At 43.4% G+C, this 72,089-nt stretch overlaps 1 protein-coding gene across 2 annotated transcripts; it reads left to right on the top strand.

The window, feature by feature from the left end:
- On the top strand, positions 38,103-41,768 carry LOC110435086. 2 transcript variants are annotated; one of them, XM_021460449.1, is made up of 2 exons: positions 38,103-39,509; positions 40,842-41,373. In XM_021460449.1, exon 1 carries the CDS (start codon positions 38,256-38,258, stop codon positions 39,501-39,503), a length of 1,248 nt encoding a protein of 415 aa, XP_021316124.1. In that variant the 5' UTR covers positions 38,103-38,255; the 3' UTR covers positions 39,504-39,509; positions 40,842-41,373. The 2 variants fall into 2 exon arrangements, with proteins under 2 accessions (XP_021316124.1, XP_021316123.1); XM_021460448.1 differs by lacking the exon at positions 40,842-41,373 and adding an exon at positions 41,412-41,768 and having other exon boundaries at positions 38,106-39,509.

Below are 72,089 nucleotides of genomic sequence, written 5' to 3'. Positions count from 1 at the left end.
AGGTGGATCACGTGTAACCTTACCTCCTCTAGTAGATATTCCTTTAATCTGTTTTAGTGGCAGACAAAATGGAAGCTAGATGTGTAATTTCTGATTCTATCTTTTTACTGAACACTATTTGTTCCTTAACTGCTAGAGAAAAGTGTCTACTTTTGAATTAATTCCTTCTAACATTTCATCATTCAAAGCAAGCTTCTTATAAATACTCTCATTAATCCTAGCTTGTTCTAATATTAATTCTCTCAAGGGTGGTTGTCTCTGATTTGAATTATTTTGCTGCTTACCTTGGCTTGATGCCTGAGGTTGAATCCATCCTTGCTTCTTGGTGATTGCACTGATATCTTCTTCTTGATGATCTTTAGAATTGAATGCATCTTGAATAGCTTGACGATTTCTTTTATAATTATCCCTCTGCTCTAGCCAGCTCAATAATACATCCATCTTGGTTGATAGTGCACACAACTCCTCTGGAACTTCTTCACTTTCATGGCATGTGTGTGTGTTGAATGTCCAATTCTGATTTTCTTCCATCTTTGCCATAATAGCTTTAGCTCTTCTAGGGGTGAGTGATATAAATGATCCTTCAGCAGTGGCATCCAATTGCTCACATGACCTCTGAGTTAGTCCATAATAGAATGTCTGCATGAGCAACCACTTCTCCATTCCATGATGAGGGCAATCTGATATGTATCCTTGAAAATGCTCCTATGCTTCTGGAATAGATTCACCTTTCTGCTGCTGGAATTCTGAAATCTTCCCTCGTAATATATTTGTTATGCCTATTGGGAAAAACTTCTCTAGGAAAGCCTTCGAATATTCTCTCCATGTCTTGAATTGATCTTTACTCTAATAAAACCACCGCTTCGCTCTTCCTTCCAATGAGAAATGAAACAAACGAAGTAGCACGACATCTTGAGGAATGTCTAGAATGTCAATGGTATTGCCAATCTCCAGCAAAATTCTGTAAATGTGCAATGGCATCTTCATCCTTCTTTCCACTGAATATGATAAGTTGCACCATTTTGATGAGGCTTGGCTTGATCTCATAATCATATTCTCCAAGGTCAAAAATTGGACCTACGCGAATATTCTCAATGCTTGGAGGAGAGAATTCACATAGAGTCTTCTCAGCCTTCTCAAAATGATGTAAGACCCTTCTTCCTATGGTTGTTCCTAATAAGAGTTAAAATTCTGCAACCAATCTTGCACTTACCCTATAAAGAATTGCTGCATAAAACACGGGTAAGTCTGCTAAATCAAAAGACTATGTCATCCAATCTTGCACTTACCTATAAAGAATTGCTACATAAAACACGGGTAAGTCTGCTAAATCAAAAGACTATGTCATAAAGATATTAAAATGTTGATTTCTTATGAATGGTTCTATGAAAGATTTACTTGTATGAAATTCTAGAAAATATATAAATTCTAGCTAATCAATAAATCCTTTTTAAAATTATCCTATAAATAAAATTGTCTTCCCCGGCAACGGCGCCAGAAATGCTTATTCGTATTTTTAGCATCACTTCACATTAAGTTGTCATCCCTAACATGATGCCAATACCAAGGATAAAAATAATCTACACGCAATAACTCTAAATAGAATATATCCGCAAGCGCACAGATAATTCTCCCGTTGCAGCATTTCACCCAGGAAGTATTCCGAGTATCGTTGATTTATTTTATGCCAAAAGGATAAAGCAGCATTCTATTTATTAGGCTTAGGTGATCTTGTATGAACTAAGGAAATTAAAATTATGTAAATCTATCATAACCAATAGTACTAATGCTTTAGCGATAAATAATCGATAAAATATAATAAATGATAAATGATAACTGAGTAGTGAAGTAAATGCTATTCTAGAGATAGAATATAAAGACTCACTGATGTAGCAAGACAATCATGATATTCAAATAAAAGAAACCTATGTAACTACTACAATAAAGTCTATAGCCTACGCCATGCTACACATTTTCATCTATAGTGTGATAAACTCATCGTAAGGAGCATCAACTAATGAGGGTTTTAAGACGCAACTGTCACCTCCTTTGCGACCGCGTCTGCTAGTCCTATGTACGGGGGTGGACTACAGAGGAACCAACGTAGCTGTCACCTACGTGGACTACCACACGACTCGGCATGTCAGGGTGCCTCCGTAGGTACACAAAATATCTAGACACAACATCTACATACTATGCACCACCTCACTCGCTCGAGTACTAAATCAAGCGCTTTATGATCATATAACAATAATCATCATAAACCACATCTAAATCGAATATGCAACTAGAATAAACTAAGAACTAAATAAATAGCAATATATTGAAGTAGAGCAAAGTCATAATGAAATACAAGATAATATTACCAATTTCTAGAAGACAGATCTGGAATCCCGAGCGGAGCACCCGATCTCTACTTGAACCTCGCTAAACGCCTATACTAAGAACTTGAAGAACTAGAGCTCTACTTCTAATCTCTGGAAACCCTAACTTCTGACTACTCTTGACAAATGAAGCAGGAGGAATGAATTGAATCTGGGGTGCCTCTGGGAGGGGGGGTCTGCCCTTCTATTTATAGCCTGGTGGAGTACACATGCGCCGTTGGATCAAACCGACTTAACCAGCGGCCGAGATGGCTCCTTAGAGGCGGTGGGAGAAGCTTCTAGAAGGGGAGGCCAAACCCTAATCACAGGGGGTCGGCCAGCGCTTGCTACAAGGCTCATACTTTGCCTTCTAGCAAGCTCGAGGGACTATATTGGTATGATGCATCTAGCAATACATCTTAGTATCAGAATTTCTACGTGGACTTTTCTTTTTAGACCCTAAAACCATGTGTCTACATCACCTACTACCAGGCTTCAGGACTAAGTGGGCACACTTCACCTTACGGTGAATATGCTTATTTTTTTCAAACCCTATACTTTTTAGAAAAGTAAAGTGGGCACACTTCATCATAAAAGAAATCTTTTTCTCAAGAGCACCATGTATTATTCGGACAACCTACTTCTTCAGTGTCAATGGTGGTCGACTGTCTTCCGAGCTGGCTAAAATACCGTCACAACTGCTCGGGCAACTTCCTTGCTGGTCGAAGACATCAAGCCTCACTAGTTGAAGAAGCTAAAGATGGTGTGTTGTATTACAATACATGGGGCTCGAGGACTAGCTATGGGAGTATAAACCCCTATACCCTCATGGCTCGACAAGGGCCGCACCATCGAAGGTGGCCCAGCCCACAAGATGAAGACGTGCGGCGCATGACTCAAAGGTCCAAATGGCTAGAGGGGAGTGAATAGCCTATTTAAATTTTCTACAAACTTCAACTAGACAAGTTGATTAGTAAAACAAAAGGCGAAGCTATTCTAGCACTAGCACAACTAAGCTATGCAAGCCACCTACACAAGGCTAGCAAGAAAGCTAAACACTAGTTACAACAAGAAAGCACAACAAGAAGCTTGCTACACTCCTAAACAAGATAGCTAAGCTAAACAAGCTACACAACTAGCAAGGTATGCACATAAGTAAAGGAGTGGGGAATGATTGTTATACCAATGTTGTAGAGTAGAGATATAGCCAATCAATCAATCACAAAAACAAGAGGATCCTCGGCAAGAGATGACACGAGATTTTTTACCGAGGTTCACTTGCTTCCCGGCAAGCTAGTCCTTGTTGTGGCGATACACCCACTTGATGGATCACGAGCTAATTGGCAATCCAAAGCCAAACCCTCAGCGGGTGCCGCATATCCACTTACAACATGGGGATCCTCCAAGCTACGAGAAATCCACTAGAGTAGCCAATTGCGATCTCCCGCGGGGAAGGCTCAAGAACCCCTCACAAATCACTTGGTGAGGCTCGAAACAATCTCCAATCACGAGCTCAACACCACCGTTGCTCCAAGCCGTCGAGGGTGTCGGGAAACACCCAAGAGTAACAAGAAATCCACAGCAAACTCAAGAAACAATTGCCACTAAATGCAACTCTCAAAGCAATGCACTTGAATCTCACTCAATCTCACTAGGATTAGCAACAAAGCAAGGAGATCAGTGGAGGGAGTGTTCTCTAGCTCAATGTATGCCTCAAGTATTCAAATGTGCAAGCAATCTCCTCCCACAGCCGGCCACCTTCTATTTATAAGCACCCTCAAAGAACTAGCCGTTGGCCACTTTCACTGGGCTGAAATCGGGGGCACCGGATGCTACTAAGTGAGCACCGGACGCTCGACCCCCTACATCCGGTGCACTGGGGTTGGCCACGTGTCCATCTTGAATCTCGCGTGCCAGTCTCTAATGGCTACCTACAAACCACCGGACGCTCTGCAGGTCCACACCGGACGCGTCCGGTCCTCAACGGACTAAAACTCAGAGAAGTCTGTAAACTTGTAGGGTCACCGGACGTGAGCCACCGGACGCACCCTGAGCGTCCGGTGCTCATCGGACTTAAACTCAGAGAGGGTCGCTAAAATGCCCGCACAACGGACGCTGAGCACCAGACTCACTCCGGTGCGTCCGGTCCTCTCTGCTACACCCGACAGTACACCGGACGCTAAAGGCCAGCGTCCGATGCCACCTCGCAGTGCGTCCGGTGAGTGTTTCTCAGCAAAAAACACTCCCGCGACCTCTCAAAAATTTCTCACCAGTGCAATAGAAAATATACACTTATTTTTTCTCAAAAGTGCCAAATCTAGAGGAACCCAAACCCCTCTCAACCCTAGGAACTCCACCTCCTTTGTAAATGTGCTAACACCATCAAGTGTTCACCACCAAAGTGCATGTGTGTTAGCTTTTCACAAACATTTTCACCCAAAGGAGTTAAGTTAGCACTTTACTAGATCCTAATGTATATGCTCAAGATGTAGACCTAGTAGCACTTGATTCGAGAGATGATCGTGATTTCCCCTCTTGATAGTCGACTATCTATCCTAAACCCGGTCAATCACTTCTCTACTCATCTTAGACCGACAAAAGTAAAAAACCCATGTTTATACCTTTGCCTTGGTAACTTTGCTCCTCGTCTATCACCATGATCTTCACTTCATGCTTCATCCTCTTGTGATCATGAGGCCACCTTTCCATGCCACGATGCACCTTCATCACATGTGTTGCTATGCCTAACTCAAATCACTTAAACACAAAGCATTAGCAACTTGGTGTCATTAATTACCAAAACCAAACTTGGGCTTTCAATCTCCCCCTTTTTGGTAATTGATGACAACCATCACAAAGATTTGAAATGAAATCATAATAAACTTGAATTGCTTGTCCAAAGCATTTTAATCATGAGACAAGGTTGGACAAACATTTCAATTTCGGTTTTGGTAGTACTAGCTCCCCCTACATATGTGCTTCCATGAGTTTGGTTCAAGTTTGCACATATGCATGAATTGGAATTTTTAGGAGATTTATTACTACCAAAATGATCCTAAGGTATATAGAGTGGACCTTTGAAGCGTGATACCAATCGGAGTAGCCAATATACCTTCCTTAGCACCAATGTAGCTAGACATACATCAAAAACTCAAGATACCTCGTGAGATCACATTATATGTCTAGATACCATATGAAAATAAAACTCTATGCTAGAATTCAAAGTATAATTCAAGTTCTATTTCTCGCAAGCACCAATCAAACAAGAGTAGTATATTTAAGCTTGTAATGCAACACCTCATTATGTTAGTGCACATTCAAATGCAACAAATGGTTCATGAGCTTGCTCCCCCTATTTGTGTGCTCAAGTTTAAAAGGTGTTTGCTCTCCCTATCTTTGTTTCTCTTCCCCTTTTTGACTTTATCTTTGTTTCTCTCCCCCTTTGTCATCAATGACCACAAAGGTTCAAATTTTAGTGAGAATTAAGTCAATCAATGTGAGGGTCAAATTATGGTTCAATATAGATCACTTGCCTAAAACATGTAATTCAGTTTGATCCAAGGACAAGCTTTTTCACACCTCATGAAGTATAAGGGTTATCTTGACTATGTTGAATTACACATCATAAGCTCATATTCTAGATTCAACACTAGGCTTGCAAGCTTACAAACATGTCATATGCTACCACTAGATCAATCAAACATAGAAGCAATAGTGGTACCATACATACATCGAAATCTTTTGATTTTCATGAATGAGCCTATTTGTCATGCAAACATGTCTATATGTTCTAATCATGTCCTTAGCAAGTATGAATGCTATGTCAACCAACTTTACCTTGCTTTGTTGGAGGAGAGGCATGTCATATATAAATGTGGGGTTGCACTTATCTCATGTTGGAGAAGTCAAGTATGTTCAATTCATTCCTCAACTTGCAAAATCTCTTCTCATCAAGTGGCTTTGTGAAGATGTTGGCTAGTTGATCTTTGGTGCCAAGGCTTTCAATGCTAATGTCACCCTTTTGTTGACGGTCTCTTATGAAATGGTGCCTTATGTCAATGTGCTTGGTTCTTGAATGTTGTACTGGATTTTGTGTCATCTTGATTGCACTCTCATTGTCACATAGCAAAGGAACATTCTTGAATTTGATTCCAAAGTCATTCAAGGTAGCTTTCATCCAAAGCAATTGTGCACAGCAACTACCGGCACTAATGTACTCGGCCTCAGTGGTTGATAGTGTAACACTATTTTGTTTCTTTGATGACCATGAAACTAGAGACCTTCCAAGCAATTGACAAGTGCCACTTGTGCTCATTCTATCAATCTTGCATCCACCATAATTGGAGTCCGAATATCCAATCAACTCAAAGTTAGACCCCTTGGGATACCATAATCCAACATCATGAGTGCCCTTTAGATACCTCAATATTCTTTTGGTTGCCTTCAAGTGACTCTCTCTAGGTGAAGCTTGGTATCTAGCACACTTGCACACACAAAACATCACATCTGGCCTTGATGCGGTGACATAGAGCAAACTTCCAATCATGGACTGATATAGCTTTTGGTCTACCATGTTGCCACTTGCATCACTACCTAGTTGATCATTTGTTCCCATAGGTGTGCTCATTGGTTTAGCTTCTTGCAACCCAAACTTCTTGATCATGTCCTTGATGTACTTTCCTTCACTCACAAAAGTGTCATCCTTCATTTGCTTGATTTGAAGTCCAAGGAAGTAACTAAGCTCTCCAATCATGGACATCTCAAACTCATTTGCCATCATTTTTCCAAACTCTTCACAAAAGTCTTGATTGGTTGATCCAAAGATGATATCATCAACATAGATTTGCAACACAAACAAGTCATTGCCTAGCTTCTTGGTGAAGAGGGTAGTGTCAACCTTTCCCATCTTGAACCCTTTAGAGAGAAGGAAATCTCTCAATCTCTCATACCATGCTCTAGGTGCTTGCTTCAAACCATACAATGCCTTCTTGAGCTTGTAAACATGGTTGGGTTTCTTGTCATCTTCAAAACCGGGAGGTTGTTCAACATAAACCAACTCATTGATGTATCCATTTTGAAATGCACTCTTCACATCCATTTGATAGAGCTTAATGTTGTGGGCACAAGCATAGGCTAATAATATTCTAATTGCCTCCAATCTTGCAACCGGTGCATATGTTTCTCCGAAGTCAAGACCTTCAACTTGAGTGTAGCCTTGTGCTACTAACCTTGCTTTGTTTCTCACAACTACACCATCTTGATCTTGCTTGTTTCTAAAGACCCACTTGGTTCCAATGACATTGTAGTTCTTTGGCCTCTCAACAAGCTCCCGCACTTGATTTCTTGTGAAGTTATTCAATTCTTCATGCATGGCATTTACCCAATCAGAATCCTTCAATGCATCTTCTATCCTTTTTGGTTCCTCAAATGAGACAAATGAATAGTGCTCACAAAAGGATGCTAGCCTTGATCATGTTTGTACACCACTTTGAATACCACCAATGACTTGATCCAATGGATGATCCCTTGCTATGCTTGTAGGTTGGAGTATTGGGAGTTGATTGCTTCCACTTGCTTGATTTTGATTTTGATTATCATCATGAGAGCCACTAGTACTAGCTTGATTTGTATCAATTTGCACTTCTTGATTGATCATGTGAATGTCAATATCATCATCAACTTGCCTTGGCCTTATGTCACCTACATCCATGTTCTTCATAGCATTTGCCAATTGATCTCCCCTCACATCATCAAGATTTTGAACTTCATTTTGAGATCCCTCGGTTTCATCAAACTCCACATCATGGACTTCTTCCAATGTGTCATTTGTCAAGTTCCAAACTCTATATGCTTTGCTTGTGGTGGAATAACCAAGTAAGAACCTGTTGACGGTTCTTAAGTATCAATTTTAATTATCAAATAAACAAGAGAAAGGACCAATATGCAAACAACACCTAGAATTAGAGTTTGATCTGATAAAATTCCACAAGTTTTGTTGTTTATCTGTTTCTGCAGGGGGTTATCAGGAAATAAGGAAGAAAGGCCCACATGTCGGGATTACATAGAGATATTATCGCACCGCATAATTTTCTACCATCTAGAAGACTCCAGAAGCCACGGGAACGAACGGGAAGGCGATCGTGCCCGGGGGCAGGGCACCCGCCCTCCCCCTAGGGCGCCCGCCCTGGTGTCTCCAACAATCGGAGCCAACTTCGCAGATCACGCTCCACCGACCTAAAGGATCAAGGATAACCGTTCAATCAATGTCGGTTTGATCCGACGGCCCACGTTTACCTGAGGGGACTATATAAGCAGACCCCCTGGCCCCTGGAGGAGAATAAGTTCATCATAGAGTTGAGAGGTGCCCTCGAAGGATAACATTTCCTCTACATAGACTTAGGACTTAGCATCCAATGTGAGAGTAGACTAGTTCTACTAGATTGAGAGAGATAGAGTGGAGGTGTAGATCGGAGGAAGCCCGGCCTGTCGGTGTCTACTCCGAGGTTGTACCTGCGGGATCATGTTCTCCTAACCCGAAGCTTGCTCCTAGGATTCTTCAGTATTTTGACTTCTAAATACTAGTAAGTTCTTGTTTTATTGTTCTTTGGTTTATGAGTTTACTTCAATCTCTTCACGTAGAGTTTAGAGTAATCATCTCTAGCGTAAACATGGTGTTTGGGCTAGGATACTCATAGATATCCCCTGACTAGCTGGACCGTGGTAGTAGCGAGGAACGTGACATTTCTGAGTTACCTTTGCAGACCATATCCCGTTAGTAGGATCGATAGGGTTTATAGGTGCGGGTTGAACATCCTTTGTGGTGTCTAGATTCTGTGAGCCTCCCCAACAAAATAGTAGATCATCCTTATCAAGGTTAGAATGAGATTATGGCTGTAGTCTTCTCTATACATCGCTCACATCAAGACACATTCTTTGTAGCCTAAAGGTTAGTAGTAATAGACTGGGTTAGTCAGATGCACTCTTTCTCCTAGTGGTAAAAATATAAATACGATACTCTGGATAACCTCCCGGGTGAAGTGCTCATCGATATCCGTGCGCTTGTGGATCAATTCCTTATTGCGTTCCCAAATATCAACGGAACCCTTCATCACATTTCTTCTCAAATTTACTCAATCTAGTGCTTTTCTTGAGAATGTAGCATTTGCAACCAAACATCTAAAGTATGCATGTTGGGCTTTCTTCCATTCAATAGCTCATATGGTGTCTTCCCAAGCTTTCCATGGCAATAGAGACGGTTGCTACAATAGCAAGCCATGTTGATAGCTTCACTCCAAAATGAATGGCAAACATTGTATTCGCTAAGCATTGATCTAGCCATATCAATCAAGGTTCTATTCTTTCTTTCAACTACACCATTTGATTGAGGAGTGTATGTTGGAGAGAATTTATGTCCAATGCCAAGATCATCACACAATTCCTCAATTCTTGTGTCCTTGAATTCACTACCATTGTCACTTCTAATCTTGATAGTGGTTTCAAACTCATTTTGCACCCACTTGACAAAAGATTTGAATAGATCACAAACATCACTCTTGTCATAGAGAAAGAACACCCAAGTGTATCTAGTGTAGTCAACTACTATCACAAATCCATATTTGTTGCCACCAATGCTAGTGTATGTTGTTGGCCCAAATAAATCCATGTGCAATAGCTCAAATTCCTTTGATGTGCTCATTTCACTTTTCTTAGGATGTGCATTTCCAACTTGCTTTCTGGCTTGACAAGCACTACATGGTTTATCCTTCTCAAAGGTGACATCCTTCAAGCGTCTAACTAAGTCATGCCTCAATAGTTTGTTCAATTGTTTCATTCCAACATGACCAAGCCTTCTATGCCACAACCAACCCAAACTTGATTTGCTAATTAGGCAAGATGTCAATTGAGTGTCACTATCATTGAAATCAACCAAGTATAAGCTAACATGCCTAAATCCTTTGAATATCAAGTTTGATCCATCAACACTAACCACCTCAACATCATCACTACCAAAGATGCACTTGAAACCAAGGTCACAAAGTTGTGCAATTGACAAGAGATTGAAATCTAGGCTCTCAACTAGCAACACATTTGATATGCTAATGTCATTTGAGATAGCAATTTTACCAAACCCTTTGACCTTGCCTTTCTTGTTGTTGCCGAAGGTGATTGAATCAAAGCCACCATTTTGATTTGTATCAATTGACTTGAACATACAAGAATCCTCAGTCATATGTTGAGTGCACCCACTATCAAGCACCCAATGCCTTCCTCCGGCTTTGTAATTTACCTACAAGACAAGATCAATTCTTCTTAGGTACCCAAACTTGATTGGGTCCTCCAAGGTTAGCAACTAAGCTCCTTGGTACCCAAATGGCTTTCTTCTTTGAGCCCATCCATGGTGCACCAATGAACTTAGCATGAACACCTTTTGTATCCTTGGTAAGCACATAGATAGAATTGAGCTTAATTGAGGGTACATAAGCTTTGGGTTTCTTGTTCAAGCATTGTTGCTCTAGGTGACCAACTTGCTTGCAAGCTTTGCAATACTAGCCATTGTTCTTCACAAAACTAGTCTTGTGAGGAGCAAAGGCGGCCTTGCCTTTCTTGGGGTTATAGCCCAATCCCTCTTTATAGAGAGAAGCTCTTTGGCTACCCAAGCACATAAGCAAGCGGTCCTCACCACCATAAGCCTTGGCTAAGGTGAGATTTAGCTCTTTCACCTCCTTCTTGATAATTTCATTCTCAACTTTTAGTGTGGTGTCACATGTGAAACCATCACTACTAGATGAGGATGATGTAGATGTGCTACATGAAGGGTTAGTAGAAGCAATAATAATAGGCTTACTTAAGATATCACATGTTAGGCCTATGTTGCAAGTTTTAGCTTTCTCTATTTTAGTAGGCTCATTTTCACACTTGTTAACTAGAGAGGAATGAGCTTCTTCAAGCTTACTGTGAGTCTTTTGAAGCTTCTTATGGTCTTCCTTTAGACTGTCATAGCTCTAAGCTCATCAAGTTCTTGCTCAAGGGTTTTCTTATCCTTAAGTAAGGCCTTGCACTCCTTTCTAGTTTCTTTACAGTGATGAGTGCAATCTTCTAGCATAGTGATTAGTTCATCTTTAGTTGGTTCATCATCATCACTATCACTATCACTAGCATGGTCACTCTCATCATCGGATGATACCTTAGTGGTCTTAGCCATGAAGCATGATGGAGTGTCAAAGATGGAGCTTTTTCCTTGAATTGCAATGCTAGCATGCGCCTTCTTCTTGGTGCTCTCATCATCACTTGAGGAGTCATCACTATCCCAAGTTGCAACATGGGCATCACCCTTCTTCTTGTTTGAGCCTTCCTTCTTTTCTTCCTTCTTCTTTTGCTTCTTTCTTTCCTTCTTGATAGCATCTTCATCATCACTATCATAAGGACACTTGGTGATGAGATGATCCTTTCTATGGCATCTAAAGCACCTCACGGAATGGTCATTCTTCTTGGAGGAGCTCTTCTTTCTTCTTTCCCGATAGCCCTTCTTCTTCATAAATTTGCCAAATCTTTTGACAAGAAGAGCCATCTCCTCATCTTCATCACTATCACAAGAGCTTGCTTCTTCTTCACTTGATGATTCTATTTTGGCTTTGCCCTTGGATGAGGAGGCCTTGAATGCCACACTTTTCTTCTTCTCATCATCCTTCTTCTCACCATCCTTCTTCTTCTTCTTGATCAACTCATCCTTCTCATCATCTTCTCTATAAGCATCATCGGTCATCACTTCTTGGAACACCTGTTGGGGAGTTGATTCACTAAGTGTTGTCTTGACTAGCACGGTGATCAATGTCTCAAATCTCTTCGGCAAGCTTCTCAAGAACTTCATAGAGAATTGACTATCCTTCACTTCCTCCCCAAGTGCCTTGAGCTCATTCACAATGACTTGCAACTGGTGAAACATTCCGGCACACTTTCATCCTCTTGCATCTTGAAGCTTGAGAATTTTTCTTGAAGGATGTAAGCTTTGGCGGTCTTAGTACCTTTTGTGCCCTCAAATGTTTCTTCTAATTTTTCCCAAGCATCATGAGCAATCTCAATGTTTTTGATTTGCTCAAAGGTCTTGTCATCAAGAGCTTCATGAAGAGCACTAATGGCAATATCATTGCATTGTAGCTTCTTCTCTTCAACCGGTGTTGGTGCATTCTCATTTGCAACCTCAAACTTTGTTTCGGTCACCTTCCAAACTTCTCTATTGATTGACTTGAGATGGTTGGTCATCTTGACCTTCCAATAAGCATAATTGGTGCCATCAAAGTAAGGTGCCTTCTTAGTGTTGTTGATATGTAAACTAAGAGACATTTCTTCACCTTAGGTTGTTAAGCCTCAAATAAACGGTGCCTCGGCTCTGATACCACCTGAAAGGTCCAAATGGCTAGAGGGGGGTCAATAGCCTATTTAAATTTTCTACAAACTTCAACTAGACAAGTTGATTAGTAAAACAAAAGGCGAAGCTATTCTAGCACTAGCACAACTAAGCTATGCAAGCCACCTACACAAGGCTAGCAAGAAAGCTAAACACTAGTTACAACAAGAAAGCACAACAAGAAGCTTGCTACACTCCTAAACAAGATAGCTAAGCTAAACAAGCTACACAACTAGCAAGGTATGCACATAAGTAAAGGAGTGGGGAATGATTGTTATACCAACGTTGTAGAGTAGATATATAGCCAATCAATCAATCACAATTACAAGAGGATCCTCGGCAAGAGATGACACGAGATGTTTTACCGAGGTTCACTTGCTTCCCGGCAAGCTAGTCATCGTTGTGGCGATACACCCACTTGATGGATCACGAGCTAATTGGCAATCCAAAGGAAAACCCTCAGCGGGTGCCGCACATCCACTCACAAGATGGCTCGGTAAATTGCGATCCACTAGAGTAACCAATTGCGATCTCTCACGAGGAAGGCTCAAGAACCCCTCACAAATCACTTGGTGACGCTCAAAACAATCTCCAATCACGAGCTCAACACCACCGCTGCTCCAAGCCGTCTAGGGCATCGGGAAACACCCAAGAGTAACAAGAAATCTATAGCAAACTCAAGAAACAAGTGCCACTAAATGAAACTCTCAAAGCAATGCACTTGAATCTCACTCAATCTCACTAGGATTAGCAATCAAGCAAGGAGATGAGTGGAGGGAGTGTTCTCTAGCTCAATATATGCCTCAAGTATTCAAATGTGCAAGCAATCTCCTCTCACAGCCAGCCACCTTCTATTTATAAGCCCCCTCAAAGAACTAGCCGTTGGCCACTTTCACTGGGCTGAAATCGAGGGCACCGGACGCTCGACCCCCTGCGTCCGGTGCACTGGGGTTGGCCACGTGTCCTTCTTGAATCTTGCGTGTCAGTCACTAACGGCTACCTGCGAACCACCGGACGCTCTGTAGGTCCACACCGGACAAGTCCAGTCCTCAACGGACTAAAACTCAGAGAAGTCTGCAAACTTGTAGGGTCACCGGACGTGAGCCACTGGACGCACCCTGAGCGCCCGGTGCTCACCGGACTTAAACTCAGAGAGGGTTGCCAAAACGCCCGCACACCGGACGCTGAGCACTGGACTCACTCCGGTGCGTCCGGTGCTCTCTGCTACACCCAACAGTACACCGGACGCTAAAGGCCAGCGTCCGGTGCCTCCTCACAGTGCGTCTGGTGAGTGTTTCTCAGCGAAAAACACTCCCGCGACTTCTCCAAAATTTCCCACCGGCGCAATAGAAAATATACACTTAGTTTTTCTCAAAAGCGCCGAATCCAGAGGAACCCAAACCCCTCTCAACCCTAGGAACTCCACCTCCTTTGCAAATGTGCTAACACCATCAAGTGTTCACCACCAAAGTGCATGTGTGTTAGCTTTTCACAAACATTTTCACCCAAAGGAGTTAAGTTAGCACTTTACTAGATCCTAATGCATATGCTCAAGATGTAGACCTAGTAGCACTTGATTCGAGAGATGACCGTGATTTCCCCTCTTGATAGTCGGCTATCTATCCTAAACCCGGTCAATCACTTCTCTACTCATCTTAGACCGGCAAAAGTAAAAACCTATGTTTATACCTTTGCCTTGATAACTTTGCTCCTCGTCTATCACCATGATCTTCACTTCATGCTTCATCCCTTTGTGATCATGAGGCCACCTTTCCATGCCACCATGCACCTTCATCACATGTGTTGCTATGCCTAACTCAAATCACTTAAACACAAAGCATTAACAACTTGGTGTCATTAATTACCAAAACTAAACTTGGGCTTTGAATGACGCTAGTCAGTGTGCACCGCAAGGCTACAAAAAGATATTATACCAAATAAAATACTTTACTTGTAACTCTGTTTCCTTCACAGTATATAATGACGGGCAGAGGTCCTGTGCTGATAGGTCCCACCTGCTGACAAGTCTCACCGCTTATAATCCTATTGCCTTGAGTTCTCACCTGCTGCCACAAATGCGTCTATGTCTAAATTCATATGTGATGATTCACCTTTCAACTAATTCTCATACCCTAATTCTGGTGATCAATTGAAATATCTACTACTTTGATCCCAATACATGCTCATTTTACTCCTAATAGTGCGCCTTTTAATTTCCAATGGAAGACATGTAGCACCATTAAGTTAAAAAATATAGCAAAGACTTATATCTGCTTGTGCACGCGTAATACGCCTAGTGTGCATGCCCATGTGGGTCCCACCAACCACATTCGTTCTTCCACCTCTTCTTTCCCAAACGCACTCACAACCACAGCTTTCAGTTTGACGGTGACAAATCCGGTGGCGGACATGGTGGATCCACGCGAGGTTGGCCTCATCCTCCTAGATCTCCAAGCTAGGGTTCTAACAAGCTCTCTCTCATCTCCTCTAACTCTGACGAACTTAGAAGGAAAGGTTTGGGGGAGGAAGGCCGGCAAGCCCTAGGGATGGTTCTAGGGCAGTTAGAGGCCCTAGTGGCGGTGGAGCCAGTGAGGCTAGGTTGTTGGGTATTTTAAACGCAAACAGAAAAATCCGCAAGCGCACGGATACCGATGTAGCCTTCACCCGGGAGTATTCCAGAGTATCGATTTTCCACAGGGAACGTGAGTGTACTAATTAAGATCCAAGATCGCCCAAGGATAACTATATGATTATTTTTGGTGGGAAGAGAGGAAGTTTCCTGAGAGTTCTCTAGTTGATCTAAGAATCAAGAATTACTTCAAGATTATCTATTTCGGGACATCAGAACACTAACCACAGAAAGAGATGAGAAGGGGGCTAGGAAGCTCCGACTACGGTCCTACAAACACCGATCCGAACGAGGTGGAATACGTCGACCGTTAGGGCTGTCGCTACCCTAAGGCTACCACAACAATCCGCAGGATTGGGTGCAATTCCAGGTAATTGCAAGACTAAACACCACGTCTAATCTATTAATTACTACTCTAATGTTTCAAAGATTAGAGCACTTGATGCAAGTGGGAATCCAATAAATAACTTGAATGTAAATAAAAGTAATTAGAGAACTCAGGGATTATGAATTGAAGAACCTGGAGAACGATGAAGAACGAACCAGTTGCTGCAAAAGTACAATGTTGAGGAAGACCCGACAGATCCGGCACCTCCTCCTCCGCTCTCCTCTTCTCTCTCCCTATTTTCTAGATTACAACTAGAACTAACTAGAACTAGAACTAGAGGAACTAGAACTAGAACTAGATGAACTAGAACTAGATCTAGATGAACTAGAGGTAGAACTAGAAGAACTAGAGGGATCCTCTCTACTTGGATGAAGAATTGAAACCCTAACTTTGATTCCGTAGAAGAGTATGATCTCCAGGGGCCAGGGAGGTCTGGTTTTATAGTCCCTTCAAGTGAATCTGGGCCGTCGGATCAAACCGACATTGATCGTGCGGTTTTCCTTGAAGTGTTAGGTCGGTGGAGTGTTGTCCCCGAATTGGACTCTGTTTGGTCCAGGGGGGAGGGCGGGCGCCCAGTAAGGGAGGGCGGGCGCCCAGTGCCCGGCTCCGTTACGTCTCCCGTTCGTTCCCGTGGCTTCTGGAGTCTTCTAGATGGTAGAAAATTGCGCGGCACGTTAATATCTCTATGTAAACCCGACGTGTGGGCCTTTCTTCCTTATTTCCTGATAACCCCCTGCAGAAATAGACAAACACCAAAACTCATGGAATTCTATCAGATAAAACCCTAATTCTAGGTGTTGGTTCCATTTAGATCCTTTTCCATGATTAGTTGATGGTTAAATGTGAGCATTAAGGACCGTCAGCAAGCTCCCCCAAGCTTAACCTTTGCTCGTCCCTGAGCAAAGATGGACTCAAGAGTTTCTGCAGTGGTTTCATAACTTAAAGATACACATGCGTTTAAACAAGATCTCATCTCTGGTTGGAGTAAACTGTTAAGACTTAAAACTTACTCATTTACCTTTCACCATGGGACTTGTAACCGTCACTTCTGTCTTGAGTAGTTAAAAGATAGAACAGTCTACTCAAGCACCATGTCTCTTGTTCTTCGATTAACTATAGCTCTGGAGTTTTTGCAGATTTTCAAATAAAACTCAGAGATTCCTTGTATGACTCTCTCTAGTCTCTCTTTTGTGGTATTTCTGGATCCATACCAATGCAGTATTGGTATATGCCTTCTCTCAAAGTATGTGGTATTTGTGGTATAAGGCATAGTGGCATTGCCTTCTCTCTCACCCTACTCTTATAAGGTTTTGATATCTGGAGCTCATAGGTGGGAGACAGCTAATACATACTTACAAGACATTTATTGCATAGTCAAACCATGGATCCAGAAGAACAAGTCAATAAGTCAAATCAAGATGTGCATGTGTGGCGAATGAATGGTGCATGGTAATGATGGTGATAACAATGGTGAAAGTCTAATTCTACTTGTGCTCTTTTGAGGGGATACATACCTTTCTTGCTCTTTTGAAACTTTTTGAGGAGAATGAGATGCTCTATATATTTTTTTTTCTTTTTTTCTCTCAGGTGGGTATCTTGTACCCCTAATTCTACTGTCGGACACTTGTCCATTTTTACCTCTCGTCTCACTTTTTTTTTCTTTCGAGGTTCCGGGCACTTGCCCCTTTTTATTTCCTCGTATTTTTTTTCTCTTTTTTTTCTTCTTTTTTTTCTTTTTTTTAGAGCACTCATCTCCTGAAATAATATAGCAAGTGGTAGTAACCAAGATAACTTGAGCATTTATTTCACAGGGGAAAACAGAAATGTTTTTGGCTATTCTCTCCTAGATTAGGAGTAGAATATTTTTGGATGGTTCTGGGGATAGAAATAGGTGGATATATGTGGATGGTACTTCCGGAGTAGAAGTAGCATGTGTGAGTGAACGTGCAAGTGAATCTTTATTTAACCACATGACAAGCTCCTAAGGGTCTACACAGCTTGACCACACTCAATGCTCATAAGCAGTTAAAAGTAAATGTGTGGCTCAAAGTCTAGCAAGCATGTATATATGGCTGTGGTAGGAATTTAAACTCTCATCATACAGGAACTCATCATGTGATATTTTAAAGATTTTCAAAGATAAAATTTTCCAGAATTCTAGCATCTCTAGGAACAGATAAACAGCTGCTCAACCTTCCCATATCGTATTCGTTAACTATTTAGACTTTAGATCAAGCACTCTCCCCACAAATTCAGGTTTAGAGCATATCTTAATTAATACCAGTCATGCCTAAACTTAAGAGAGATTTCAATTTTGAGAACTAGTCATGGCAGAGCAACTATTCATCATTTCCATGTGAGAGCTTATCATGAGGGTTCATAGCAAACTTTATTTATTTATTTATTTATTTATTTATCAAACTAAGCAAAGATATATATAAGCACAAAATCTTTATTTGGGTTTTTATGATCATGCATCTTTTTATTATTTGAGTAAAATATAAACGTGAGTAGAACACTTAGCTAGATAAATGGGGGTGATCTCCTCCAAGCTGGATTTTGACGTAATTTCTTCTGATGTAGCTAGCAGTTGGCGGAGGTGTATTTGAATGTCGACAGCACTCTGTCAGCGATTAGGATGTTCTCCGTCTGCTAGTCTTCTTTGATCCTTGAATTCTGTGGAGTTCAAATAGACAACAAAGCTTTGTGGAACTGGTTAAGGGTTAGCGTAAATACCTAGCCTTTATCATGTTGAGCCTCCTCAATAGAAGTTACTCTCTTTAGCAGGATCATAAATTTATTTTTATATTTTCATTTTTATAGGACAGGAATATATTTATTTTATTTTTATGCCACCACAGTGAATGTACTTATGGGTTTTATGCCATGAGCATACTCACATGGGGCTTACTATTTTTAACATTTTTATTTTCTTTTTAAGATGATATGAACCTGATTAACTAAGCAAACTGTTTTAAATAATTGAAAGGAAAAAGATAGCTACCAAGTTTACCTCTTGGCAAGGCGTTCGGTGTTTTTAAGTCCTCCGAACGGGACTCTCTATTTTCTCAGTTATCCTGGGATTAGCTGGATGGCGTAGTCGGTGGTTCCGGCAGCGCCTGGTCTTCATGTATAACTATCTTCTCTCTCCACACCTGACTCGGTGCTACGGTCTCCTCAGGACAGTTCTGTTCAAGCTGTATGTCTTCAGACCTTACGACTTCTCCTTCATAGTCTGCCCATCCGTCCTTGATGATTTGCCTCCTCTGGTTGCGGTTGCGTCGTCTTCTTCTTGTCCTGACCTGCTTAGAGTCTTCAACTATATGGTTAGGGTCAGTAAAATGGTAGTGTACCTTCTGAGAGGGGAAATGCATGTGGACTCCTCCGGTTCCAATGTAGATGATTGCTTTAACAGTGCTGAGGAACGGTCTTCTAAGGATGATGGGTGGATCGTACTTGTCTTCTCCCATGTCAATAACCTTAAAATCATCTGGAGCTGAATGTATGTTGGTTGTAGGGACATGGTTCCATGCAGGAGCTGATAAGTGACTGCGGCCATTATGTTGACGTTAGATCCGGTGTCGTAGAGTGTCTTCTGAAAAGAATATCCGTTGATTGTGCACTCGATGCTTGGAACACCAGGGTCGTCCATCTTGATCAAGAAAGGTGACTTGAGTTGACGATCTTGACCTCCTTGAGCTGCAGTGACCATCTTAGCTGACTTGGTACACATTTGCTTGTTCCTGTTCCTCCTGTTGGTCCTCTTCCTTGGTTCATGTCGGGATTGCTCTGGGATTTGTGTAGTCCTGTTCTTGAAGGAAAACGTCTCCTTCTTCCCCTTGATGTAGAAACTGATCTTGGCAGCACTAGCATAGATGACAACTCCCGAGGTGTTCTGGAATGGCCTCCCTAGGATGATGGGTGCCCTCTCATCAGTATCAGTCTCTATCACCACGAAGTCTGCTGGAGCGTATAAGGTACCAACTCGGACGTAGAGGTTCTTCAAAATTCCCTTTGGGAAAACTTAGCGTACGATCTGCAAGCTGCAAACACATGGTTGTTTCTAATAAAGGATATGTAAAGAATTTTTCATAGAGTACCCTGAGCATCATGTTGACGCTGGAGCCAAAGTCGCAGAGTGCTTTTGGGAAGTCCACCATGCCGATAGAGATCGGGATGACGGGGCATCCTGGATCGTCTCTCTTGACCGGCAGAAGGTTAGTACTTGCTTCCACAACGGGGTTACTCCAGTAGTTACGTCCTCAAGCATCTCAGGGCAGTGATTGCCTGAGTGTCTAGTATCTCCAGTGTGTTTGTGCTCGTAGATCTAGGTTCTTCACTTGGTGGAGTCTGGGAGTTGTAAAACTCCTTCATATGCTGCTCGAAGTGTACCTGCTCAAAGAGACAAGGCAGAGATCAAGTGCACGGGCCCTGTTGGTGGAAAACACCAACAGAACCAAAAGTGTATTTGTTCTTCTCTAACCTCAAGCATAGTGAGCAAGACAAAGTTGATGGATAATAAAATCATGAGTGTAGTATTTAACATTTGTCAGATTAGATTGCTCAACCTTATGGAAAGATAATCTATCTATATATATGTTTTGTTTATATCTTCCAAAGATTGAGTGTGCAAGATTTTAGCTTATATGATTAGGAGTATGGGATCACAAAGGTGGAAGGACTAAACATGTTGAATCGATTAGGTTGGTTAATCTAGAGTTGTAAATCATACATGTTTGTCTCTTTTATTCATGTGAACGCCAGAACAAAGGAGAAGCTTATAGAAGTGATAGTCAAGTACCTTAAGATGTTACCTTACTTGAAGAGTGATGGTACAGTATCACCTTGTGGAAGCTTTCCTCTCTTAGCGGTTGTGGATCGTGTTTGTGGCACCCTCCATGGATCATCTCTTATGAGCTATGCCTTCCTTGTATAAATTGTTAAACTTCATGTGCCTCTCTCTTTGTCTCCAATGTGAGTTTATATCAGGACTTCCCAAGTTGATGTTGAAAGTTTTTTTTTCTGCAGGGGTTAGTCTGACAAAATATACCAATGTCTACACAAGCAGTTTTTAGTTCAATAACCAAACTAGACTCCATGTCTAATTAGATTAAGGAAGGTTGTTTAACCTAAGCACCATGCTTAATTTAAAAACCAATAGAAGTATGTACAGTACTTCCAAACTAACACTTACTAGGATAAACAAAGGTAGCGTGGTGGCTTTTATAGATATCTACTCAAGTGGAGATGAAGTAGTGTGATTACTATTTAACAAATTGAGCATGTCTCAAAGGTAGGGACAACCAACATAACAACATGGCAAATGATGTTTTTATATAAAGTACTCCCCCAAGCTTGAATTTTGCAAAATTCAAGTTTGGATGAATTTAATTCAATGTTGTATGATGATTGGTTGTACATACCTTGTGCTTGTCATTCATCTGATCTTCTTGCTCCAATCCTAGAAAGGTTAGTGACAAGAATGCCCGAAGGAATTTTTTTTACAATTATCCTTATATGCTCAATACACAAGGTAATGTTGCAAATAATTAAAAGCTCATGTTACGATCTGAACAGTGCTTGTTTTAGGACACTAAGCTTGTCCTTGGGAAACCATCAATTTATGTCGGCGAAGTGGTTTCCCCTCCAACGCTGACCTATATCAAGATCAACTCAATGAGATCTGCAATATTTAATATAGACATATGCATCGACAACCGCCCTTTTAAAGTTTTTATAAATAGAAAGGATGAGGGGGTTGGAGATCTCGAATGTGGTGATGTTGGAGAGACCAATGTATTGGGAAGATGTTGCATATGAGCATGGAGTAAATGAAGTGGCTATGAAATAAATTCCATGCTCATTAATGCTTAGAGTGAAATCCATGTGGTATGGAGAAAATGGTAAGGTGAGTGTGGTAAAAAAGGAAAAGAAAAAGGATACACAGACGACTTGGTTCGAAACTAGCACAGCTACCGTTCCCCGACAACGGCGCCAGAAAGCTTGTTGGGTATTTTAAACGCAAACAGAAAAATCCCCAAGCGCACGGATACCGATGTAGCCTTCACCCGGGAGTATTCCAGAGTATCAATTTTCCACAGGAAACGTGAGTGTACTAATTAAGATCCAAGATCGCCCAAGGATAACTATATGATTATTTTTGGTGGGAAGAGAGGAAGTTTCCTGAGAGTTCTCTAGTTGATCTAAGAATCAAGAATTACTTCAAGATTATCTATTTCGGGACATCAGAACACTAACCACAGAAAGAGATGAGAAGGGGGCTAGGAAGCTCCGACTACGGTCCTACAAACACCGATCCGAACGAGGTGGAATACGTCGACCGTTAGGGCTGTCACTACCCTAAGGCTACCACAACAATCCGCAGGATTGGGTGCAATTTCAGGTAATTGCAAGACTAAACACCACGTCTAATCTATTAATTACTACTCTAATGTTTCAAAGATTAGAGCACTTGATGCAAGTGGGAATCCAATAAATAACTTGAATGTAAATAAAAGTAATTAGAGAACTCAGGAATTATGAATTGAAGAACCTGGAGAACGATGAAGAACGAACCAGTTGCTGCAAAAGTACAATGTTGAGGAAGATCCGACAGATCCGGCTCCTCCTCCTCCGCTCTCCTCTTCTCTCTCCCTATTTTCTAGATTACAACTAGAACTAACTAGAACTAAAACTAGAGGAACTAGAACTAGAACTAGATGAACTAGAACTAGATCTAGATGAACTAGAGGTAGAAGTAGAAGAACTAGAGGGATCCTCTCTACTTGGATAAAGAATTGAAACCCTAACTTTGATTCCATAGAAGAGGTATGATTTCCAAGGGCCAGGGAGGTCTGGTTTTATAGTCCCTTCAAGTGAATCTGGGCCGTCGGATCAAACCGACATTGATCGTGTGGTTTTCCTTGAAGTATTAGGTCGGTGGAGTGTTGTCCCCGAATTGGACTCTGTTTGGTCCAGGGGGGAGGGCGGGCGCCCAGTAAGGGAGGGCGGGCGCCCAGTGCCCGGCTCCGTTACGTCTCCCGTTCGTTCCCGTGGCTTCTGGAGTCTTCTAGATGGTAGAAAATTGCGCGGCACGTTAATATCTCTATGTAAACCCGACGTGTGGGCCTTTCTTCCTTATTTCCTGATAACCCCCTGCAGAAATAGACAAACACCAAAACTCATGGAATTCTGTCAGATAAAACCCTAAGTCTAGGTGTTGGTTCCATTTAGATCATTTTCCATGATTAGTTGATGGTTAAATGTGAGCATTAAGGACCGTCAACACAAGGTTGGAGAGCTCCAATGAGGGGTTGATTAGGGAAGGAGGCTGTAACACCCTAGGTGTTAAGCATGCATTTAGCCCTATCATAACATGCATAAGCATTGTCATCAAGCATAGCATCATGAGCATGTCATTCATCTCAAAACATGATTTTATGTGCTTTATTTCATGTGTTTTAATTATGCTAAAAATATGATGCTTGCTTCTAAAAATGTGAAATATTCAAACTAGGGTGATTTATGTGTAAGAAGAATTAAGAATATTTTTGTGCAATTTGTGTAGCTATAGAATTTGAGAAATGGAATTTATACAAAAATCTCCAAAATGAATTTATTTGGAAACCTAGAACTAGTTTTAATTTATAATTCAAATTCTATTTGGAATTTGGTCTTGCTTATTAAAACAAAGTTGTAGGGTTTTTGTTTTGGAACAACTTTGCTTTTGGGGGCAAGAGGTGAAAATGATTTTAAATTAGTCCAAATGAATTTAGAAAAGAATTTAAGAAAAGAAATTCAAAAAAAATAGAAAAGGGGCAGGCACTGCTGGGCCAACCCCGCCTCCCTTTCGGCCCAGCGAGCGGCCCGGCCTGCTTCTCCCTCCCCCTCTCTCCCGCGCGCGCGGACACGCCTCGTCCCAGCCAGCGTCGGCCACGTGGCGGCCGTACGCCGGCGAGGAGCGCGCCGCGGCCGGCCTCCAACCCCCCCCTGGTCGGGACGCCGGCTCGGGCTCCCAGGCCATTCCCTCCATTCTGTCGCCCGCGCCCTTCTCCTTCCTCCCTCCGCTCGCGAGCGCAACCGAGCCGTAGAACTCCGCCGCAGCGCCATCGCCGGAGCAGCTCCGCTGCTCACCGCCGGCCACTTCGGTGGCCAAAACTCGACACCGAAGCCACCAGCGCCTTCGCCATCGTTAGGGTAAGCTGTGCGAGAGTTCTACTGAGGTGAGAGTCCGTCGAGCGCCGTGAATAGCTCGCCGGAGTTACCCCGAGCTCACCGGAGTACTCCGCCGCGACGGATCTTGCGTTTCCCTGCCTCTTTTCGCTGGTTTTTGGTTGCGCTAGGTCGGTAGGGTGGTGAGGAAGCTCGGAGAGCCGTTTGCGCACGCTCTACCGCGCCGGAGCGGCCTGGCCACGGCGAGCAGCGCCGCCGTGCCGCCATGCACGCTCGTCGGAGGTGCTCCGGCCATCCTCCGGTCAATCCGAGGGTACCGCTGGGTGCGCCTCGCTGCGGGGAGCACGATGGTGCTCACCCCGTGGCCGGGAACCTCACCGCCGGCGAGATCTGCTCGTCGGAGGTGAGCTCCCTCTCGGTCTCGTTGAACAGTGGGGCCAGAGGCCCACTGTCAGTCGCAGGGGGACCCCGGTGGGTGTAGATCTGGGTGTGTTTAGCCTTTTTCGTCGGTTTTCTTGAATAAATGTTTTCCAGAAATCGATTCAAAACTTGTAAAATTCATATCTTGAGTTCTACAGCTCCAAAATTGATGAAATAAATTTTGGTGTGCTCTATATTTCTAGATCTACAGTTTGATGTAATTGCATGTCATGTTTGAGTAACTTTTCTGTATGAAAATATTCAATCCATGTTTTTGCTAAACTTGGAAAATGCATAGTAATTAAAATAGGGTTCAGAAAAATGTGAAACTTGATTTGTTGGCTCTGCATGTATGTTTACTCACTGGGAAAATATTGCTACACATTATTTGGTGTATAAATGAATTTATGGTAATTTAAACGCTTGCATGGCAGTGATTTATGATTTTTAATAAAAATTTGGTTCATGCAATTAATCTAGAAATTTTTGTGGATGTTTCTTATGATATTACACAAATTCTAAAAATATCAAATCTGCTGTTTGACACTTACACCACAGTAGAGTAATTGTAATTGCCTTTATGTAATAATCTTGTGATTTTTGTGGCTCAAAATAAGTATCCAAAAATTATGAAAAATTTACAGTAGACTTTATGCGTGACTGGTAGTCTCCTGTAATTTTTATGGAATTTATTGATGAACAGAACTGCATGTAAATTTTAATGGGCCTAGAAATGAATAAAGAAAATTATGAATTGTTGTATGTATAGGTTGAATAGAACAAGTTTGGGTTTGGTGTATCTTTGAAGCAACTTGTGGGTTGCTGGTCACACTCGAAAAATAATTGTAGAAGAGAATGTACTAGATGTTTAATCCAATTGCTTACTCTTGGATGATGTTGACTACCTTGTAACGAGCATGACCCAGTGAATCACCTATGCATCATGTCATGATCATTTGGTACCTTTTCCTGCAAGCATCCACTCGGGCATCTCGCACTCCACTCATGAGCACACATGCATCACAGGCTCGCAGGAGAACGAGGTGGGACCCGAGGAGCCAGAGGAGATTCAGGAGCAGGAACCTCCGGAAGCACAGGAACCCGGAGAGGAACTCCAGGAGTGTCCGGATCACCGACCCACGTTTGAGAAAGGCAAGCCCGGAGCATTCTAAGTCTCCCTATTCTCGCTAACTTACAGGATATACTTTGCTGTTCTACTATACTGCATTTAAGTGATAGGAATTGCTTGATACCGTTGATGCATATGTACTCCTTGTTATCCCTACTCGTTTACCTACCTTGTCCTATGTAGATAGGCACGGAGTCTATGCTTAGCTTGCTTAGTCCGGTATAAGTCGGGTGATCCCCTGTCACCTGCGAGATATAGGTGGATACCTGCTTGGGTAAGCAGTGGTTGCTTTGGGAAAAGAATAACCAAGTGTGGAATGGAATTGGAGACCGGGCAGGGTCTTATGGTGGGTTGACCATAGTGCCCCTGCCTGTGTCGATTAAGGACCGGTCGTTGACGGCCCTCTTGTCATGTTGAACGCATGCCCCACACTTAGCTGGAAGGATAAGTCGTTCCGACCGCGAAGCCTGAACACTATCCGGGCCGAGAATCGAGCCGCCATGCGCTGTGTTGGTGATGGTTGAGGAGAACGACGAGGGCGCGGCGCGCAACCTTGGTATACCTTGGATACCTCGGTCGCCGGAACGGTCCTCGGGTACTGGCGGTGCCTGCCGAACCCGCGAATTGGTCCTGGATAGTGTAATACGGTGATCTGTAGCTCACTTGATCAGTGAGTGTGGTTTGTGTGGGGAATACCTCGCCAGCTGGTTAGAAATCGATTCGAATCGCCATCGCTCCTGGATAGTGAGCACTTGACATGAGCTTCGTCCTCGTAGTAAGGACTATGGAACACTTGAGTTAAAATGAAAGGGTTTATGAATGCTATGATGAAGTACTATCATATCCCTATACTTGCTTGTAATAGTGCAGGTGCAAACCTAGATAATAGGTAATGACACTTTCAACTTGAGCAAATTAAAAGAAGAAAGATTTATGTAGGTTATGATAGTAAAATCCTGCGGTTTTGCAAAAATGGTTGTCAGCTACCCCACTATATAGCCTTCATGATCCTTGAAGAGTCTTTATTTTAAAGTTTATGACGGGTAAGTCTAGCTGAGTACCTTCTCGTACTCAGGGTTCTACTCCCATGTTGTTTTGCAGATGGTCAAATGTACTATGGTTATTGCATCCTGTGTCTGTACCCAGCCATGGGTGATGACTAGACCAAGGGCGATGGTCACTCCGTCTTCTCTTTTGCTTTTGTGGGAATGACCGAACTATGGCACTGTACCAGACTAAATGTGTGTGTTGTACTTTCGAACTATGAAGCTTCCGCTACTTGAAGGACTTGGTTTGTAATAATTTTAAGAACTCTGATGTATTTTATGAATGTTGTAATCTGGATGTATTTGTGGATGGCGACCGCTAAACTTATTACGATCTTGGCTGTTGTGCGATGTGTGGTTTGAAATCCTTCGAGATTTCACGGACTACCGGGATTATATGGGCTTAAGCCTGATGGGTTGACTATGCAAATGGTCTCCGTTAGGCTTAATCTCTTATAATTTGGTCGGTTCTGTTACAGCTGGCATCGGAGCAAGGTTTAGCGAGTTACTGTTCATAAGTACGTTCTAAACAAAATCTAAACCGGTTTAATAAAAGATTTTATTAATTAATGATGATCAAGGTGTTAAACTATGTTTTGGAAAACTATTTAGTGTGCCATGGTCATATCCTTTATGCCTAGTTAAGGACTCTAAGGTGGCTAGTTAAGTACTGACTTGGGGGTTAATGCATCATATTTTATTTCGTCGCTCATACGGCGTGCAATAGTATGAGTACCATTCATTTGAGTGGTAATGTATGGATCCATTTTTCCTCTACGCCATGGTAAGTGGGAGCTGTGAGAGCATGATCGGATACACTGCCGGTCTACGGGAGTGTTGTTAGGCACTGTGTCATGCACACATGTTTTGGTGTGTCTTAGAAACAGTACCGCATGTTGGGAATTCCGTCCTGAGAGGCGATGCCGTCATTAGGGCGATGATGTGGGTAGTGACACGTCATATGCATGGACGGGTGTCCGTGTATGTGAAGTGTATAGTTTAAAATTCTTGTGCTGCACGATCATACTGTGGGAGGGCTGAAATGAGTTTTCTGCAGGTACACTAACCACGTTCTCGCTTAGAACGCTAGTTACGTTATGAGAGAACGTTGTGTGCCACCGCATATACCGCTTAGTGTTAACTTCTTTTTCTAAGTTTGTGAGATCGTAAGTTCGTGCGTGCACCATGTTCATTTCATATCATTGCTTACTTTCCCCCTTAATTTAATCTGTCCCAATTCTAAATAAAATAATTAAAGGTAATCCTCGCTCTTACCCAAGGTATTCCATTTGGAGCAGATGGCACGCACTAGGCTCACCGCTCGCAAGTCCACTGGTGGGCGGGCCCCTCGCCATCCGTTGGCAGCTAGGAGCTCGCGACATAAGAGCAAGTTCCTGGACGAGTTTGGAATGCCCACTTTGCTTTGGAGGGTGCTCAGTTCGATGGGGTATCCCGAAGGAAGGGAGCCTCGCTACTATTGGGATAAGGAGCCGCTTGGTGACGAGACCCTGGTGGGGATCGAGGCAGTTGTCCCTACCAGTGGAGGAGACCCTGCTTGGGGCGGCTGGGTGTACGAGTCCCGAGGTGTCACACCTTTCCACGGTGCCAGCAGGGCAGCTTTCGCAGTTTTGAGGGACCTCATGGAGAGGTTTCCACAGGAGCTGGCCCACGCCTTTGCTGGGGTGTTTCCCCGGGGTGACCCCTACACTTCGGTGTGGGATCAGTCCGAGGTGAACGCTCTAGAGAGGAGTGCAGATGAGGACCAGCATAGTGACAGTACAACTATGAGTGCCATGTACGCTCTGATGAAGACCTATGGAGGCCTGGAGCGTTGTTTGGGTCGCTTGTCCGGGTCTCTTCTCACCGTCCAGGATGAGAAGCGTCAGTTGCAGCGTGAGTTTGACTCTGAGGTTGAGAGGCTGCAGGCAGAGTTGGCCCGTGTGACCACAGAGAGAGATCAGGCAGTCCAGAAGAACAGTGAGCTGAATCAGGACCTGCTGGCAGTGCGTGAGCAGAGGGATAGGGCGACTACTGCTCACAGGAACTGCGAGCGCATGCTAGTCCATGTGCTTGGGCAGAGGAATGAAGCCTGGCACGAGGAGGACACTTTGAGAGCCCGACAGCTAGAGCTAGAGCAGCAGCTAGCCAATGCTGAGGAGTACAATGAGAACTTTCATTAGGAGATCCACCAGCTGCATAACCAGCTCCATCCTCACCACCTGCCCGGAGCAGCTGAGCTAGACTCTGAGGATGAGATGGACGTGGATCCTGAGATAGGAGCAGCTGCTAGTGGAGATGAGGAGGAGGAGGGCTCTGGCATGGACAGTGATCATAACGAGTAGATGCTAGGGCTCTAGAGCTAGTCCTTCTTCTTTTGAGATGTATGTTGCATGGCATGTCTTGTACCTTTGGATCTGGGCTATGTAAAACTTTATGAGTTAGTGCTGAAAGTCCAGTGCATGTATGGTGGCAAGTTGGATGTACGCGAACCTTGTTGCGTGAACGTTAAGTAATCTGTTAGTGATGTTGTGCGTAGATGATGAATTGTTGTGCCTCTGTTTATTGTGCGAATTTATTCCCTCAGTAAATTCAATACGGCATGATTCTACACATTTCTACCGTTGATGGCAACTCCTAACTATTGCTTATCATTCACGTATACAGATGGTGCAAACACGAGGCGGGGGTAACAACAATCCGGGTCTTGGAGCAGGTACGTCCGGAGGTGGGGCTCAACGGAATGAGGACAGAGCACCAACACCGCCACCACCACCGCCTCCTCCGTACACTGCGGACATGTTTTTCGCGCAGTTTCTGGGGAGCCAACGCAACATGGAACAGATGCAACGCAACATGGAAGAGGCTCTGCGTAACATAGCTGACAACACCCGTCGTGGGGATAACCAGGGCGACCGTGAAGTCAACCAGTACAGCTCATTCAAGGACTTCATGGATACCAAGCCACCAATTTTCAAAGAGGCTTTGGAACCGCTCGAGGCGGATGAGTGGATCAACACTATGGAGCAGAAGTTTCGTCTTCTCCGAATGACAGAAGAACTTAAGGCTGAGTATGCGGCACATCAGTTGCAAGGACCCGCTGGGATTTGGTGGTCCCATCACCGTACCACCTACCCAGAGGGGACCCCAATTACCTGGAACCGCTTCACCACCGCTTTTCAGGGAAAGTATATTCCTCCGGGGTTAGTGGAAATGAAGATCGGGGAGTTCATGAGGCTGTCCCAGGGGACGAAATCTGTGAAGGAGTATCTACACGCTTTCAACAATCTCGCTCGCTATGCCCCTGAGTTTGTGAACACGGAGGCCAAGAAGATTGCTAGTTTCCAGAGAGGCTTGAATCCAAAGATGCTGAAGACCATGGGTACAGGAGCCAGGGCTACCTTCAATGCCTACATCAATGACTGCCTAACCCAGGAAAACAATAATAACAACTACAGTGCATCCAAGTCACGAAAGAGGGCTTTTGAAGCCGGATCATCCCAGCCTAGGGCACCCGTGATAGGGAGACAGCAGTATCGTCCCCCTGCCCCAGGTGCTAGGTTCCGACCGCCGCAGAGAAGGAACACCGGGCATCCAACACAGCAGAAGCTGTACAAGGTGGCAATAGCCCCTGCCAAGCCAAAGGCAATTCAAGCTGCAGCACCTGCCGTCAACAATGCGCCCAAGGGTCCATGCTATAACTGCCACAAGATGGGGCACTTTGCTAAGGAATGTCCCTACCCCAAGAGGCAGCAGCCAACCTATCCAGCTCGTGTGCACCATACCTCGATCGAGGAGATCCCGGAAGGAGAACCGGTAACAGCTGGTATGTTCTCTGTCAACCAACATCTTGCAGTTGTTTTGTTTGATTCTGGATCATCGCATTCATTCATGAGCCAAGCATTTTCACAAAAGCATAGTCAACCGGTTACAGATCTGGGTTATGGCTACCGCATCAGCTCAGCAGGGGCAGATGTGTTGACCAATAGAGTGGTTCGAGGGGCAACCCTAGATATAAGTGACCGAGTTTTTCGGGTAAATCTAGTGGTCATGCCTGGGTTAGTTCTGGATGTTATCATGGGCATGAACTGGATGAGGGAATGGGATGCCGTCATAGATACTGGGAAAAGGATGTTATCCCTCAGAGAACCACAGGGCAACTGCTCTTTTCAAGTACCTCTGCCCCGTCGTCTTGACTTTGCTAGCATCTCTTGTGCTACGCATGTGGTTCCCTTACCATAGATCCCAGTAGTCTGTGAGTTCCCTGATGTTTTTCCCGAGGAATTACCAGGACTTCCCCCAGATAGGGAGGTAGAGTTTGCAATCGAGTTGATACCAGGTACAGCACCAATATCTAGAAGGTCGTACCGGATGCCACCTAACGAACTCGCCGAGTTGAAAAATCAACTAAAGGAGTTGCTGGATAAAGGATTCATCCGGCCAAGTTCGTCAGAATGGGGTTGTCCGGCTTTGTTTGTGAAAAAGAAGGATCAATCGTTGCGCATGTGCGTGGACTATCGTCCACTCAATGCAGTGACAATCAAGAATAAGTATCCCTTGCCAAGGATCGATATCCTGTTTGATCAGTTGTCCAAGGCAAAAGTGTTTTCCAAGATAGATTTGAGGTCTGGGTATCATCAAATCAAGATTCGTCCGCAAGATATCCCGAAGACTGCTTTCTCCACCAGATATGGGTTGTATGAGTACCTTGTCATGTCCTTTGGGTTGACAAATGCTCCTGCATACTTTATGTATCTGATGATTTCAGTCTTTATGCCAGAATTGGATAAGTTTGTTGTGGTGTTTATCGATGATATCCTGGTTTATTCAGAAAATGAGCAAGACCATGCCGAGCATCTGAAAACCGTGTTAACACGATTACGAGAGCATCAGTTATATGCCAAGTTCAGCAAGTGTGAGTTCTGGTTGAAGAAAGTTCCTTTCCTAGGGCACATTCTGTCTGAAGAAGGGATTGCTGTGGATCCGTCAAAAGTGCAGGAAGTTATGGACTGGAAGGCACCAACTTCTGTCTCGGAAGTTAGAAGTTTTCTTGGTCTGGCCGGGTATTATCGTCGATTCATACCTGACTTCTCCAAGATTGCTAAGCCAATGACAAGTTTGCTACAAAAGGATCATAAGTTTGTCTGGACGGAGGGGTGTGAGTTAGCCTTCCGCACCTTCCGAAAGTTGCTAACCACTGCTCCCGTTCTAGCACAACCCAATATAGAGAAGCCTTTTGATGTGTTTTGTGACGCATCGAAGAGTGGCCTGGGGTGTGTGTTGATGCAAGATGGCAGGGTGATAGCTTATGCTTCCCGACAGTTGAGAAAGCACAAAGTCAACTACCCCACTCACGACCTCGAGTTAGCAGCAGTGGTACATGCTTTGAAGATTTGGAGACACTATTTACTGGGAAATAAATGTCACGTTTATACTGATCATAAGAGTTTGAAGTACATCTTCACTCAATCCGAGCTAAATATGAGGCAACGATGGTGGTTGGAGTTAATCAAGGACTATGATCTGGAAGTTCACTACCATCCAGGCAAAGCTAATGTGGTAGCAGATGCGTTGAGTCGTAAACTGCACTATCAAGTGGTTCAACCGTTGTTTGAAGATGGGTTCAATCTCATGCATCCTGAGGTCTTATGTCACATACAACTCAGTTGTTCACTCGAGAGTCAAGTCATTGAAGGTCAGAAGGCAGACAAAGGTATATTCCACATCAAAGAGAGGATCAAAGACGACCCAAAAACTCAGTTTCGAGTTGATGAGAAAGGGGTACTGTGGTTTCAACATCGGTTAGTAGTCCCGAAGGATCGGGAATTGAAGAATCGCATCATGGATGAAGCCCATCTCTCCAAGCTTTCTATTCATCCTAGTAGTAGTAAAATGTATCAAGACCTAAGACCCCACTTTTGGTGGACCAAGATGAAGAAAGAGATAGCCGCATATGTGGCCCGTTGTGACACGTGTTGCAGAGTTAAGGCCATCCATATGAAACCTGCAGGTCTATTGCAACCGTTATCAGTTCCAGAGTGGAAATGGGAAGAGGTCAGTATGGACTTTATCATAGGTTTACCAACCACGAGGAAGGGGAATGACTCGATTTGGGTAATCATAGATCGATTAACCAAGTCGGCTCATTTCATCCCAGTTAAGAACACATACAGACCTCCCGAGTATGCCGATATATATATGGCTGAGATTGTCAAGTTGCATGGTATTCCCAAGACCATCATATCAGATAGAGGACCACAGTTCACCGCTCACTTCTGGGAGCGCATGCATAAGAGTTTGGGGACCAGTCTGATAAGAAGCATGGCGTACCATCCTCAGACCTCAGGTCAAACGGAGAGGTTAAATCAAGTGTTAGAAGATATGATGAGGGCCTGTGTGCTATCGTCCAAGGGATCATGGGAGTCATGGTTACCTCTGGCTGAATTCTCCTACAATAACAGTTATCAAGAGAGCATCAAAATGGCCCCATTCGAAGCTTTGTATGGTCGGAGGTGTAGGACTCCGTTAAACTGGGTTGAGCCTGGGGAAAGAAGATACTATGGTATCGACTTCATGAATGAGGCCGAGAAGAAGGTGCAAATCATACAGCAGCATATGCAAGCGGCACAATCACGACAAAAGAGTTATGCTGATAAGAGGAGAAGGCCACTTGAATTCAAAGTAGGTGACTATGTGTACCTCAAGGTTACGCCAATGAAGAAAGTTCAACGTTTCCGAGTTCGAAGCAAGCTTGCACCCAGATATGTGGGACCGTACCAAATACTAGAGAGGAAAGGCCCCGTGGCCTACAAGATTCAGTTACCTGAAGAGTTGAGCTCGATCTTTCCGGTCTTCCATGTGTCGCAACTGCGGAAATGTTTGAAAGTACCTGAGCAAAGAATTGAACCTCGAGGGATCAAAATAAAAGCAGACTTAGAGTATAAGGAGCAGCCAGTGGGAATTGTGGATACCAAGGAACGGGTAACCCAAAACAGAATTGTCAGAACATACAAGGTGGTGTGGAGTCACCATGACGATAGGGATGCCACCTGGGAAACTAAGGATTATCTAAAAACAGTTTATCCAAAATTTCATAAGAAATGGTTAGTAACCCGAAATCTCGGGACGAGATTTCCCTAAGGGGGGAAGGGCTGTAACACCCTAGGTGTTAAGCATGCATTTAGCCCTATCATAACATGCATAAGCATTGTCATCAAGCATAGCATCATGAGCATGTCATTCATCTCAAAACATGATTTTATGTGCTTTATTTCATGTGTTTTAATTATGCTAAAAATATGATGCTTGCTTCTAAAAATGTGAAATATTCAAACTAGGGTGATTTATGTGTAAGAAGAATTAAGAATATTTTGGTGCAATTTTTGGAGCTATAGAATTTGAGAAATGGAATTTATACAAAAATCTCCAAAATGAATTTATTTGGAAACCTAGAACTAGTTTTAATTTGTAATTCAAATTCTATTTGGAATTTGGTCTTGCTTATTAAAACAAAGTTGTAGGGTTTTTGTTTTGGAACAACTTTGCTTTTGGGGGCAAGAGGTGAAAATGATTTTAAATTAGTCCAAATGAATTTAGAAAACAATTTGAGAAAAGAAATTAAAAAAAAAATAGAAAAGGGGCAGGCGCTGCTGGGCCAACCCCGCCTCCCTTTCGGCCCAGCGAGCGGCCCGGCCTGCTTCTCCCTCCCCCTCTCTCCCGCGCGCGCGGACACGCCTCGTCCCAGCCAGCGTCGGCCACGTGGCGGCCGTACGCCGGCGAGGAGCGCGCCGCGGCCGGCCTCCAACCCCCCCTGGTTGGGACGCCGGCTCGGGCTCCCAGGCCATTCCCTCCATCCTGTCGCCCGCGCCCTTCTCCTTCCTCCCTCCGCTCGCGAGTGCAACCGAGCCGTAGATCTCCGCCGCAGCGCCATCGCCGGAGCTGCTCCGCTGCTCACCGCCGGCCACTCCGGTGGCCAAAACTCGACACCGAAGCCACCAGCGCCTTCGCCATCGTTAGGGTAAGCCTGTGCGAGAGTTCTACCGAGGTGAGAGTCCGTCGAGCGCCGTGAATAGCTCGCCGGAGTTACCCCGAGCTCGCCGGAGTACTCCGCCGCGATGGATCTTGCGTTTCCCTGCCTCTTTTCGCTGGTTTTTGGTTGCGCTAGGTCGGTAGGGTGGTGAGGAAGCTCGGAGAGCCGTTTGCGCACGCTCTACCGCGCCGGAGCGGCCTGGCCACGGCGAGCAGCACCGCCGTGCCGCCATGCACGCTCGTCGGAGGTGCTCCGGCTATCCTCCGGTCAATCCAAGGGTACCGCTGGGTGCGCCTCGCTGCGGGGAGCACGATGGTGCTCACCACGTGGCAGGGAACCTCACCGCCGGCGAGATCTGCTCGTCGGAGGTGAGCTCCCTTTCGGTCTCGCTGAACAGTGGGGCCAGAGGCCCACTGTCAGTCGCAGGGGGACCCCGGTGGGTGTAGATCTGGGTGTGTTTAGTCTTTTTCGTCGGTTTTCTTGAATAAATGTTTTCCAGAAATCGATTCAAAAATTGTAAAATTCATATCTTGAGTTCTACAGCTCCAAATTTGATGAAATAAATTTTGGTGTGCTCTAAATTTCCAGATCTACAGTTTGAAGTAATTGCATGTCATGTTTGAGTAACTTTTCTGTATGAAAATATTCAATCCATGTTTTTGCTAAACTTGGAAAATGCATAGTAATTAAAATAGGGTTCAAAAAAATGTGAAATTTGATTTGTTGGCTCTGCATGTATGTTTACTCACTGGGAAAATATTGCTACACATTATTTGTTGTATAAATGAATTTATGGTAATTTAAATGCTTGCATGGCAGTGGTTTATGATTTTTAGTAAAAATTTGGTTCATGCAATTAATCTGGAAATTTTTGTGGATGTTTCTTATGATATTAGACAAATTCTAAAAATATGAAATCTGCTGTTTGACACTTACACCACAGTAGAGTAATTGTAATTGCCTTTATGTAATAATCTTGTGATTTTTGTACCTCAAAATAAGTATCCCAAAATTATGAAAAATTTACAGTAGACTTTATGCTTGACTGGTAGTCTTCTGTAATTTTTATGGAATTTATTGATGAACAGAACTGTATGTAAATTTTAATGGGCCTAGAAATAAATAAAGAAAATTATGAATTGTTGTATGTATAGGTTGAATAGAATAAGTTTGGGTTTGGTGTATCTTTGAAGCAACTTGTGGGTTGCTGGTCACACTCGAAAAATAATTGTAGAAGAGAATGTACTAGATGTTTAATCCAATTGCTTACTCTTGGATGATGTTGACTACCTTGTAACGAGCATGACCCAGTGAATCACCTATGCATCATGTCATGATCATTTGGTACCTTTTCCTGCAAGCATCCACTCGGGCATCTCGCACTCCACTCATGAGCACACATGCATCATACAGGCTCGCAGGAGAACGAGGTGGGACCCGAGGAGCCAGAGGAGATTCAGGAGCAGGAACCTCCGGAAGCACAGGAACCCGGAGAGGAACTCCAGGAGTGTCCGGATCACCGACCCAGCACGTTTGAGAAAGGCAAGCCCCGGAGCATTCTAAGTCTCCCTATTCTCGCTAACTTACAGAATATACTATGTTGTTCTACTATACTGCATTTAAGTGATAGGAATTGCTTGATACCGTTGATGCATATGTACTCCTTGTTATCCCTACTCGTTTACCTACCTTGTCCTATGTAGATAGGCACGGAGTCTATGCTTAGCTTGCTTAGTCCGGTAGAAGTCGGGTGATCCCCTGTCACCTGTGAGATATAGGTGGATACCTGCTTGGGTAAGCAGTGGTTGCTTTGGGAAAAGAATAACCAAGTGTGGAATGGAATTGGAGACCGGGCAGGGTCTTATGGTGGGTTGACCATAGTGCCCCTGCCTGTGTCGATTAAGGACCGGTCGTTGACGGCTCTCTTGTCATGTTGAACGCATGCCCCACACTTAGCTGGAAGGATAAGTCATTCCGACCGCGAAGCCTGAACACTATCCGGGCCGGGAATCGAGCCGCCATGCGCTGTATTGGTGATGGTTGAGGAGAACGACGAGGGCGCGACGCGCAACCTTGGTATATCTTGGATACCTCGGTCGCCGGAACGGTCCTCGGGTACTGGCGGTGCCTGCCGAACCCGCGAATTGGTCCTGGATAGTGTAATACGGTGATCTGTAGCTCACTTGATCAGTGAGTGTGGTTTGTGCGGGGAATACCTCGCCAGCTGGTTAGAAATCGATTCGAATCGCCATCGCTCCTGGATAGTGAGCACTTGACATGAGCTTCGTCCTCGTAGTAAGGACTATGGAACACTTGAGTTAAAATGAAAGGGTTTATGAATGCTATGATGAAGTACTATCATATCCCTATACTTGCTTGTAATAGTGCAGGTGCAAACCTAGATAATAGGTAATGACACTTTCAACTTGAGCAAATTAAAAGAAGAAAGATTTATGTAGGTTATGATAGTAAAATCCTGCGGTTTTGCAAAAATGGTTGTCAGCTACCCCACTATATAGCCTTCATGATCCTTGAAGAGTCTTTATTTTAAAGTTTATGACGGGTAAGTCTAGCTGAGTACCTTCTCGTACTCAGGGTTCTACTCCCATGTTGTTTTGCAGATGGTCAAATGTACTATGGTTATTGCATCATCTGTCTGTACCCAGCCATGGGTGATGACTAGACCAAGGGCGATGGTCACTCCGTCTTTTCTTTTGCTTTTGTGGGAATGACCGAACTATGGCACTGTACTAGACTAAATGTGTGTGTTGTACTTTCGAACTATGAAGCTTCCGCTACTTGAATGACTTGGTTTGTAATAATTTTAAGAACTCCGATGTATTTTATGAATGTTGTAATCTGTATGTATTTGTGGATGGCGACCGCTAAACTTATTACGATCTTGGCTGTTGTGCGATGTGTGGTTTGAAATCCTTCGAGATTTCACGGACTACCGGGATTATATGGGCTTAAGCCTGATGGGTTGACTATGCAAATGGTCTCCGTTAGGCTTAATCTCTTATAATTTGGTCGGTTCTGTTACAGAGTCCGCCATAGATGTACTAGGGCTGGACCACCGACAAGAGTAGGGGCAAAGACGATGGGGAGTGTGGCCGCTGGTGAGGAGGAATAAGGGGAGGAGTGGAGAGGGGCGCGCACTCAAAGTTGAAGGTGGTCATGCATGCAGCCACACACGTATGACCATGCACTAGACGTATCCAAAAAATATTACTAAACTAGAATGTTTCACAATTTCTACTTTTATGTTTTTTATATATTGTATTAGGTTTTTTTTGTTAATTTTAACATTTCTATCTTTAATCATAACTTTAAAAGGTCGGTATAGGTTACCAACATCAGACTTGGTCTTAAAAAATAACATAAGCTTTATTTTTTTAGATTTACTATAAGAAATAATTTTCATAATATGTAGTTTACATACTGTAAAATTATATAGATTTTTTTTAAAAAAATTGATAGTTAAACTGAGAAATATTTATCTGTAAAATAACGGAAGGAATATCTGAGTTCATCCGCAATGGTTATTTGTTGGTCAGCCAAGAAACAGGATCCTGAAGCGACTATTGCCCCTTTCAATTCCCCTCCCCTACCTGAGGCCGTGAAAAGCCTGGGGTAGCCGGTACACCCGAAATTCCCAAACCCGTCGCCGCACGGAAATGGAAATCGAGAGGCCGCCGCAGCCGCCGCCTGTCGCCGCTGCTGTGGCTGCGGCGGCAGCCATTTCCACGGTGCTCGGTGACGACGACCTCCTGCGCGAGATCCTCGTACGTCTCGGCCTACCCACCAGCCTCCTCCGTGCCGCTCTCGTCTGCCGACGCTGGCTCCGCCACGCCTCCGACCCGGCCTTCCTCCGCCGATTCCGTGACCTCCACCCGCCCCGTCTCCTCGGCGCCTACCTCTCCACATCGGCCGGCCCCGCCCCGCGCCTGCGGTTCCTCCCGATCCGTCCGGTCCCGGAGCTCGCCGCCGCCGCCCGCCGCGCCGGCTCCTTCTTCGACGCCTTCAAGGGATCCTCCGCCGCCGTCTACGACAGCCGCGGTGGCTGCCTCCTCGTCACCACCTTCGACGACCGCCACGACTCCACGCACCAGGTCTGCCGCCCGCTGTCCCCGGGAGGGGACACCACCGTGGTTCCGCCACCCCCGCCGCCGCCGCCGATCCAGCTCAACAACGACGAGGAATGCCTCATCTACCACTACGGTGAGTTCCTTCGCGACGACGGCGACGGCCGCTCCTACTTCTGCGTGGTGATGGGGTTTAGCGAGCTGCAGACCACCGTGTACTTATACGAGTTGCACGACATCAACTGGGTTGTCAAAGCCTCGGCAGCCGCGCAGCTCGCTTTATTGCCACCCAAATCAAGGGTTATGCTCTTCGATAGCGCCAACTTCTACATGTTGTCCACAACCAACAGGATCCTTGTGTGTGATTTTCCATCCTCAAGTATCTCAGTCATGGAGCTCCCCAATGGGGTGGAGAACAAGCCCGGTGGTTGTATCATGCTTTCCAGGGGAGGTAGATCTGGAATCTTTCTGATCTATGTTAAAGAGTTTCAGCTTCACATCTTCCACCACAGGATGGGTGCCAATGACCCAGGCAACTGGTCCCTAGTGGATTCTGTTTCTTTGCGTCAGGTGTGCTCTAATCTGGATATGGCAAGCTGGCAATTTATGGATGGACCTAGTGTTGGTGTTAAATTATGCGCTGTTGGGGACAACGCGGAGTTTGTGCTCTTGGAGATATTTGGTACTATTGTATTCTTGGATATTATAAGCAGGCAAGCCGAGAAGGTTTATGAGCTGACACCAGAGGATAAAGAGTTGGTCAGTGTCCGTCCCCTGATGTTGATATGGCCTCCTGTTTTCCCTCAGTTGAAGGATGCATATTATGAACAAAAGGAGTGATGCGAGGTTTGCTTCTTTGTTCCTTATGTACTATTGGTACCTCTTATCCAGTTCATGATGTTTTGCATTGTGTTTTGTGTTAGTTCCTTCTTTTCTTATGATATTTGCTGATCTGCATAGTTTGCTTGACTGCTATATTATCTAGTTTACAATGTGTATAAAAAATATCTGTCGACTGTTGTAGAGGTTTGAATCAGTGCCACACAATAGGTCAGATGCAGGAAAAAAATGGCATGGCTGCATTGTTAGTGATTAAAAAAACCATGGTATTGTATAACCATGTAATGGTGTTGTGTAGGTGGAGCTGAAATTTGTAATGTGGTTCCATGGTTAGTCTAGTTGCTGACACAAATGTGTTGGTTCTTGGAGCATTTGATGGTGTTTTGTGTTCTTAGAGGAAGTTGTGTCTGGAATGTTAAAGGCTGTACTTTCCTGTTTTTGTTGTAATATGATATTTCACCTGAGTTAGCCTTATAGTTTTAGGTGTTGTGTCATGTGGATGACCTTATCTCTCTGGAGGAAATATGTCAGTACTCCGGAGGCTTGGCTGGAGCAGCAGCCATGTATCCATGTCCAGTACTTGCGTGGCAGTTGGGTTCGTGGCTAGGCTGTATGCGTGTGAGGCTTCGGACTCTGCTATATGTGTCTCTGGGTCTCTCCTGGCAGTGGCGGAGGGAAGGGGGGGCTGAGGGAGGCCTGGCACCCCCCAACCTTCCCATAACTCCCTTAATACACCTCATAGATTAGATGTTTAATTATCTAACTCCCTTAATACACCTCATAGATTAGATGTTTAATTATCTAATTAGCTAGTTAATGATATTATCTGTACTAAGATTTTTATTCTTATTTCATATTAATCTCTAATAGTTTCTTATAAAAATAGAATCTAGATCTTTCTAATATTTTTTTCATATCTTTTATTTTTATTATTGTCTATCAAACATCAGTTTGTCCTCTACCACACACTCTAATTAGCTAGTTAATTGAAAATCAGCGTTTTCCTTGTTTAATCCTTCTGAATTGATCTCCAACAATGGGATCTATATTATTTAGCATTAGTCTTCCTATTATCTTTCTTATCTCTATGCTTCTATCATTATTCATCTAAACTCTAAACGGTCATTTAGCCCGTTGTACTCAACTTTTAAACACTAACAGTGGTATGGTGTTTCTGTTTAACCTTCTATTTAAATGACCATTTTACTTGTTTAAGTGATCGTTTTGTCTAAGACTAAATGATATGTAACTGATTGTTTGTCATTTGATGTTAGGATCTAGTACTAATTAATTTTGCCCCCGTTTAACTACTTGTTTTTATTATGATTCTTTTCCTAGGCAAAGAAATAGAATGATCAGGTGAAGGTCAGAGGCATGAGACTAGTTAAATTTCTCTTTTTTTTTGTTTTTCTGCTTTTTTTGCATTACAATGCAAACGTTTATTTTGGTGCTATGTACAACTTTATCATGTAATATTTTGACACACATGATTATTCTTGGTTTGCACGGCCCCCCATATGTTCAAATCCTGGCTCCGTCCCTGTCTCCTGGAGAGCACACAAGTTTTGTAACCAATCACCTTCAGCAAGTTAATCTTCTCTTGCCTAGCTATGTCTCGTCCAAATCCCTTGTTCTTCTTCTTGATCCCCTCTAGGTTGTTAACAAAATGCATCAGCTGACTTGATTGAATAGATCAATTTGACTTGATTGAGATTGACAGATACCCAGATGGAATGGCAGTTTGTCCAACATTTTAGACCAGATATGATTAGCACTGTTTTTCATTATTGTTTTTGGGTTTCGGTTGATGTAAAAGTCAAGAATATTAGAATATTAGATCACTTACTAAGATCAGCAATTGTTTCATTCAGCGCACTCCTTATGTACTATCCCTTAACCCTGTGGCAGGCTGAAAATACAGCTTTAGAGGAACCAGATCAGTTTCAAATTCCAAAGCTCAACCCGCGGCCAAAAGATGAGGATGAGAAGCATAACAAGATCACTGAATGACGTGCTTTATGACGAGCACACCCTATTCCGAGGTGTAGTAAAAATGAGAGAATAAAGGGAGGCTAGTTCATGTAAATAGCAACTCTGAACAAAATATAGGTGTTATATTACTTGTTTAGATCATTGGTATGCCACGCTTTGCTTTATAATCCATAATAATAAATCTTAGATCATCAAGTGTGCAAGCCCTGTTTGGGTCCCAGGAATTGAGAAATATTGGAAGTAATCTAATAAAGAAATAGGAATCACTTTTTAGATATTGAGTTGATTTGTGGGGTCTAGGCGTTTGGCAGGCCTTGTTTAGTTTCCGGAAAATTTTGCAAAATTTTTGAGATTTTCTGTCACATCAAATCTTGCGGCACATGTATGAAGCATTAAATATAGGTAAAAAAGATAACTAATTACACAGTTTGCATGTAATTTGCGAGACGAATCTTTTGAGCCTACTTAGCTTATGATTGGACAATATTTGTCAAATACAAACGAAAGTACTATTATTCACATTTTGCAATTTTTTTTGCAAGTAAACAAGGCCTTAGTTTCTAAAAAATTTTGCAAAACTTTTCAGATTCTCCGTCATATCGAATCTTGCGGCACATGTATGGAGCATTAAATACAACTAAAAAAATAACTAATTACACAATTTATTTGTATTTTGCGAGACGAATCTTTTAAGTCTAGTTAGTCCATGGTTAGATAATATTTGTCAAATATAAATGAAAGTGCTATAGTGTTTATTTTACAAAAAGTTTTGGAACTAAACAAGGCCTGAGAGACAAGTTAAGGTAGATGGTTCAATCTTTGATTTCTATGATTTCTAGGACGGAACAGCTCTATTTTCTACTTGGTTGAAAATGGATGAGATTGACCAATTTTTTTATTTGGTTCGGGGACACCAAAAGCAGGATCTTCTTTACAGAAGTGGGGTCCACGTGCCATTCTTTTGTTTGGCTTCTTTCTTTACCCATTTGGACCATTACCAACTTCTCTTCAGTGCATGACCTAGTATGAGTTTCCGCGTCTATCCTACCGGCCATCATTGACATATCGTCTAGCTATACCTTCATGGCTGGGCCTATGACGCCCTCCCAACCTCGAGCCCTTGACAACCATCTCCATACTTCTTTCCTACACCAGGCGGCACCACAACACGCCTGTCACGCCGTTCCACTTAGAATGACTATGTCCACTCAAAAAGGGATATGGACTTACATAATCTTTATTGAATATTCTAAGTTGATGTCCTTAACCTCATACCAAACACCATGAAAAATGAGTCCCTGAGTTTAGAAATTCATTGAACCAAAACGCTACCTAGCCACGCAAAATCTATAGAGAAACTTAGGAAAATAAGTCTTAGTAAAATTTTGGACATAAGTTTTCCATAAAAATCTAAAAGAAGGAAGTAATAGAAGATAAATTAAAGGAGAAAAATGGATGGTAGCAACCTCATGGGATGATTGTGTGAAAGCTAGTGAGAGGGAAAAAGTAAAGACTGAAAAAAGTAAGATGTAGTTTGTACCTTGAGTCAGATACCGGTGTTTTAAATTGAAGGTAATGTATTTATAAATCTACCTCATGGAACAGTTAATAGCCTACAAAATAGGGTTATAATGACACATAATGGCTATTGTACATTGAATTGAAGCAAATAGCTGCGTCCTCGTCAAATAACTATGGCCTTGTTTAGTCCACCTCCAAAACCAAAAACTTTTCAAGATTCTCTCACACATCGAATCTTACGACACATGCATGGAGCATTAAATATAGATAAAAACAAAAACTAATTACACAGTTTGCCTGTAAATCACGAGACGAATCTTTTAAGCCTAGTTACTCCATGATTGGACAATGTTTATCAAATAAAAACGAAAGTGCTACAATGTCAAAATCCAAAAAAAATTTAGATCTATCCAGAGATAGCAATTATGGCCGTAGGTTTAGAACCTTGGTTGACACTACTATTGTAGCTAAATGTATCATACTATGATCATGTACTCTTACTACACTAGTACACAAAATCTCTTTAGCGACGCCACCCTTTTACATGAGAGGCGGTTTACATAGCACGCCGCTTGTATAGTGCAAGAGGCACTATAGCTTCGTGACCGCCTTTGAAGATCCATCTGCAGGGTGGTTTTATTAAAAAAATCGTCTTTAATACACATCCATTTTCATAGGCAGTTTAGTTAAAAACACCACCTCTAAAGATCCATCTATAGGGACGGTTCTATTAAGAACACTGTCTCTGATACACGTCCATTTTCAACGGATGTTTAGTTAAGAGGACCGCTACTGAAACTAAATTTTCAAAGGCAATTCTCTTTACATAACCGTCTCTAAAACTTTGGAATTTTCAAAGATGGTTTAGTTAAGGGAACCGCCCCTACTAAGTAATTTATAGTGGTGATTCTCTTTAATCAACCCGCCCCTAAAAATGCCCCTCCTAAATAATCAGCCTGATCCAATGCAGTTCAAAGTTATGCACGATTGTTCCTGCTTGGGGGTGTAACAACAGTTCTTGTCGGTCCTGTTAAACATCTTCGAACGACCAAATTCTTCTAAAGGTTACCATATTCTTCCATGCATTTTTTTTGTAAAGATTAGCAACTTCAACTTCTATTAATAGTGGATTTTGTTTTAATTTACACATCATTTCTCAATAACCTTAGACATTTGTTTTCTAGATCCTTATTGATGATTTATTGTTTATATGTTTCTCACATATATGTTGTATGGTGGATTCATATGGGGTTCTATATTAATTGTGATGCTTTTGTTAGTTTTTTTGTTTTAGGCCTTCTTCAGTATGGAGCATTAAATATAAATGAAAATAAAAACTAATTGCACAATTTGGTTGTAAATTGTGAGACCAATTTTTTAAGTCTAATTAGTCTATAATTAGCTATAATTGCTATAGTAACCAACATGTGCTAATGGCGGATTAATTGGGTTTAATAAATTCATCTTGCAGTTTCTAGACGAGCTATGTAATTTATTTTTTGATCAGTCTATATTTAATACTTTAAATGTATGCCGGTATATCTGATATGACACCCAAAAAATTTCTTTTCGCGAACTAAACAAGACCTTAGTTACGATGAATGGTAGAGGACTTCCTGCGCCACACGAAACTGGATTCCACCCTGGTGATCTTCCATTCACGCTATCGCCATTGGTTCGTTCTGTGTTACCCAGACCCCTCAATATTATGGAATATTTTAATTTTCATGTGCTATTATAATTTTTGCATGTATACATTCATTCATAATATGAATTTTGTATATGTTGAAGACTATAAAACATGTCAAGTGACTGAAAGTAGCTCTATGGATGCTCGGGGTGTGGGATATCTTCGAGACGGCAATAAGTGAGGCCATGAATGATGAAGGAGATGAGTTATGGACGTGCACTCTTGCCTTTGACATCTCCATGAGGCACAATAGTGAGGTGCGCCAGGGCATCGTCCAGCCTGGACGGTAGTTGCCCACCAAGATACACGCCCAGCTTGATACCATGTTACTTTGTAGATAATTGACCTATTTAGCTACCGTATTCCTGATTTCTCATCCTTGAAGATACTAGCTTTGATTGAGCATAGTGTGGATGTGCCACGAGTAAGTGAGAGGCATGCGACATTAGACCAGATGGATGTACGTGGTGTATGGAGTAATGTTTATTTATTCTTATTATTATATACGAGCGTTTTTGATATTTTTTGTTTGTGTGCTTGTAGAATTTTTCTCTATGATTTGACCTATGCTACATGTGCCTTGCAACCCATTCTCTCACAAGGTCTTAAGCATCTAGGGTACCACTCGGGCTTCGTGGAACCGACGAGCGAAATGACGATAGCTGGCATCCAGTATTGCGTGAGATTTAGGCGGAACCAGAGAGTCGATACTCCGTCAGTATATCTATGGGGTTGCATGTCGTCAGTGTTGTGAGGCAATAGAGGATGTTCTAGTGTGGGCCTTGTATTACATAGACAATGACTTTGGTTACACCATCCGAGACGCACACTTTGGAGTGGAGACAGGTAAGGGTTGCATCCAGTTTGTAGGATCCATGCGTTCGTCTTGTTATATTTAAATAGGTTTATTCGATGGTTGTTTACTTTTATTAGGTTTATTTATATGGATATTTTGATTATATTTGTATGAAAGTTAGTTATGTTACATTTGGTTTATTTGTACGCACATCAGCCCCTGGTTTGAAGACTTCTAATTTTTATTTTTTTTAAACAGCGCAGCAAGCAGAGACTAAAATGAAAAAAGATAGCCATTAAATCAAAATCACCATCCTAGCACAACTATTAATCCTATTCCCTCTCTTGCCGCCGCCCAAATTTGAAGCTAGTTCGGGGCAAATATTTTTTTTTATTTTTTAGCTACTACAGTGCAAGGGAAGGGACTACTCGGCAATGGAAAAAATGTACACGCTAGACAAATTTTATCATTGAGATATTTCTATTCTCTTATTAACAAATATCATCTTGATGGATGACCCAGAGTACAAAAACACAGAATAATTCAATCAAATTTACAGAGAGATTTCTAAGGAACCAAATTAACAAAGTGCCATCTTGTCGAGGATGTCAATAGGGGTACCCAGCAAACACTCACAATGAGAAGATCCACAAATAATTCGAGGTTCAAACTCGACGATCCAGTATAAACACAGGATCACCAAAGCCGCAGTTCGACCGTGTCGACCATAGCCTCGAATACGGAAATACGATCGAGCGAATGGTCAAGGGCTCGATAGCCAGCGGCCGTCGATTACGGAAAGAGCGTCGAGCGAATCGGCGAGCCTCGAGCGCAAAAGCATTCCCCACCGCCTGTCGCGGGTACGGGAGCCAGAGCATTTAATGCGACTGCCATGCTCCCACCTAACCCGACAGTCACGAGAAACGTGATAGGGGAACAAGCACCCATCAAATCTCTACTTTTTCCAGCTTTATCCTCAAGATTGGAGAAAAGTACAACCCGACACAGTGCAGCAGGAGTAATATCCCATCACGACACCCCTCGAGCCGTTTAAGGTCAGCGCTCCTACATAACAAAACCACCTGTGCCGCCTAACCCTCGAGCAGGCACGCTCCTTCCCAGGGAAGGATCGAGCGATAGAAGTCAGTGTTGACGGTCCTTAAGTATCAAATTTAATTATTAAATAAACAAAGAAAAGGATCCAAATGAAATCAACACCCAGACTTAGGGTTTTATCTGACAGAATTCCACGAGTTTTGGTGTTTGTCTATTTCTGCAGGGGGTTATCAGGAAATACGGAAGAAAGGCCCACACGTCGAGATTACATAGAGATATTAACGTGCCGCGCAATTATCTTACATCTAGAAGACTCCAAAAGCCACGAGAAGGAAGCGGAGGCAGAACGGAGCCTGGCCCAGGGCGCCCGCCCCCTGCTGGAGTCCAATCAGGACTCTCTTTTGGGATTACGCTCCACCGACCTAAGGGATCAAGGATAACCGTTCAATCAATGTCGGTTTGATCCGACGGCCCATATTCACTTGGAAGGACTATAAAACCAGACCCCCTGGCCCCTGGAGGAGAGGACCTCTCAACCCTAATTTATTATTCATCAAGGGAGAAGAAGCCTCTGATCAAGCTTAGAGCCACCACATCAATTAGACATCTAGATTAGCATAGCTACATAGGATTAGAACTAGAAGGAGTCAATCTTCGATTGGTTTCCGGATCTGTCAAGAGGATTCTTGGTAATTCTCTATTGTTCTTCAATTATTCATCTTTGTTCTTCAATATTATGAATATGACTTTGTTCTACTTCAATATATTGGTTATGACTTTGCTCTACTTGTTTATATTCGTAATTATATTGTTCTTAGTTTATCATAGTTATATACTTGGCTTAGTTAGATTGGAATTATATACATGTTTAGGATCGTATAGCGTTTATCCATCGGATCCATGGGTAAATGATAGATATTGTGTAGGCGTGGTGCTTATACCGTATTTATCTGCGATTGTACCCTATATGCCAGATCGCGGGGTAGTTCGTGGTAGTGACAGCTCCACTGATTCTAATATAGTCCCCCTCTCGTGTATTGGGCTGGCAGAGCAACATTATTACAGGGGAGTGATTGCGATGTTTCTCATATTCCTTGATAATATCACTATGCATGGGCGTAATCTTGTCTCACAATGATTGCTAAGTATAATTGCACTAACTATGATATGCTAGACTGTATAGTTAAGAATAACTTAGGAAATATTCTTGTAGCTCGTCCTAATACCATGCTAATGACTTGCTAGAATATCTAATTGAGGTGCTTATCATATTTATTATGTGGCTAAGTTATGCTGATCAGATTAATTATCTTTGTCACTATTCATTACTTTATATATCCTTTATGTGACACTTATCCCTGTATGAAAGAGTTAGATAAATGTTCTCAATTATACATGCAATGATAGATACTCAATTTTATATTCCATTCTATAATCAACATTGATGATTACTAATCCCTTCCTAGTGGTAAAAATATAAATAACGATACCTGGAATACTTCCCAATTAAAATGCTACATCGGTATTAATCTGTGCGCTTGCAGATCCCATTTGTTATTTATTTAGATGAGCAATTGCATATTTCAATACCGCGTCTCTTATGTCATGATGTGGATGACAACTTGGCTTAAGTGGCATGGGAGATAGGTTTGGCATTTTTGGCGCCGTTATCAGAATTAGAAAACTAAGTCTACTTTTGGTAATGACGTTAAGAATACCCAACAGTCAGCGCTTCAACCACTCCGGACATGGTGACTGCCACGATGTACGAGCGTGCCCGCGCCCAAGCCAATACCAGACGGTGTACAGGAGTTGAATTCAGGGAACGCACGCGCCATCATCACCAAAGTACCGTGTAACAAGAGGACTCGAGGCCACGCCGGTACGGAGGCCTCGAGTAGGTCAGCGCCATACCCCTATCAAGGCCTACTCAAACATCTACATCATGTAACCTAGGCCACCCCTTGGAACTATAAAAGGGGACGCTGAGGACGATATCAAACAAGACACCCATAGAACACGATTCACATACCCCCACAACCGGCTAGGACTTAGAACCCTCAGCTACATTCACTTGTATTCGCCCCTGTACAAGCACTTAGGTGCAAGATAATACACACTCTCCCCCCCGCTGGACGTAGGGCCTTCTTTTGCCCGAACGAGGATAAATCCTTATGTCACTCTTGCATAACCATCCGAAAAAGGGAGCACGCATACAAATTCACTCGTTAGTGTTACCCCCCCCCGGGGTCAAAACACCGACAGTTGGCGCGCCAGGTAGGGGCCCTGCGTGTTACTATCGATTTCCCATCTTTTTCAGATGGCCACTCACGTCTCACCGATCCCGCGCTCCACGGTGATCTGGTTTGGGAGCCTTGAGTTCATGTCCACCGGTTTCGGCTATGATATGATCCTGCTCTCAGTCAGAGGACCGGGAGGGGCACGCGTCATGCCCACGCGATCGAAGGCCCCACAACGACCTCACCACCATGCTTCCCCACCCAAGAGGAGGCGTGATCAGCATTGCCACCGCCCCACCGCTACTGCACGATCGTCATCCCGTGCAGGACAAGCAACGGGGGAGGGGCTGACAGCTCTGCATCCCAGGACAGCGGCCGCGACGGACAGACAGTAGAGTGGCCGCGCGACAGCGCCAAGGGACAATATACCCCGCGCACCATCGCCACCATCTGCTCTGTTACCACATGGCCTGTTCACCACAAAGCGGATGCTCCCATTCGGCTTGGACAACGCCACAACATCGCTCACCAGGATAATATGTCCAGGCGCCAGCACGTGCGTGGAGTGGCCACTGGCTCTCCCGCGCGACCCGGAGACGCGGCAGGAAACTCAGCAGGAGGCTGAGTGTCTAGGTTTTCCCTAGATACGCCGGTCTCGACGCTTGGGACCTAGGCGGTACACCCTCACCACGCTCAGGCAACAGTTGGTGGAGGAGTGGCACAGAAGCTTCTACACCGCTGAGCCAGACCCTGACTCCGAGTCCGATAGCTACGACCCTACAAGGGAGTGCTTCAATGTCGACGGGGCTGTTGAAAGCCCTAGTTTGGTTTTGGATAATTGATGAAACCCTAGTACTAACCTCTATACTAAGTGTGTGTAGACTTAATGAGGTTGGTACATGCCAAGTGATGGAGCAAGTAATGATCATGGTGATGATGGTGATGACCACAAGATGATCAAGTGCTCAACTTGAAAAAGAAGAAAGAGAAAAACAAAACCCTATGGAGTTCAAGGCAAAGGTATTGCTTAGGGTTTTGGTTTTGGTGATCAAGACACCATAGAGGGTGTGATCACATTTAGGATAGATAGCCGTACTATAAAGAGGGGAATTCTTTGGCTAAGCGGTTATCAAGTGCCACTAGGTATCATTGTTCATGTGCATGCATTTAGAACCTAGTGAGCTAACTTAACTCCTTCAAAGAAAATAATTGTGAAAATGCTAACACACGTGCACGCTCGTTTGGTACACACGTTGTGGTGTTGGCACACTTTGATAAGGAGGTGGAGTTTCAAGAGTAGAGAGGGGATGGGTTCCTCTCTCCCTCCCGCCGAGCTTGCGAGGCGGGATTCGGCGCTTTTCGAGAAAATGAAGTGCATATTTTCTATTGCGCCGGTGGGAAATTTGGAGAAGTCGCGGGAGTGTTTCTCGCTGAGAAAACACTCACCGGACGCTGGCTCAGAGGCACCGGACGCTGTGTCTGAGCGTCCGGTGTGCAGGCTGCCTGACTCGGTTAGGGTTAGGCACCGGACGATAGGCACCGGACGCTGGCTTGAGCGTCCGGTGGTTAGCGTCCGGTGTGCGGGCGTTTTGCGACCCTCTCTGCGCATGGGTCCGGTGAGCACCGGACGCTGAGGGTGCGTCCGGTGGCTCGCGTCCGGTGAACATGCAAGTTTGCGGAGCTCTCTGCGCATGAGTCCGGTGTGCACCGGACCGTCCGGTGCTCACTTGCTCAGCGTCCGGTGCACTGCAGGTGACCGTTAGATTCTGACACGAGCATGACACGTGGCTGACGTTGGAGCACCGGACGCTGGTGTTGAGCGTCCGGTGCCCCTTTAAGAGCGTCCGGTGACCCCGCAGTTTGCCCAGTGAAAGAGCCAACGGCTCTATTTGCTTGAGGGGTTATAAATACGTGTTTGGCCGGCTTGGGGCTCACACCCTTGGTATTCTAACATACTTGACATCCTTGTGAGCCTAAGCAAACACCTCCCACTCATCTCCTTCATAGATTAAACATCTTTGTGAGATTGGGAGTGATTCCAAGTGCATTTGCTTGAGTGATTGCATCTAGTGGCACTTGGGGATCGTTCTAGCTGCGGTTTTCTTGTTACTCTTGGTGGTTGCCGCCACCTAGACGGCTTGGAGCAGCGGAGGAGCATTGGCACGAGTTGGTGATTGTTCGTGGCCATCTCCCGGTGATTGTGAGGGGTCTTGTACCTTCCCCGGCGGAGAGCCGAAAGGTAACTCTAGTGGATTGCTCGTGTCATTGAGTTACCTCACTTGTGGGTAGGTTCTTGTGGTGTCCTAGTGAGGACGAGGTTCGTGCTACACCTCTTAGCCACCGAACCACCAAGTGTTGGTCGACACAACGGGGACGTAGCGTGCCGGCAAGCACGTGAACCTCGGGAGAAAAATCAGTGTCTCAATTGTGTTTGATTGGCATTCTCCCGGTGCTTGATTGTTTATATTGGTGATTGGTTCATCCTCTACGCGGCGGTATAAAGTTCAAACCATCTCTTTTACATTCCCGCAAACTAGAGTAGTTTACTTACTTGTGTAGAAACTATAGGTAGCTTTCTAGTGTAAAGTAGTGACATAGCTCTTGTGTGCCTAGTGATTATATCAACTAGAATTGTTGGATAGGTGGCTTGCAAACACCCCATTAGGGCTAGAGCAAAAAGCTTCGCTTTGTTATTTACTAACCTCTTGCTCTAGTGGGTTTGTAGAATTTTTAAATAGGCTATTCACCCCCCCTCTAGCCATATTAGGACCTTTCAGCTGTGTCCACCACGGATAACAAGAAGGATGCCGCCACTGGTGCTCGAGCTCCCGCAGTAGGGGGAGATCCTAGGACACCTGGGAACGAAGGGCAGGCAGATCCGCCACCTCAGGACGACAAGGCTGCGCAACTTGCGCAGTTACGAGAGCTGAAGGCCAAGCTTGACGAGGACCGAGAATGCCTCAGCCAGCTAGAGCGGGCCCTCGAGCGAGACCAACCGCACCCGCACGGTGGGGGCACGTGCGGACACGCTCGAGACGTGTAGCGATAGTCATGAGGAGCTCGAGACCAACCGGACCCGCACGGTTGGGGATGAGAAGCCTAAACCGCTCATCAGCCGTTTTCCTCGAGCTGGTCATAACATTGTGGCGGCAACCATGCTGCTATGCAACATGCCTGAGCCCTCGAACTCCTAGGCGTGACACATTCGAGACGAGGTGCAAGGTCTACTCCATGTGGCGGCAGCTTAGCAAGCAGAGAGCTCGACCTCTCGACATCGAGGGGTGGCCAGAGAAAAGCACCCTGAGCCATCTCAAAACGAGAGGGAGGTGTCTGTTCACTAAGAACCGCCACCTCCAGGCAAGAAGACGGTGCCGATCCAGGAGCGCCTCGTCGACAATCGAGAGCCTCGCGACGCTCGACGCGACATCAACGAGCATCGACGCCGCAAACACGGTGACACTGAGGAACGGGGCTACAGCACCCATCACGGCGGACGCTATGATAGCGACGAGGACCGGATGGCTCCAGAGCCACCGGGCCCTCGAGTCTTCAGTAGGGCAATCCACAGCACGCCGCTGCCGAGCCCGTTCCGGCCCCCGACCAACATCGCCAAATACAACAACGAAACCAAGCCTGAGCTATGGCTGGCGGATTTCCGGCTGGCATGCCAGCTGGGAGGTGCTTGAGGGGACGATCGAGCCATCATCCGACAGCTTCCACTTTTCATCTCCGACATTGCTCGCAGGTGGCTCGAGGAACTCCCAGCCAACCAAATCCACGATTGGACCGATCTGGTCTGGGTGTTCGAGGGCAACTTCAAGGGGACCTACATCCGCCTCGGCAATTCGTGGGACCTCAGCAAGTGCAAGCAGAAATCTGGAGAATCTCTTCGAGAGTACGCTCGACGCTTCTCCAAGTAACGCATGGAGCTCCCGCACATCCCCAACCACGACGTCATTCTGGCGTTTGTCTTAGGCACCATCTGTAAGGATTTGGTGTGGGAGTTAGGCCGGAATCGTCCACAGACCATCGATGAGATGATGGATGTAGTATTAAACTACGTCGCCAGCGAGGAGGTGGTTGGCGCTTTCTTCAGCCAAGAGAGCGTCAAGGGGAAGGCAACAGTCGATGACGATGAAGGCCCCAGCAGGGGGCCCAAAAAGAACAAGAAGAAGAAGAAGAAAGCATGACAGATCAAGCGAGAGGCCCTCGACGACGATTTCATTGCCGCGATCGAGCGCAAGAAGCCTTGAGGCCCTCCAGAAGGGGCCGTCTTCGACAAGATGCTCAAGGAGCCCTACCCTTACCACAAGGGAGGGGCTAATCACAAGCTCGCTGATTGCCACATGCTGAAGAAGTACTTCGACAGCCTAGGGCTGAAGAAGGACGACCAAAGGAAGGATAAAAGCGATGACAAGGGCGGAAGCAAAGACGATGAGGGGTTCCCCAGCGTCCATGATTGCTACATGATCTACGGTGGGCCCTCAACGCAGCTCAGCTCATGACAGCGCAAGAGAGAGCGCCGAGAGGTTTTCGCGGCAAGGATGGCGGTGCTGCAGTACCTCAACTGAGCACCCCCATCACCTTCGATCACGATGACCACCCCGATAGGGTCGTCGCCCCTGGCATCTATCCGCTTGTCGTCGACCCCATCATCATCAACACTCGACTCTTGAAGGTATTGATGGATGGTGGCAGCAGCCTCAACATCATCTACCTCGAGACTCTCGACCTCCTAGGCATCGAGAGAGCACAGCTCCAGCCTAGCGCGGGTGGCTTCCACGGCATTGTACCAGGGAAGAAAGCATTGCCGGTAGGTCGAATCGACCTACCAGTCCGTTTTGGCATGGCGACCAACTTTAGGAAGGAGACCCTCACTTTTGAGGTGGTGGGTTTTTGAGGCACCCATCACGCCATCATCGGACGCCCGGGATACGCCAAGTTCATGGCGATCCCCAACTACACCTACCTCAAGCTGAAGATGCCTGGGCCAGAGGGAGTTATCACCGTCAGCTCCTCTTACGAGCACGCCTATGAATGCGATGTTGAATGCGTCGAGTACGGGGAGGCAGTTGAGAACACCACCGAGCTTGCCTCGAAGCTCGAGGCCCTCGCCGTTGAGGCTCTAGAGCCAAAGCGCCATGCAGGCAGCTTCGAGCTGGCAGAAGGCACAAAGAAGGTCCCGCTCGACCCCGACAACTCTAATGACAAGGTGCTGACGATTAGCGCCGACCTCGACCCCAAATAGGAGGCTGTGCTCGTTGACTTTCTCCGTGCAAACGCCGACATGTTTGCATGGAGTCCCTCGGATATGCCTGGCATACCGAGGGAAGTCGCTGAGCACTCCTTGGAGATCCGAGCCGGTTCTAGACCAGTGAAGCAACGCCTACGCCGCTTCGACGAGGAAAGCGCAAGATCATTAGTGAGGAGGTCCACAAGCTTTTGATGGCTGGATTCATCAAGGAGGTTCATCATCCCGACTAGTTAGCAAACCATGTATTAGTTAAGAAAAATAATGGGAAAATGAGGATGTGTGTAGATTATACTAGTTTAAATAAAGCATGTCTGAAAGTTCCATTTCCTTTACCACGTATTGATCAAATTGTCGACTCTACCGCGGGATGTGAAACCATGTCTTTCCTGATGCTTATTCCGGCTACCATCAAATAAAAATGAAATAATCTGACCAGCTCGCGACTTCTTTCATCACACCTTTTGGAATGTACTATTATGTGACCATGCCTTTCGGGCTTCGAAACGCTAGGGCAACATACCAACGGTACATGCTCTACATTTTTGGAGAGAACATAGGGTCGATGGTCGAGGCATACGTCGATGACATCTCATCAAATCAAGGATGCAAGACGACCGATTTAGGACCTCGAGATCGCATTTGGCAGCCTGCGCACCAATAATATCAAGCTCAACCACGAAAAATGTGTCTTTGGCGTGCCTTGAGGCATGCTCCTAGGATACATAGTCTCTCAGCGTGGCATTGAGGCCAACCCCGAGAAAGTCACGGCCATCACCAAGATGGGACCGATTCGAGACGTCAAGGGCATGCAAAAGGTGATGGCCTGACTGTCGGCACTTAGCCGTTTCATCTCATGGCTGGGGGAAAAAGCGCTGCCACTATACTGGCTCCTGAAGAAAACTGAGCGCTTTGCATGGACCGTCGAGGCTAAGGAAGCTCTCGATAAACTCAAGAGGATGTTGACCACCGCTCTGATCCTTGTGCCCCCTCGACCCACAGAACCTCTGCTCCTTTATGTTGCGGCGATGACCTAGGTCGTTAGCGCAGCTATGGTGGTTGAAAGGCCAGAAGAGGGGCATGCGCTTCTAGTTCAGCGGCCGATCTACTTCATCAGCGAGGTCCTCTTAGGAACAAAGGTATGATACACCTAGATTCAAAAGCTAATCTATGTTGTGATTCTCGCTCGACGCAAGCTGTAGCACTACTTTCTCGACCATCCGATCACGATGGTCTCATCCTTCCCGCTGGGCGAAATCATCCAGAATCGAGAGGGCACTGGGAGGATCGCCAAATGGTTGGTCGAGCTCATGGGTGAGGCCCTCACATATGTGCCTCGCAAAGCCATCAAGTCCCAAGCACTGGCGGACTTCATCGCAGAATGGACAGACACCCAGCTCCCCCCTGCTCAGGTCCAGGTGGAACTCTAGACAATGTACTTTGACGGGTCACTCATGAAGACGGGGACGGGGACAGGCTTGCTATTCATCTCACCTCTTGGCATCCACATGAGGTATGTCATCCGAATACATTTTGTAGCATCTAACAATGTCACAGAGTACGAGGCCCTCGTCAACGGGTTAAGGATCTCTATCAAGCTCGGGGTCCGATGCCTCGATGTTCGAGGTGATTCTCAGCTGGTCATCGATCAAGTCATGAAAGCCTCGAGCTGTCATGATCGAAAAATGGAGGCTTACTGCAAGGAAGTACACAAGCTTGAAGACAAGTTCCATGGCCTCAAGCTCATTCACATCGCACGGCGGTACAATGAAGCGACCAACGAGCTTGCCAAGATTACGTCCACTTGAGGCACTGTACCACTAGATGCATTCTCGAGGGACCTGCTCGAGCCATCTGTTAACCTCAGCGCAGGGGCTAGCGTCGAGGCCTTAGCTCCAGAGCCTGCCAATACGGTCGAGGCCCTGCTGGCAGCGGCAGAGATGATGGAAATCGAGCAACCTTCTCGACACCCCAGCCAACCATTTGATTGGCGTATGCCCTTCCTCGACTGCCTGATCCAGGGCGAGTTACTAGAAGATCGAGCTGAGGCCTGTCGTGGTTCCCAGAACCCTCGTCGACAATGCCTTTCGACAAGGCTTCTACTGGCCAACGACCGTCGTAGACGCCATCGAGCTTGTTCATTCATGCCACGGGTGCTAATTTTACGCCAAGCAAACCCACCTCCCACCTCACGCTCTACAGATCATCCCCATCACTTGGCCGTTCGCAGTATGGGGCCTAGACCTTGTGGGTCCCCTTCAGAGAGCGGCAGGTGGGTATACCCATCTGCTGGTGGCCATCGATAAGTTCTCAAAATGGATCGAGGCTCGACCCATCACTAACATTCACTCCGAGCAGCCGTCCTCTTCTTCACTGACATAATCCACCGATTTGATATACCCAACGTCATCATCACCGACAATGACACACAGTTCACTGGCAAAAAGTTCTTGGATTTCTATGATCGGCATCACATCCATGTGAACTGGTCTGCAGTAGCTCATCCTCGAACTAACGGCCAGGTCGAGCGTGCCAATAGCATGATCTTACAAGGGCTCAAGCCTAGAATCTACAACCGGTTGAAGAAATTTGGCAAGAAATGGGTCGAGAAACTCTCCTTGGTCCTATGGAGCTTAAGGATGACGCTAAGTAGAGCCACGAAATTCACCCCGTTCTTCATGGTCTATGGCTCTAAGGTCGTGCTTCCCACAGATCTTGAGTATGGGTCACCTCGACTCAAAGCATACAACAAGCAGACAAACAAAGAGACTCGAGAGAATGCAGTCGACCAACTCGAGGAAGCTCGAGACATGGACCTCCTCAACTCAGCAAGGTACCAGTAGAAGCTTCGACGCTACCACGACAAGCACGTACGCAAGAGGGACCTGAACATGGGCGACCTCGTCCTACGTCGACGGCAAAGCAATCAAGGACGCCACAAGCTGACTCCACCTTGGGAGGGTCCATACATGGTGGCCGAGATCATGAAGCCTAGGACGTACAAGCTCGCGGATGAAAAGGGGACGGTTGTTGACGGTCCTTAAGTACTAAAATTAATCATCAAATAAACATAGAAAAGGATCAATATGCACCAAACATCTAGAATTAGGGTTTTATCTGAAAGAATTCCACGAGCTTTGGTGTTTATCTATTTCTGCAGGGGGTTATCAGAAAATATGGAGAGAAGGCCCACATGTCATGTTTACAACGAGATATTTACATGCCGCGCAATTTTTCTCAATCTAGAAGAGTCCAGAAGCCACGGGAACGAACGAGAAGAGAATCGGGCTCGGGAGCAGGGCGGCCACCCACCCCCCTTGGGCGCCCGCCCAGGGTTGGAGTCCAAACAGGACTCTCTTTCAGGACTACGCTCCACCGACCTAAAGGATCAATCTAAACCATACAATCAATGTCGGTTAGATCCAACGGCCCAAATTCACTTGAAAGGATTATATAACCAAGGCCTCTCCACCCCTGGGGGGGAGAGGAGAAGAGAAGAAATCATTATCAGAGGTAGCCATCAAAGTTAGGGTTTAGAACTTCTCTCCCACAGAGAATTAGAATTAGCTACTCCCTAATCCTTCAAGTTTAGAGGTTTGATTAGATAGCAATTAGAGAAGTAGAGCACTACGCTCTGGATTCGGATCTTCGGTAATAAAGATTGGTATTATTCATATCTTGCTCTAATTCTTTGTTCTAATTGCATTATGTCTCTAATTATTATGTTCTTAGTTTGCTCTAGTTCTATATTTGATATAGTTATGATTGACATAGAGTTTATATGTAAGTTTGCAAAGCCCATAGCTCTTGACGCGAGGGAGTTAAGTGATAGATCACATGTGAGCGTGGTGCTTAGATGTTATTTATCTGCAAATGTATCCTATTGGCCGGGTCGTGTGGTAGTTCGCGATAGTGACAGCTTCGTTGATTCTTATATAGTCCACCCTCCGTTGATAGGACAGGCAGAACTGGTATTGTGGAGTAAGTCTTGCGATGTTCTGATTTACTTTAGCAATGTTCCTTATACATGAATGAAGAGTCTTTTATGCTATATATGATTTTGTAGATAACTAGAGTAGATTATGACTTAGTAGATAGTAGATAACTTAGAATCCATTCTCTAGCTAATCCGACATCACCTACATATATGAGGAGTAGTCTATTTTCTAATCGCTGTTTTATTTACCCTTGAATTTATAATTCATTATCATTATCTTTATGGTTTACCCCCTGCCAAAGTAAGTGACTGTGTGATGAGTTTCCATTAGTAATCATGTCTTGCAAGTTTATCTCTAGTCTATGCCTTGATAGATTTTTTCCTTAATTTAATTTCATCCCTTTTGTTCTCTTAAGCAAAATTATAAATAACGATACCTGGAATACTTATCCTGGTGAAATGCTACAATGAGGTGTTTTATCTGTGCGCTTGCGGATAGAATAGATTATTTTCTAGAGAGCCTTTACATTTATAAATACCTTTGTACACTCTGGCACCATGCTGGGGATGACAACCTAGTATCTAAGTGGTGTTAGCTAGTGTCAACAAGCATTTCTGGCGCCGTTGCCGGGGAACAAAAGGGTAATACATAGGAACGGTAAGAAAAGTCAGGAAATCAGTCAAGGTTATTCACATAAAATATTATACTAGACTATAGAGAAATAATTGCATAAAACAGCTACTAAGTGAGAAATCATAACAAGGCACCTCTGCTTTGGCAGGTTCACCCTGTTGTTTTTCTATGTTTATATTTTTATACAGGGTATATCAGGATTGACTTTGGGTACATTCAACTCTTCATCATCAGAACCAAAGCAATCAAGAGAAGAAGAAGCTAGCTACCAATTGCTGAAGCTATGGCACAGAAGACCTTGCAAGAATTCTCTGCTCCAAGTCTTGAGAAAATTCCAACTAGTCCAAGATTTGAAGTAGAAGAAGGAATACCCGAGTTTGAGCTCAAGTCAAGCCTCATCAATGTGGTACAAGCTACACAATTTAGTGGAAAGGCACATGAAGATGCTAGTGCACACTTGCAGAATTTCTTAGAGATTGGAAGCACAATCCACATCAATGGAGTCGACAAAGACGTCATACTACATCGCCTTTTTCCATTCTCACTAGAAGGGAAAGTGAGGAAGTGGTTCTACACTCATCAAGATAACATCAACAACTGGATGAACTTGTCAGATGCCTTTCTATCAAAGTTTTTCCCTATAGGCAAAACAACTGCCTAGGCGTCCCAGCACTATTCCTTCCCTAACCATAAAATGACATTTTTCCCAATTAAGGATTAAGTGCTTTTCTTCACATCTTTGCAAAACCTTGTCTAAGTTTTCAAGACAACTATCAAAAGTTTTTCCATAAACAGAGAAATCATCCATGAAAACTTCCATAATCTCTTCAATCATATCAGAAAATATAGACATCATGCATCTTTGAAAAGAAGCTGGTACATTACATAACCCAAAAGACATTCTACGGTAAGCATAAGTTCCATAAGGGCATGTAAAAGTGGTTTTGCTTTGATCATCGGGATGGATCGGGATCTGGAAGAACGAATGGTTTGCTAATCGCTCTAGCATTTCATCTATAAAAGGTAAAGGAAAGTGATCCTTTCTCATGGCTTTGTTTAGTTTTCTATAGTCTATGCACATCCACCATCCTGTGATGGTGCATTGCGGAATTAGCTCGTTCTTTTCATTCATAATAACAGTCATGCCTCCCTTTTTAGGCACAACTTGCACTGGGCTTACCCAGTCACTGTGCGGCACAGGATATATAATCCCTGCATGCAGCAACTTTATAACTTCCTTTTTAACTACCTCTCTCATAGTGTTATTAAGTCTACGTTGGGGTTCTCGAGAGGGTGAAACAGAAGGATCTGTTGGAATACGATGGATACAAATCATAGGACTGATTCCTGTAAGATCTTGAAGTGAGTAGCCGAAAACTAAGTGATGTTTCTCAAGAATGGTCATTAATCGCAGAGTTTGATCCTGAGTGAGTTTATCGCTAATGATCACAGGGAACTCTGGATTATTGTTTAGGAAAGCATATGTAAGACCGGGTGGTAAAGTTTTAAGCTCTATGGGGGGTCTAGGTGTTTCTGCAAACTCATCTAAGGGTTCAGGCTCAGAAGGTTCGTCTTCTTCTTCTGCGAAGAAAGGAGTTTTGTCTTCTAAGTCTGGTTCATCAAAAAGCTCTAGAGATGCAGCCTTTACCTCCTCCATAGGATCAGGCAAAAGATATGACTCGGCCTTTTTGTTTAAGGAGTGTGAAATTGTTATTGGGATTTTAAAGGTTTTTCCAAAAGAAATGTGTAGCTTTGCAGTATGACCTTCATAAAGGAGTCTTCTAAAAGGTTGTCCTATTAACAGGTTGAAGTCCCATGTATCAAAGATATAGAAGTTCAAATGAACAATGGAGCCTTCTACCGTAAGAGGTAGGACATTAATAATTCCAAGACTGGGGACTAATCGTCCTGAAAATTCCTTTATGACCTTTGTTGTGGGGGTTAAGACAAGATTTTTAAATAGTTTAAGTGCAAAAGATTCAGACATGATGTTGATCCCCACAACAGGATTATAGAGAGCATTAAATCGATCAGAATTATAAGCACAGCGTATAGTTATAGAGGGTGTGTCCAAACGGCTCACATCAGAGGAAAGCTCTGATTCCTCCAACCATTCGCTACTCATTACTGAGATAAGCTCTCTCAATTGATATTCACTTGGCAAATAAATGCTAAACTGACCGTTTTGGGGTTTGTCAATAGAATGGTAGTTTGAAATATTTCCAAAATCGGCAAAAAGATCGGATTCTATATCCAACATGAAGTCCGGTGGTGGAATTTCTTCCTTTTGTGGCTCAGAACTTGGGATAGCTAAAGTAGATGAAGAATTTGGCAGAGTGTCTACTTCGGCTTCGTAGGTTTCATCATGAAGGGTATTATCCATCTCAGCTTCTAGGATTCTATCTAGGATCACTCTAGCTTTATCGGCAGGGATGCGAAAGAAAGAACCTCTAGACATTGTGTGTAGCATTTGCTTGTGATTTTTATGAAGACCTCGAAAAAAGTGAAATAAAAGAACAGGGTCTTCAAGATTAAGATTTGGACCAGATTCTAAAAGATCAGAAAAACGTTTCCAGGATTTTCCCAAAGTTTCATTATCTTTTTGTTTAAAAGATAGGACTTCGAGTCTAAGGTCGGCTATACGGTCAAGGGAATAGAAATCTAGACAAAAGTTGGCTCGTAAAACTCCCCATTCACCTTGTTGTTGACTTACCTTCTGACTGTACCATTGTCTAGCTTTTCCCTTTAAGGAAAAAGGAAAAAGCTTCCAACGTAAAGTTTTATCAGAAATGCCTTCAATGCGAAGACAATCACATGTTTGCTCAAAATCTCTAATATGAAGGTAAGGGTTTTCGTCTTCCTTTCCCGAAAAAGATAGGTTTTGAATCATGGCAATCAACCTAGAACTTAACTTATACTGGGATGTTTGGATAGGCTGTGATGATTCCCATGGTAAAAGGTCAGTTGTTAAGGGGATTGCAGATTCATGGATCGATTTAGAATTTTAGTTTTCCATAAGGTAAGAGTAAAGAAAATAAATAAAGAATATAAAAGATAAGAAAAGATAAAAGTATAGATACAAGCTAATAGTAAGACTCAGGTTATCTCAGCAACCGTCTTTCTCCCCGGCAACGGCGCCAGAAATGCTTGTTGATATTTGGGAACGCAATAAGGAATTGATCCGCAAGCGCACGGATATCGGTGAGCACTTCACCCGGGAAATTATCCAGAGTATCGTATTTATTTTTTTACCACTAGGAGAAAGAGTGCATCTGACTAACCGGTCTATTACTACTAACCCTTTAGGCACAAAGAATGTCTTTCGATGTGAGTGATAAATAGAGAAGACTGCAACCGTAGTCTCCTTCTAACCTTGGTAAGGATGATCTACTGTTCTAATGGGGAGGCTAACGGAATCTAGACAACACAAAGGATGTTCGACCCGTACCTATAAACCCTATCTTTCCTGCTAACGAGATGTGATCTACAAAGGTAACTCGGAATTGTCACGTTCCTCACTACTACCACGGTCCAGCTAGTCAGAGAATATCTATGAGTACCCCAGCCTAAACACCACGTTTACGCCAGCAATGATTACTCTAAACTCTACGTGAAGAGATTAAAGTAAACTCATAAACCATAAGAACAATAAAACAAGAACTTACTAGAATTTAGAAGTCGAAATACTGAAGAATCCTAGGAGCAAGCTTCGGGTTAGGAGAACTTGATCCCGCAGGTACAAGCTTGGAGTAGACACCGACAGGCCGGGCTTCCTCCAATCTACACCTCCACTCTATCTCTTTCAATCTAGTAGAAACTAGAATATCTATTTCTACCTTACATTGGTTGCTAAGCCTAAAAAGAAATATTAATTAGAGAAGAGGTTTTCCTTCGAGGGCACCCCTCAGTCTCTATGATAATTTCTTCATGTCTTCTCCAGGGGCCAGGGGGTCTCCTTATATAGTCCTCCCCTTCTATGCGTTTTTGGGTCGATAGGCGAGGTGGTACTATGTTTTTCTTGATCCAATAGGTCGGTGGAATATTCCGAGCGAAGAGAGTCCTGATTGGCATCCAGAGGGGGGCGGGCGCCCAGGTCACCAGGGCGGGCGCCCTGGGCCTGGCCCCTTTCGGCCTCCGTCTTCTTCCCGTGGCTTCTGGAGTCTTCTAGATGGTAGAAAATCTCGCGGTGCGTTGATATCCCTATGTAATCCCGACATGTGGGCCTTTCTTCCTTATTTCCTAATAACCCCCTGCAGAAACAGATAAACAACAAAACTCGTGGAATTCTGTCAGATCAAACCCTAATTCTAGGTGTTGGTTGCATATTGGTCCTTTCTCTTGTTTCTTTGATAATTAAAATTGATACTTAAGAACCGTCAACACTAGTGTTAGAAACACGCATAGGCCAGTAACTAGGACAAGTGCTCTAGATATTTATTCAATATTACTATCTATTACTAAATTATGTGTCAGACACATATATTTATTCTTTTTATGCTTTCCAAGCTTCACATATACTTTAGATCAGTATAGGAAAATACCCTTGCAATCTTGGACTACGCCTTCCAAATATCCTTTGTCTTGATAGTAAGAACCTTATAAGCACTAGATAAGGTGTTTTCTTCTTGCTGTATTTTTGAGAGACACCACTCCACCTACGTAGTAAAATTATTAGGGATAATCTTTATTGTTTGTTACTGTATTTTGTATCTGTAATGGAAGATTATAAAACTCATCAATATGAGACATCAATGAAGCATGAGACACGCACTGTTGCTGGTACACCTTCTCTCGCAAGTCGTTCTATTCTTTCTTTCTCGCCTGCTTATAATGGTATTGGTGCTGATGAGTACATTGAGTGGAAAAGTAAAATAGATAATATTTTTGCATAATGTCGTATGTGTGAACGGAGAAAGATTAAGAATACATCTAATGTTTTGCGACATTTAGCATCAACTTGGTGGAAGTTTTTAATTTCTTTAGATAAACCTCACACATGGAATAATATGAAAATTGTTATGAGAGAAATTTTTGTTCAACCATCTCTTGTGATTTATTTAAGTGATGAGGTTCATCAGATAGATCAGTCCCTTGTTATTCCCCCTGCTATGCCTAACCCTTTGCAAAACAATATACAAAAGAGTGAGGATGACGTGATACGAAATGAGGTGCTCCCAACCTCATGTGAAAATTCAGAACCATCACCTATTACTCCTCCTGAGAATGAGAGCCAAGGCAATGCCCATGATGCTAAACTCATAGAAGGTGAGAGTTCTCTTGATGTGCTGAATTTTTTCACCAACCATGCTATGATAGAGCAAATATTAGTGGAACCTTCACTTGATTTACCTTTATCACATGATGATTTGCTTGTTATTCCTAGTGACAAAGCTGACTTGCATGATGATAATTATGTTATATCCATGCAACCATTAAAGAATGATCATACTTTATGTGTATTGAAATCGAAACTTGTGCTGAAAATAGACATGAGCTGATGTCTTCTTTAAATACTTTGTGTTACATTGAATTTGATGTTCTTTGCAATAATAATTATTTGGAGGAGAAACTTATGCATATATAGATTTGCCATGGTTGTCTAGACATACATACCATGTTTTGGCAAATATAACAACAAAAGGACAATATATGGTACAACGAGTTTATATTTGTACAAACCTGAATTCTTCTTTTGCTGTGCAAAATTATGATCAAGTAGAGGACTATAAAATCAATAACATTGTCATGCCATATTCCTCTAGTGTTGCTTTATAATCCTAAGTGGAATCTAAAGAAGGGGAGAATATGTTTCTTGTTAGTAATAAATTTTTGCAAGATAGTATTGGCAAAGATCTTGTGCCTTTTTATCTAGAAGAAGACATGCTCAAACTAAAACATGTGGTCCTATTCTTTCTCCCAACATTGTCCATTACCATTATTTTGGCAACCTCATTTGTTTTTGTGATATGCAGGATCAACTTCAAGCAACATCGACGCCAAGGACGGCTTTTCATAAAGAAGGGGGGATGATGAGTGTTGACACTTGCTAACACCACTTGAATACTAGGTTGTCATCCCCAGCATGGTACTAGAGTGTACTATGGTATTTATATGCACATAGATAAATCCGCAAGCGCACGGATACCGTTGTAGCTTTTACCTGGTTAAAAGTTTTATCGTATCCAGAGGGAAACGGGAGAACTGATCTACGCTCTAACTTAACCTAGATAGATAGGTAGGTGTAAATAGGAAAGATAGTATAATTGAATATTAACAATATTAAAGGTAAGATAACAATGGGTGATAATAGGGGAATAGAGAGTAGAGCAATCTAGTATATGGGCGATGGTAGGAGAATAGAGAGGATAACTATGGTTTCTCTACTTCAAAGGGGTATGTCTATGTCTGGGACGAACCACGTGATAAGAATACACCACAAAGGATGCTTATCCATAGGCCAATAAACCCTACCCGTCCTGCTAACGGGAGGTGGACTACAGGGGACCAACGTAACTGTCACCAACGCGGCCTACCACACGATCCAGCTAGACAGGGGATATCCACAAGTAATCTAGGTCTAAGCACCACGCTTACACCTATACTACAACTCGAACCTATAGGGTCCTATAGATTAAAAGTACTCAAAAGAGTTGTGAACCAGAACATACATGAATAGTAATTGCATAATGAAATAGAAGTAGATTACCGGTGTCATCCCATGAGCAAGCTTGATTAGAACTTGAACATGGTGAAGTACAACCGGAGGAAGAACCGATAGGCCAGCCTCTCCTCCAATCCTCCCTCGCTCTCCATCTCGCTACTATCTAGATCTACTCTAGTTTAGAGATGAGAGGAGAGCTCTCATCTCCAAACCCTAGCTTTTGCTTTGTCTATGTAGAGGAAAGGTTATCCTTCGAGGGCACCTCTCAACTCCACAATGAACTTATTCTCCTCCAGTGGCCAGGGGGTCTGCTTATATAGTCCCCTCAAGTGAATCTGGGCCATCGGATCAAAACCGACATTGATTGAACGGTTATCTTTGATCCTTTAGGTCGGTGGAGCGTAATCCGCGAGACGGGTCCTCATTGGACTCTAACTCAGGGCGGGCGCCCTAGGGGGGAGGGCGGGCGCCCTACCCCCAGGCCCGATCGCCTTCCCGTTCGTTCCCGTGGCTTCTGGAGTCTTCTAGATGATAGAAAATTGTGCGACACGTTAATATCTCTATGTAAACCCGACATGTGGCCCTTTCCTCCATATTTCCTGATAACCCCCTACAAAAATAGACAAACACCAAAACTTGTGGAATTCTGTTAGATAAAACCCTAAGTCTGGGTGTTAGTTGCATTTGGATCCTTTTCTTTGTTTATTTGATAATTAAATTTGGTACTTAAGGACCGTCAACAAGTCCCCCAAGCTTACCTCTTGCTCGTCCCTGAGCAAGGATAGACTCAAGAGTTTCTGCAGTGGTTTCATGCCTTAAAGGTACACATGCGTTTAAACAAGATCTCATCTCTGGGTTAGGGTAAACTGTTAAGACTTAAAACTTACTCATTTTACCTTTCACCATGGGGCTAGTAACCGTCACTTGTATCTTGAACAGTTAAAAGATAGAATGGTCAAGTCAAGCACCATGTCTCTTGTTCTTGATCAGCTATAGCTCTGGAGTTTTTGTGCAGATTTTCAAATAAAACTCAGAGATTCCTTGTATGACTCTCTCAATTCTCTCTTTTGTGGTATTTCTATATCCTTACCAAGGCAGTGATGGTATATGCCTTCTCTCAAAGCATGTGGTATTTGTAGTATGAGGCATAGTGACATTGCCTTCTCTCTCACCCTACTCTAATAAGGTTTTGATATCTGGAGCTCATAGGTGGGAGATAATGTATACATACTTATAAGCCATTTATTGCATAGTCAAACCACGGATCTAGAGAAACAAGTCAATAAGTCAAATCAAGATGTGCATATGTGGCGAATGAATGGTGTATGGTGATGATGGTGATAACAATGGTGAAAGTCTAATTCTACTCTTGCTCTTTTGAGGAGATACATACCTTTCTTGCACTTGAAGCTTTTTGAGGGAAATGAGATGCTCTATATTTTCTTTTTCTTTTCTTTTAGGTGGGTATCTTGTACCTCTAATTCTACTGTCGGACACTTGTCCATTTTTACCTCTCGTCTCACTTTTTCTTTTCTTCGAGGTTCCGGGCACTTTCCCCTTTTTATTTCCTCGTATTTTTTCAGAGCACTCACCCTCCTAGAATAATGTAGCAAGCGGTAGTAACCAAAATATCTCGAGCATTTATTTCATGGGGAATAACAGGGATAGGATAATGTTTTTGGCTATTCTCTCCCGGATAGGAGTAGAATCATTTTAGGTGAATCTGGAGATGGAAATGAGTGGATGTATGTGGATGCGTACTTCCAGAGTAGAAGTAGCATGTATGAGTGAACGTGTAAGTGAATCTTGATTTTAACCACATGACAAGCTCCTAAGGGTCTACACAGCTTGACCACACTCAATGCTCATAAGCAGTAAAAAGTAAATGTGTGGCTCAAAGTCTAGCAAGCATGTATATGTGGCTGTGGTAGGATTTTAAACTCTCATCATACAGGAACTCATCATGCAACATTTTAAAAATTTTTAAAGATAAAATTCTCTAGAATTCTAGCATCTCTAGGAACAGATAAACAGCAGCTCAACCTTCCCATATCATATCTGTTAACGACTTAGACTTTAGATCAAGTACTCTTTCCACAAGTTCAGATTTAGAGCAAATCTTAATTCATAACAGCCATGCCTAAACTTGAGAGAGAAATCAATTTTAAGAACTAGTCATGGCAGAGCAACTATTCATCATTTCCATGTGAGAGCTTATTATAAGGGTTCATAGCAAACTTTATTTATTTATTTATTTAGCAAACTAAGCATAGACATATATATAAGCATAAAATCTTTATTTGGGTTTTTATGATTATGCATCTTTTTATTATTTGAGTAAAGTATAAATGCGAGTAGAAACACTTAGCTGGATAAATGGGGGTGCTCTCCCCCAAGCTGGATTTTGACGTAATTTCTTCTGATGTAGCTAGCAGGTGGCGGAGGTGTATTTGAATGTCGGCAGCACCCTGACAGTGATTAGGATGTCCTCCGTCTGCTAGTCTTCTTTGATTCTTGAATTCTATGGAGCTCAAATAGACAACAAAGCTTTGTGGAACTGGTTAAGTGTTAGTATAAAATCTCTTAGCCATTATCATGTTGAGCTTCCTCTAATAAATATTACTCTCTTTGGTAGGATCATAAATTTATTTTTATATTTTCAGTTTTATAGGACAAGAATATTTTTATTTTTACGCCACCATAGTGAATGTACTTATGGATTTTATGCCACGAGCATACTCACATGGGGCTTACTGTTTTTAACATTTTTATTTTCTTTTCAAGATAGCATGATTAACTAACAAGCCATTTAAGGAAAGTAAATAATTTAAGGAAAAGGGAATGCAGAAAGGATAAATATGGTAACTACCGATTTTACCTTTCGACGAGGGTTAAATGTTTTAAGTCTTCTGAACAAGACTTCTCACCGTGTTCATTCTTTAGGTACGTCATTTGATTTAGGTGTGGACCTTGACGTCTGCACCTCTTGATACGGTGTCACCCATGTTCTTCGTTTGTCTAGCAGTTCAAAGTGCGGCGTTGGCAGTATCTTGCTCAGTGTGTTTGTGCTCGTAGATCCAGGTTCTTCACTTGGTGGAGTTTGGGAGTTGTAAAACTCCTCCATATTTTGCTCGAAGTGTACCTGCTCATAGAGACAAGGTAGAGATCAAGTGCATGGGTCCTGTTGGTGGAAAACACCAACAGAACCAAAAGTGTATTTGTTCTTCTCTAACCTTAAGCATAGTGAGCAAGACAAAGTTGATGGATGATAAGTTCATGAGTGTAGCACTTATAACATTTGTCAGATCAGATCGCTCAACCTTATGGAAAGATAATCTATCTATGTATATGTCTTTTTCTTTATATCTCTCAAAGATTGAATGTGTAACATTTTAGCTCATATGATTAGGAGTGTGGGATCATGGAGGTAGTACTAGGAACAAAGATTAAAGGACTAAACATGCTAAATCAGTTGGGTTGGTTAATTTGGAGTTATAAATCATACATGTTTGTCTTTTTATTTATGTGAACGCTAGAACCAAGGAGAAGCTTATAAAAGTGATAGCCACATATCTTAAGATGTTACCTTAATTGAAGAGTGATGGTACCATCACATCTTGTGGAAGCTTCCCTTTCTTAGCGATTGTGCATCGTGTTTGTGGCACCCTCTATGGATCATCTCTTATGAGCTACGTCTTCCTTGTGTAAATTGTTAAACTTCATGTGTCTCTCTCCTTGTCTTCAATGTGAGTTTATCTCAGGACTTCCCAGGTTGATATTGAAAGTTTTCCTGTAGGGGTTAGTCCGACAAAATATACCAATATCTACTCAAGCAGTTTTTAGTTCAGTAACCAAACTAGACTCCATGTCTAATCATATTAAGGAAGGCTATTTAACCTAAGCACCATGCTTAATTTAAATGCCAATGGAAGTATGTCGAGTACTTCCAAACCAACACTTGCTAGTAAATAGACAAAGGTAGCATGACAACATTTATAGAGATCTACTCAAGTGGAGATGAAGTAGTGTGATTAGTATTTAACAAATTGAGCATGTCTCAAAGGTAGGGACAACCAACATAGCAACATGGCAAAGGATGTTTTTATGTAAAGTACTCCCCCAAGCTTGAATTTTGCAAAATTCAAATTTGGATGAAGTTAATTCAATGTTGTATGATGATCGGTTGGACATACCTTGTGCTTGTCATTCATCTGATCTTCTTGCTCCAATCCTGGAAAGGTTAGTGACAAGAATACCCGAAGGAATATTTTACAATTATCCTTATATGCTCAATACACAAGGTAATGTTGTAAATAATTAAAAGCTCATGTTACGATCTGATCAGTGCTTATTTTAGGACACTAAGCTTGTCCTTGGGAAACCATCAATTTATGTCAGCGAAGTGGTTTCCCTTCGAACGCTGACCTATATCAAGATCAACTCAACGAGATCTGCAATATTTATTATAGACATATGCATCGACAACCGTCCTTTTAAAGTTCTTATAAATAGAAAGGAAGAGGGGGTTGGAGATCTCAAATGTGGTGATGTTGGAGAGACCAATAGATTGGGAAGATGTTGCATATGAGCATGGAGTGAACGAAGTGGCTATGAAATAAATTCCATGCTTATTAATGTCATCTTTGTCTCCAATCTGAATGTTCGGAGTTTCTCCTGGATTAGTCTCACCTATGTTCTCTTCTGTAGTTGGATGAATCTCATCTTCGAAGGGAGTCAAGAACTTACCATTTGAAATTGAGCCAAAGTCAGAATCCATTAAGGCTTCTTCCTTATCCATCCATTCTATACATTCCAGCAATTTAGAACTTGTGATCAAGACAGGGGAGCTGATAAAATCTTCTCTATGGCTTAGCTCTCCTTCTATGGCATTACTTGACATGCCATCCTTATGGTCTTCATGACTCCTATGGTTTGGTCGTCTTGATGGATTGCTAGGATCATCATGAGACTTAAAAGGAGAGGGATAAGAGGGGTCTCTAAGGTCAAGGATGGATTTAGAACTTGTGAACATGGAAGGGGAGCAGATAGAGTCTTCTATATGGTTTAGCTCCCCTTCACTTGATATTTTATCCTCGACTTCTTCATAATAGGAACCAGGACATTCTCTAAGAGAACCATTATTGCAAGGATTTGAATTATCCCTGCTTGAAGGTCTCTTATGGAACCAAAAGTCTAAATCATCAGCATCTGAAAGATTTAAGGTCGGAATTCCTTCCTCCCTTGGAGAATTTTGGGGTATTGATGGTTTAGGATCGATAGCTAAAGTTTGGGATTGAAGTGGTTGTGATCTGGCTATCGAAACTCCTTCTTTTCTAGGAACTGGTTCTTTCTCTTTCTCAGGGATATAAATGCTAGGAAACTTTCCACTCAATGAATCAATTAAATCCCTAGCTTCACTAGCACGTAGGTGATAGAAGGATCCTCTAGAGGCTGTATTCACGGTTTGCTTATTTTCCCAACTAAGGTCCTCAAAAAAGTGAATTAGAAGAACTTCTTCTGGAATAGAAAGCTGTGGGTCAGTGAGAGTAAGGTTAATAAAGCAGTCCCATGATTTGCCAAGAGATTCTTCTTCCAGTTGTCTAAAAGAAATAATCTCACGCCAAAGTTTCACCACTTTGGAGATTGGAAAATACTTAAGAAGAAAACTATTGTATAACTCCTTCCAATCTCCATGAACACTCCCTACTTTGAGTTTGTACCAATGTCTAGCTTTTCCTATTAAAGAGAACGGAAAGAGCTTCCATTTAAGGGTCTCATCGGACATGCCTTCAATGCGAAGGAGGTCACAGACTCGATAAAACTCTCTTAGGTGTGTATGGGTTTTCCTCACCTTCTCCTGAGAAAGGTTGTTTTTGAACAAATTCTATGTATTCGTGGTCTATCTCAAAACTAGATGCTATGATAGGCTTTGAAGATTTTGGTGGTTCGAGATGTGTGCCCGTAGGTCTATGGAATTCATAGATAGACATGTTTGAATTCATGGTAGACCAGAAATCAAGGATTAGATAAGAAGAAAGAATAGCAGATATAAGGCAAAAGATAAAAGGAAAAGTACATATTTTTTTATTTTTTAGAAAATGATTAAGCTAGTTCGTAGTCAACTCAGCAACCGTTTCCCAAGCAACGGCGTCAAAAATGCTTGTTCACACTTGCTAACACCACTTGAATACTAGGTTGTCATCCCCAGCATGGTACTAGAGTGTACTATGGTATTTATACGCACACAGATAAATCCGCAAGCGCACGAATACCGTTGTAGCTTTTACCCGGTTAAAGGTTTTATCGTATCCACAGGGAAACGGGAGAACTGATCTACGCTCTAACTTAACCTAGATAGATAGGTAGGTGTAAATAGGAAAGATAATAGAATTGAATAAGAACAATATTAAAGGTAAGATAACAATGGGTGATAATATGGGAATAGAGAGTAGAGCAATCTAGTATATGGGCGATGGTAGGTGAATAGAGAGGATAACTATGGTTTCTCTACTTCAAAGGGGTATGTCTATGTCTGGGACGAACCACGTGATAAGAATACATCACAAAGGATGCTTATCCATAGGCGATAAACCCTACCCATCGGAGGTGGACAACAGGAGACCAACGTAACTGTCACCTACGCGGCCTACCACACGATCCAGCTAGACAGGGGATATCCACAAGTAATCTAGGTCTAAGCACCACGCTTACACCTATACTACAACTCTAACCTATAGGATCCTATAGATTAAAAGTACTCAAAAGAGTTGTGAACCAGAACATACATGAATAGTAATTGCATAATGAA

The sequence above is a fragment of the Sorghum bicolor genome, chromosome 4, assembly GCF_000003195.3.
Source record: "Sorghum bicolor cultivar BTx623 chromosome 4, Sorghum_bicolor_NCBIv3, whole genome shotgun sequence".
Taxonomy (NCBI): Eukaryota; Viridiplantae; Streptophyta; class Magnoliopsida; order Poales; family Poaceae; genus Sorghum; species Sorghum bicolor.
This window is presented reverse-complemented; position numbering and strand designations above follow the sequence as displayed.

Bases quoted from the DNA above. Each gene is read 5' to 3' on its own strand.
- LOC110435086 (XM_021460448.1), top strand. From the start codon at position 38,256: ATGGAAATCGAGAGGCCGCCGCAGCCGCCGCCTGTCGCCGCTGCTGTG.